Source organism: Chelonia mydas, chromosome 26, assembly GCF_015237465.2.
Source record: "Chelonia mydas isolate rCheMyd1 chromosome 26, rCheMyd1.pri.v2, whole genome shotgun sequence".
NCBI classification, from domain to species: Eukaryota; Metazoa; Chordata; order Testudines; family Cheloniidae; genus Chelonia; species Chelonia mydas.
This window is the reverse complement of record NC_057859.1, coordinates 1,613,332-1,684,854: the sequence shown is the minus strand read 5'-3', so window position 1 is coordinate 1,684,854 and position 71,523 is coordinate 1,613,332. Positions and strand designations below refer to the sequence as shown.

The 71,523-nt window shown below is 49.1% G+C and overlaps 2 long non-coding RNA genes across 2 annotated transcripts; one reads left to right on the top strand and one right to left on the bottom strand.

Annotated features, from left to right (window-relative positions):
* Positions 1-41,632: 41,632 nt before the first annotated feature.
* LOC119564512 lies at positions 41,633-63,838 on the bottom strand. Its single transcript, XR_005223472.2, has 3 exons — positions 63,424-63,838; positions 49,848-49,918; positions 41,633-43,859 (listed from the first exon to the last, which is right to left on the bottom strand). It is a non-coding gene; the product is annotated as an uncharacterized LOC119564512 (long non-coding RNA).
* Positions 63,839-64,170: 332 nt separating this feature from the next.
* On the top strand, positions 64,171-67,913 carry LOC119564492. Its single transcript, XR_006287582.1, has 2 exons — positions 64,171-64,311; positions 67,660-67,913. It is a non-coding gene; the product is annotated as an uncharacterized LOC119564492 (long non-coding RNA).
* The last annotated feature ends 3,610 nt before the right edge of the window (positions 67,914-71,523 follow it).

The window sequence follows — 71,523 nt, the reverse complement described above, 5'->3', positions numbered from 1 at the left end:
ATCTCTTTTAGTCAGTGCTGCCCTGGGTCATGGGGGCTTGGGGGAGGAAAGTCACTCTTGGCGGTGGCAAGAAGAGGAGTAGCAGAGGACTGGTAGCCTGCGTTTGACGTTGTAAAGTCACTGGAGGGAAATTAGAGGGGCTCGTCGTTGCTTTAGCCGCCCCTCCCCAAAACTGAAGCAAAGATGAGGTTGCAGCATGGGGAGCTGGTGATCTCAGGGCACCAGTGATGGGATGTTAAGCCTAGGTCACCCACTGGAACCTGCCCCAGGCACTAGAGATGGCTTTGCAGTGGCCTGTGTGAAATGACTTTGGAGTCCCAGGCAGAGAGGGTGTCATCACGAAAACAATAAGCCTAATGGGTACTATGATTACAGCAGCTCTCAGGGGCCCCCTTGTGCCAGGCGCTGCACTCACACAGAGCAAGAGCCAGTCCCTGCCCCACAGAGCTTGCACTCTAAAAGTCAATGCAGACAGAGGGAGGGAGGCAACCCACAGAGGGGATGTGATTTGCCCAGGAATTTGAGTATTGCAGTTCCTCATTCCCACCCAGCCTGTTTTCAAGGCCTCGTCCTTCTCCCTGTTGGCCAGGACACAGGTGCAAGAAGACTTTATAAAGCCACAGAAGAGGTCATGAGGAGCCCATTGGCACGGTGCTCATTGCGAGAGAGCCTGGGGCCTGACATCAGCTGATTCCACCCAACTTCCAAGCAGATCAGTAAATCCTGCGGTGAGCTCCCCGCACTGGCTGCCTTGTCCTGCTGTGGTGTGGGCAGCTTTCACAAGGAGGCCAGATGATGAAGGACTCAGAAAGGGTTTTGAGCAAACCAGGAAAACAGCCTGTTAGGCCATTGGGCTGGATATCGCAGGTGTGGTCTGATTCCAAGTCCATCTGTAACTCACACACCTCCTTGGTGTGATGTTCTGTCCCCCCTAGTGGCACCGAGACCACTTAGAGATTAATGAATCTGCTACAGCCTTAGTTAAGAGCCATGTGGCTTTTAGCTCATGCGGTAGAGGCTCATGCATTAAGCTTCAGAGATCCCCAGTTTGATCCCGCTTGCTGACAACCAGGGTCTGTCGGTATTACACATGCGTAAGACAGGGCACCAGTAAAACAATACTCCTTTGTGCCCCATCACAGGGAGCAGGACCAGACCGTGGTGAGTGGCTCCTCAGGGCGGCCAATTTAACCTGAGAGGGGGTGCACCTGTGGCTGATTAATGAGTTGTCTCTTTCAGCTGGGGCGGAGGCGGCGTTGGTAATATAAAACAAGCAGGGCTGCCAGGGAGGGGAAGCTTAGTGAGTTCTCCTTGGAAGTAGGGAGCCAGAAGTGTCTGGAGTAAGGGACTTGGGTTGGGCTTTAGGTGTTAAGCCTCAGCTGGTAAGGACTGTTTAATGATGTAATTAGCTAAGCAGACACCAAGGAGTGAAGGAGCTGGGGGTCTCCCTCTCCTCAGGGTCAGACAAGCCCAAATCTGTGGCAAGACGGGGAGGAACCAGGGCTGAAAAGACGCAGGTGAGGCTGTTTCATGTTATTCCGTGTGGGCTGTCCGTTGGACTGCGGGCTGAGGAGAGAACTCGGTGAGCCCTGGCTGGGTGGTATTTGAGCTGAAAGAACAGGGGACGAGGTGCCCGCTGGGACCTGCGGGGCGCACTCGAGGATATGCTGAGAGAGCTAGACGGTCACACAGCCCATTCATCCAGGGATACCAAAGGGCTTGACAAGCGTGAGTTAATTGTGCCTCATAATGCTCTCCTGAGGTGGGAAACTAATGCCAGGTCTACAGCGATCATTTTCCCTGCCACTGTGTGTGCACGTGACATACACCACACACACACAGGCCCCGGGCTGAAAGGCTGCCCATCCGTACTGCACACAGCAATTCAGGCAGGGAGTGAAGATGCATGTGGAATCCAATAGGAAGCATGTGGAGAAGTCGGAGGCAGGGTGCAATCACCTGAACAGGGATTTGGCTGGGACACTGGGACTAATGTCTCTACAGCATGTAAATATGGCCTGCGGCCTGGTCTATACTACACACTTATGTCCGTATAACCATGTAGCTCAGGGATGTAAATCCACACCCCTTAAACCGACCTAGCCCCGGTGTAGACAGCGCTCTGTCGACAGGAGGGCATTTCAGGGAGGTGGAGTCCTTATGCCCATGGAAAAGATCTTCCATCGGTTTAGGTGGTGTCTTCACTAGGGGGAGATAAAAGCCCTGAGTTGTCTATGCAGCCAACAATGCCTTCAGCATCTGTTCGGGGAAGAGAAGGGTGGGTAGGTGCGTTTCTGAGAAAGAAACGCAGCCGCGGAGTACTGAATGATGGAGCTGCTTGCCTGGAACCTAGAGCTGTACTAGGTTTTGTTTAACTATTTATTTATTTATTTATTTGTGGGAAAATGGCCTTTTGTTAAAAATGACTTGTTTTCTGCAAAAATGTTTTTGGTTTTCCTGAACACTTTGGATTTTTGTGAAAAATAATTTTTTTGGTTCATTGGGGGAAAAAAATAATTTTGGCGTCTTCAGTAAAAGCCCAACATGGGTTTCTTGGAAACTTTTCAATGAAAATTTGTATTTTCATCAAAATTTTCCATAGTTAAAAAAAAACAACAACAACCCTTTTCTGAGCTGCTCTGGACGTTCAGAGCCCAATAAAACCTGGCAGATCAGTCTGGGCTCGACCCCATGGAGTGGACAAAACCTGGAGATTCTGCCACGCCATGGGCAGATGGAAGGGAAGGGTCTCTCTTGCTTCACTGGCGCCCTTGTGGCTTGTTCCTTCTGCACGCAGAGGGCGCTGGCTGAATCTCTTAGCCTGGGCCGTTATTCCCTTGCACGGCAAACAATTATCTTTTGGTTACTGTGGCTTTGAACAAACAGTTGCACTGAAAGGAATAATGACTCTGAAGTGGCCACAGACAGCTATGCTGGCTAAAATAACCCCCCAGGCCAGCGCAGTGAGGCTGGGGAGACTGCGACAGACTCTCAGAAGTGAAGTGGGTCTGTTGTTCAGGGAGGGGGAACTGGCAACTTTCCACTGCGTCTGGAGTTTCAAAGAAAGGAGCCCTGTGTGCAGACTGCAATTCGGGAACAATGGCGGCTCTTTGCTGCTGGTGAGTGGAGCTGCTGAGGGCCAGAGCCCAGCTCTGTTTGTTTTCTGGAGGGCAGGGGACTTATTTCTCCGCTCCCATTGGAGCGGCTGTGGTGTGACATCGGGGCATTTCCCCTCTGCACAAAGAACCGTGGCAGCTCCCTGTCACTAGCAGGGCCATCCCTTAGGCTTGATACATTGAGAGGAGGTGACTGTTCCCCTGGCCATGAACCTGCCCCTCTCTTCCCACAGAGATGAGCCTGATTTATAGTCCCATTCAAGCTGAAACTCCTTCTCCAGCTGATGCTAACCTGCGTGGGCCCCCTGCCATGCTAGCACAGGATCTCTCCTCAGTAAAGAGGGCAGAGCTTGGGTAAGCCCCTGCCCATCTCATCCTGGGTGCCATCACCCCCCTGCCCCAGGGGCAGTGCACAGTGTATAGTCTCTAATCTCTCTCTGAGACCCCATCGCATGAACACCCAGCTCCACCTTCTCCATCAGTCCCCGTTTCCTTGCTCGCCATAGCAATGCCTGCTCTGCCTTCTCCAGTCTCCTATAATCCCGGTCACGCTCACTATTGCATGGTGCTCAGAGGGACCAGAGCTGCTGTCAGGGATCCATCTGCCACTTGTGGACACAAGCCCGTCAACATCCAGGGATGTCCATTTCCCCACAGGAAGGCCAAGAAAAATGAGAGCAGCTGTAAGACCAAAGCAACAGCCCTCAGGGATTTGGTCCCACTGCCAAATCCCAAGACAAGAACCTAACGAGCGGGGTCCCTGAAGCCTGACTGCTGGGAATGAGGCCTTCCATGAGGGGCAGGCCCACAGTACACTCACTCCACGCCCAGGATGGTGGTGTCGATATCTGTGGCCTTCCACGAGCAGTGGTTGAAAGCAGGCCGCAAGGATACTTACTTCTCTTTCTGGAGCTCTGCTCTTCTGAGCTCGAGGTTGGAAATGGATTTCACAGGAGATCCAATAGCGGGATTTATAGAAGGTCACATACAAGCCACTGACATTCCAGTGAGGGTCTCAGTGCTCTGAGATGGAGGCCGCTGCCTCCGGCCATGGAGCCAAGGCCCAGCTCTGGAGATTGCAGGCAGAGGAGAGGATGATTGATGGATGAAGATGAAATTTAAGAAGCTTTAAAGTTATCCTGCTAGATCACCAGCTGCTGACTTCACTTTCCCAGATGGGGCTAACCTGCAGCCCTGTAGCCTCGCCCCTCTTGGCTAGGGTACGGGTGTACAAAGCCCCAACCCGCTCCCTTAAAGAGCAAGTTGTTGGCATATGCGTGCTTTGCCTTGGCATTCAAGCAGCAGAAAGGAGTGAGTTGGCATGCACCTCTCCAAAGCAAGCCCCAAGCTCTACATGGAGTCCCTAGTGCTGCAGATAGGCACCTAGGAAGCTACCACCTGGCTTTAGACCGTCACGGTTACAGGAGCAGGAAACAAATGGCCAAATCCATGCCTGGTGTGACTGCAAAGTGCTAAGCCATTGCCAGGCTAATCTCCGCAGCGCACAGAGAGGGACAGAAAAAACCTGGGGGATGCTGGATGTGCCCAGAGCCCTGCCCAGCTGGGACGGCCGGCCAAGGGTATCTAGGGTGCAGTGTGGCATGAACGAAGGAATTACCGGCTGTGAATGCTCTTCACAGCAATAAATATACCTCTCCTGAGCTGAACAGGCCGGCATCCCAGCATAGCCCAACCAGCTGTGCCGACCCAAGCCCCCACGCCAGGGAGTCTGTCAGGTATCCCAAAATGGTCCCAGTCACACTCCCTGCAGTGCTGCAGGGGAGGAGTTTCCATTCAGGTTTGGAAAATGCTGTGACCAGAAGCCAAATTTGGGCTTCTCCAAACCAGCTAACGGAAGCAGCAGGAAACTCGACTCATGCAAGAATTGCATTAGGTAGCTGGACATCGGGTGCAATCCTGCACAGATGGGACTCTCCATCCGCACAGAGGGGCTCTGCACATGACCTCACCAGGCTGGGCTAGAGAGGCGAGCATCAGTGGGGTACAAAGGAAATGCTTTTGGTTGCAACAGGGTTTACAAAGAGTTTGAAATCTTTTAGCAGTGTGTGGGGTGGCGAGAGCACCAGGTGGCTTGGGGGGTTTGTATCTCAGATACCAGTTCAAACCCACCCCGATCAGGACTGCCCAAGAGCTAGTCAGTGATTAAGGTGGAATAACTGAGTTTGGTGATCCCGGCTCCCAGCAGGGAGGTGTCCGTACCCAGAAGAAGTGGCTGTCTCAGCAGGGGCACCAGGATTGGACGGCCTGGGGACAGAACTCCTGTCTCACCCCCTGCAGAACAAGGGCTGGCACACTGGCTAACCAGCGTGTGTGCAGGAAGCTGGCACTGCCCAGTCTGCTCCTGATCTGTGGATAAACAAATGGGTTTCAGTGTCTAGGCCTGCCGATCCAGCACCTCCCACTAGTGCTAAATCCATTACAGATTGAACTCTACAACCCCGAGTGTGCTGTTCCACAGGCTGGCCAAGCCCAGAGCCACCTGTGGACTCATCACAGCCCCAGAGCAGCGGTTCTCCCTCTCTTCCAATAAGGGAAGCTGGTGATAAAGCTGCTGAGCTCACTAGTTCCCATGGTTTCTATGGGAGACCCCTACAGTTCGGGATGACGGAACATCCGGACAGGGCCTGCTCCTGTCTCCCTTTGAAGTGGAGCAGCAGATCCATGGAGGTATCGGCTGGCACTTGCTTTGATTGTCTGATTCACTCCTGCCAGCCCTTTGCTGCAGTAGTGTCATAGTTTCGGTAACACGTGGTGAATGCAAGACCGAATCCCTGCTTACGCCGGGAGAGCAGAGAGATGCAGCAGATTAGTGGGCTATATCAACAGAAGGCATTAAACCTTTTATGGCTGTATTATTTTGGTCTGAGATCTATTCAGAGCTGATGAGTAAGACTGGGCCTGGTGAGTAGTAACTGAGCTCAAACTGAGTCAGGTCAGCAACCTGGGACTTCTCTCTCTCTCTCTTCTTTTTTTTTTTTTTTTTTCCTTTGGGGGTGGTGCCACCAGAATCTGTTTTCACTTTAAAAAAGACTAGGTCTCAAGCACTTTTGGTTACAGAAAACACCTTAAAAATATGAAACACAAATGTCTGCCTGAGTGTGCAGAGAGCCTGAAACGGTAGCTCTGAGAGGTGTAAACTGCACTGTTCATGTCAATGCCTGGTGATGGGCAACTCAGACGTCCAATGATGATGTCAACATTGTTAACTATTTCACTGCTATCAGAGCGCAAGAGGAAGGAGAGAGAGGGTCCCACATTTGCATAGTCTAGAGTGGGTGGTGTGAGTGGATGGTGTTTGGGAGGGAACAGTTGCTTCCTTCCACTCCCAAATCCACCCCAAGTATCTGAAAGGCCAAAGGAGGGGAGCAGAGCCCCACAACCAGGAAGTCCGTCTCCCTCCCCACACACACATGCTCACCCTAGAACAACAGAGGGCCAAGCAGTTTCCTCCCAGCTCCAGTGGCTGTGCTCCTCCCATGCTGTGTGCAGACTCAGGCAGGCATTAGTGCATCAGTGAGGCTCAGTTCAGTTTTCAAGCTTTCCGTCACACCCACGAGGGCTAGAAACCTATCTTGTTTAAAATGAAAGCTGCGAGTCTGATGTCGGACGTCATGAGAGTCTGCGATCCAGGGCACCTAGGAACACACCTAATAATGTGGCTATGCCTTAATCCAACCCTCCCCCGGTGAATCTGAACTGCAGGGTGTGGGGAGGGAGCCAGTCCTGAGGATGATGACAGTAGCCTCTCAAGTGGGTGGGGCTTGGCTTGCGAAGATCAGGAGAGCACCATCACTTCCCACCCCTCAGTCTTAGCCCTGCTTAGAAGGCAGACCCGCGGAGCTATTCCAGCTATTCACTGCTTCCAGCGGGGTCAGAATTTCCCCCAGAACTCCCTCTCTCCTGATATTCCCATCCTTCTGCTTCCAAACCAGGAAGTGTGCCGGTGCAACGCAGCTGAAAATATACAAAACAATCATGACCGAGACTCTTTTGGATCAGAATCGTCCTGGGTGAAGGGATGGGTTGCTCTGAGCTCAGAACCAGCTGGCCTGGCTTGCAGAGAGGGGGAACAGCTCCTTAGCCCTGAATGGCTAGCAAAGGCCTAGCTATGCTGCCGCACTTCGTTTTGCTGCTCTGCTTCATAGCCACCTACCCACCAGCGAAAGAATCCTGCTCTCCCCTGGAGCTTTCCCTTTGAGGGCTGGCAGGGGTTTCTCGCAGGTAGACACCTGTGTTCTCAGCACCAGGGAAACAATTCACAGACAGGGCTAACATTGCGGAGGAGATTGATAAAAGAGCAGGAAGGGGAAGACTGTAGTAGTGCCTGCCACAGCCAAATGCAATCCCGAAAAGGGAGGGGGCTGAAGCCGGCAAATGGCATTTTACTTGCCCCACTGAGCGAGCAGGACGGAGGGAGCTGCCCCCACTTAGCTACAAAATGCATTTGGAAATGAAGCTTTCTGTTCCAGCTCCTGGAGGTGGGGTGGTTTAGCGATAGGAGCAGAGATCTGCTCTGCTGCTGTGTGACCCTGTGCGAGTTGTGGCTTTGGTAACGTTTTCTTGGGTGTTCCTACACCAGTCAGTACTTCCCAGGGCCTGGGATCGTAGCGGGAGTGGTGCCTAGGCCGTGTGATGGCCTCTGCACAGGGGGATCGCACCACTGCTAAACTAGTCCTAGCAGGGACACCCAGGCCATGTGCTACATGGCCTCCACTTCCGTGATGTCATTGAGGCCAGGGACTTAGCAAGCCCCAAAGAGGGGTTGGGCACTGCCTCTGGATAACAGGAATACCCAGAGTTTGTGGATACAGACTAACACGGCTACCCCCCGACACAGGACTACCCAGAGTTGTAATGGTCAATGCCCACAGGCACTTTGGAAGAGGTATTAAACCTCATGCTTCAGACTTTTGGCCAATCAGACGACAAGGGATTAGGAGGAAACTTAACATGCAGGGCTGGTTGTCCCGACTCCCACGTCTGCCTAAGGGGAGCGTTCTTCACCTTCCTCTGAAGCAGCTGCTGCTGGCCACCCTTGGCGAGAGGACCACGCGCTAGATGGCCCACAGCTCTGTTCCAGGCTTGCTGTTGCTCTGCTCCTCCAGTGCAAAGTGGGTGTAAAATGCTACTAAATCAGTCTTCTACCCTCGTGTACACTGGCGGGGGCGTTTCACATCCATGCTGCGTTGGTGAAAGCCAAGACACAAGGTGCAGGGCAACAGCCGTGGAGCAGTGGTGACGCAGATGCTGCAGTCATATGCTCTTCTGCTAAGCTATTACGTTCATCTCCAGCCTCCTCCAGCTCAGGTCTCTGCTATCTGCAGATGCACTAGGGCTTATGATCACTCCTCCGAGTGGTTTCCTGGGCAGGGCATTGAGGGGGAGGACACGCACAGCTTGATCTATTCCAAAGAGAAAGAAGAAGTGTGTGCTGTGAGGCACTTTTTCTTTTTCTTGAGGGTATGCTTTCAGAACAAGGCACCTAATTATATGGACTATTCTGCACTATAATTTAAGATGAACTCACCAGACACATTTAATTTGTGGTCTAAGACCGATTTAACCTGATGTGAGAGCACCAAGAACCTGCTAGCCAAGTCCCTCGTGTCATGACCAGAATCAAGTTCATTTGGGTGCAGAGATGAGTCGCTTGCCGAATTCTACAGGCTGGCGTATGCAGACGGTGGGAGAGGGAGCTAAATAAACCAAGAGCCATTAATGGTGACAGTGTGACAGAGGACGTACAGGCAGCCCAACTGTCTGGTATTGAAAACTGGCATCCGATGTGCATTGGCAGAGGCTAACTTCCAAGCCTGGGAAGGCTGAGATTCTAACGGCCGGGTCTAGAATCCGATATCCAACTGAACCTGCTGTCGTGGGCACAGAGCAATAACTTTCAGCTGCTCACTTCTGCATTTTTCCCACATGGAACAAATTGACAGTAAGCAAACACTCCACAGATAACAGGCTGTTAGTCACCCCACGTGTCATGAAAAAACCCAGCCCGTGTTGTCTGGCCTGACCAAGTCCCTGTGACCTACCATCTAAAGACCTACCATCTGTTCCAGGCCTCTCGCAAACACAGGCTGCTCTTTGGAAACCACCGTCCCGGTGAATCTGGTGAAGCGCTCTCCCTTGAAGTGTGTCTGGCTGCTGAGGAGTTAGGTTAGTTGCTTTGGCAGTGAGGTTTATGAGCTGAGAAATTGGGGAGGGGGGAGACGCTGGGGGCAGGGGGTGAAGCTGTGGTCAATAAATAACTGAAACGCCATGGTTACTGGGCAGCATATTTTCCTCTTTGTTTTGCTTCTGCAAACCTCCTCCCAGCCCCGCTCCATTCTCTCCTGGTCACTAGCAAGAGGCATTGGTGCCTTATTAACCGTATTCTCCTCTGTGCCCTGGGCTTTGCTCATTTATGTAGTTGGCAGGTCTTGGCCACGCATCGTTTTAGGGCCTGGAGGAGGAAAGGAGCGGGATTAGCTAGACTGAATTCCCTTCTGCTGAGAGGAGGCACTGGGCCTTCTGCACCTGGGGCAGAGGCTTGTGTGCCATCTGATACCAAGCGGTCATCCCGAACCAGCCTCCTATCTACTACTCCACAACAGAGTAAATACAACCACAGCCTTGGGACTTCGGCTTCCCTGGGATGAACCTAAAGAAAGGCAAGGGACAGGACCCCCCAGGTCGTAGCTGTCCCAGGTGGACAGGAATCACTAACAGCCTGAACTGATGTCCGACAGAGTGAGGGCTCTCTGAGGCTGGATTTCCCTGGGACCAGCCCAGGAGAATAGCACATCTGTTGGAGCTAGTCAGCCAGAGGAAGGGGCTCCAGGCACTCGGGGAATAATTTGCTAGCAAGCAATCTTGCAGATGGGAGGGGAAGCAGCTTGCTTTCTGGTGGCGAGGGCATTCGGCCACCTTCCCCTTTTGCACCCCCCGGGGCTCACAGCAAGCTCTGAGGTGACTGAGCTTTTCCAGCACTGACAGTCTGTCTCTGGAAGGCAGGGCGAGCCGGTGCAGAGAGTGACACGGGAAGGAGAAGCCAGTTGGCCAGGAGAGCAGGTCAGAGGGGTCTCGTAAAGTGCTGGCCGATGGCATTTAGGGTCACGACTACCAGCGCATTGGCATGGCCAAAGCCCTTCTGGAAACAGCCACCTGCCCCACTTGGTGACCCGCAGCACTTTCCTGATACTGGATTCAAAAGCTGGAGCTGCTCCCGGAAGGGTTATGACTCATCGTGGTCAGGGTGTGGGGAAGGGGGCTGGATGATGTAGGCATGGAGCCTTGCGGGCCAAGGTCACCAATCTGCATTTAGTCAAGGTCGTTACTGACCGAACATGGTTACTGGCTGAGGATGGCTGGCCTGCCGAGTCTCCATCTAGCACTAATGGTTAGGAGTCACCTTTAGAAAACAAACCACTCCAGCTGGCGGTCATGACGCCCTTTCCGGAAGCGTCAGCACAGATTAGGGACCTGATCCAAAGTCCATTGAAAACAATAGATGCCCATTGACTGCCATTTGCTTTGGTGCAGACTCAGGGGGCAGTTTACTTCTTACCTCGGAGATACCCCCTCCAAAGCAGGCTTGAGGAGCCCGGCGGGGGAGCGGGGTGGAATGTGCGCCCACAGAGGAAGCGTGCTCTGGTCTGTGGATTGCAGCTTGAATCATGGTTTTCCTTCCCCAGAATTCTGATCTCTCACTCAAGTCCAAAACAAAAATCAGGGGGAGGGTGATAATGGAAAGTGATGTCACAAGAGAAGCTGGAAGGTTGGAGGGGGAAAGCAGCAGATGTGTTTATTGCAAATGAAAGTCAGCCCTGCGTCTTTGCTTTGTTGACTTGCCCTTTCTATTTGCTTTTGTGTGGACTCTCTTGATGAATTATTTCACGATTATCATATCTGTTGTGCTGACACCTCCGGTACGAGCAGCGCCACTGGCAGATGGGTGGGTGACACGGCAGGATGACATTGTCCCCTTGGCTGAGAAGGTCAAGATTAAAAAGAACAAGTTCTGTTTACTCTTTGTGGTTTCAGAGGAGCAGCCGTGTTAGTCTGTATTCGCAAAAAGAAAAGGAGGACTTGTGGCACCTTAGAGACTAACCAATTTATTTGAGCATAAGCTTTCGTGAGCTACAGCTCACTTCATCGGATGCATTCAGTGGAAAATACAGAAGACGTTTTTATATACACAAACCATGAAAAAATGGGTGTTTATCCTTTTTTTTCATGGTTTTGTGTGTATAAAAACATCTTCTGTATTTTCCACAGTATGCATCCGATGAAGTGAGCTGTAGCTCACGAAAGCTTATGCTCAAATTGGTTAGTCTCTAAGGTGCCACTAGTCCTCCTTTTCTTTGTGGTTTGTTTAATAACACAATGGCTTTGCTGGCTAATCGTGGGGGTTTTCTTAACTCCAGCGGCTGGTTCTGGGAATTTTTACGTCTCCCCAGGTGAAATGTTGCTAATTTTTGCAACCGTGTTCATCAGTGACTGAACCTGCTCTTGCTGTTTGAAATGTGCATTAGGCGAGCGTGTCCTGGGGTAGGTGCTGCTTGGTGTCCAGGTGAATGTTACTCATTCCTTGGTGCTCCCTGGCACGGGGGACAGACTCCAGACATATCACTCAGAAGACAGGGCAAGGGGCCCTGGACTGGGAGCCAGAGCATTTAATACCTCACCACAAGTTCCAGTCAAGCTGTTGTTGACTTGGGCTGGAAGTTGTTGCCATCTGCTGGCAAGCTGTCAGCCGATGTGAAATGAGTGGGATGGTCTAGGCCCAGTTTCTCACGCGTGGGTGCCTGCCCCACACACCTCACCATTACCATTGTTGCCCACTGATTCTTCAGCAGAATGCCTGGGGTGGGGTTTTTCAGGGACAGCACTAAATTCCCACTAGCAAGAACACCCTCAGGCAAGCTCCCAGCTGCAGAGGGAGGTTCCTGGCGGGATGGCTCCCTGCTCAACAGCCACCCCCAAGGACAGTCCGAGGCTCCCAGCTAAGTGGTGCTGACAGCATCGTCCCAGGACTAATGTCTGTGTATCCAATATGGCAAGTGACAGCCCAGCCTAGCAGAGAGCATGTGCTAGGAACACTGTTCTCTGCTCTTTGCTGCTAATGCAATAATCACTCATTAATGCTCAGCATTGGGCTTTTCCCTTTTCAGGCCGAGCATGCTCAGGGGCTAGTTGGTGCCCTGTTCTTGTAGGGTGCAGGAGCAGGACTCCCCTGAAAAGAAGTGGGTGGAGCTGCACCTTTGTACACCCACTATTGGAGTCTGGCCCATAGACGACAAAGCCCAGTGGGGAGAACCCGATGGAACCCTGTGGTTTTCCTGCCCTCTGCACCATCGCCGCTTGGCCCTTGACCTCTGCAGTGATGATGGTCCATCCAGCTCCCTTAGGAGATCCCAAAATGCTGCCCATTGCTCTGGCAGCTAAGGATGCCAGCTGTGAAGAAGAGCTCTGTGTAAGCTCGAAAACTAAGCTCCAGAGTTTGTCTCTCTCTCACTAACAGAAGTTGGTGCAACAAAAGATATGACCTCACCCACCTTAAAATCCTAGACTATCAGGGTTGGACGGGACCTCAGGAGGTCATCTAGTCCAACCCCCTGCTCAAAGCAGGACCAATCCCCAACTAAATCAAAAGCTCTGTCTCCTTGGCATTAATGTGAGCTACAAGTGCATGCTGCAACAGGAACAGTCCCCAAAGCTTAGTCGTGCATCTAAAAACAAAACAAACCAGCTAGAGTGGAGGAAATTAAACATCATGAAAAGAGAAGATAATTCCAGGGCAAGAGGGGGATGTTGCAATTCTATCTCCTGGGAATAGTTGCTAATAAAGCAACAGCAGGTTCAGTGAACCTGTTAGTAACATGAACTAGTTTGCAGTATTTTCAGACTCTTATGAGCACAAACTAATGCATTATTTACAAGATGCAAGTAACTCCCCCCTCCCCATCCTCTCCACCACTTTGTTGCCAAGGAAACTGCTTTGATTCTGTTGTTTCTTCCCATGTTTTTGTAAGAGATCCTACACTGTGGTTAATGGGCAGTTGTCAGCAAGCCTGACTGGAGGAAGAATGTGTTTGCGTGCCTTGGGGTGGTGCATTTTGGAAGCAAATGACCAACAGAATCCACTTTCCCAAGAAAGCTACAATGAGTGGAAATGCAAAATGCTGCCACTGTATTGCCAAATATTAATGAGACAGAATCTCCCCCTCCCTCGCCCCCAAAGACCCAAACAGTGATAATGCCAGGGATCTCACAAATACAACCATGGCTTTGGCTTTCTTAAAAATAAGGTGTTGACCAGTCCATAATATACTCCCATTAAAATTAATAAACAGCAGGTTTAAAACAAACAAAAGGAAGTACTTTTTTCACAAAGGACACAGTCAACCTGTGGAACTCCTTGCCTGGGGATGTTGTGAACACAAAACATATAACTGGGTTTAAAAAAGAATTAGATAATTTCCTGGAGGATAGGTCCATCAATGGCTGGTAGCCAAGATGGTCAGGGATGCAACCCCATGCTCTGGGTGTCCCTAAGCCTCTGACTGCCAGAAGCTGGGAGTGGATGACAAGGGATGGATCCCTCAGTTGCCTGTTCTATTCATTCCCTCTGAAGCATCTGGCATTGGCCACTGTTGGAAGACAGGACACTGAATTAGATGGACCATGGGTGACCCAGTATGGCCGTTCTTAAATTCATGTATAAATTACAGGTAGTGGGAATTTATTCTGTGACTCAGAAGGCCGTGAGCATGTGAAGTTCACTTCCTGGCACTCTGGCAATTGTAATATTAAGCACAGAGTGGTTTTGGTTTTGGTTCCATACAGAGTCAGGAAAAGAGGAGAAAAATCCGTGACTTGGGATATTTAGGTAGAAACTTCAGTTTTCCTTGTTACTGGTCTCAGAACAATGTAAACCGAAGTGCTCATAAAATCTGTGGTGCTGGGATCCTGACCAAGGTCTCCAGCTTGCAGACAAAAAAAATGAAGGATAAAGACAGGTCATCAAGACAATAACTCTCTCAGCTCTCATTTGGAGTGAGGGGACAAGGTATCTGCTGCTGCTGCCCTGCTTTCTAAGGAAATGCTGATGAGTGCAAAGGAGGATCTTCCTAACTGACAGCAATGAGTTGTGAATGCCAATACTTGCCTCTGCCCAGCATCACAGACATGACAGCACGCATCCGATGAAGTGAGCTGTAGCTCACGAAAGCTTATGCTCTAATAAATTGGTTAGTCTCTAAGGTGCCACAAGTACTCCTGTTCTTTTTGTGGATACAGACTAACACGGCTGCTACTCTGAAACCTATGATTTAACACCGCAAGTCTTTAGTGCTAGGAGCTGCGTGATCCCCTGGCAGGGCGGACGGTCCAATCTGGAGGCTGAATTATGAGACTGCCTCTCCCACCCCCCAAACCAGAATAATATTGCTGTGAAGGCAGCTGGGCTCTTGTGGCTTTGCTTCCCAGCATGTGTGGCTTCATGTCACAAATGGGGGCCAGGAATCCAACAAGAACTGGCCCAACCCCAAACCCCAGCACTTTGGGAAGTTTTTGGTCAACTTTTGGGGTTTGGGGAGCTATTTGAATTCCCACTTTTCTTTGCTCTTCCTGGTTTTGGCAGGAACCAGAGGTTGAAATTGCACTTTATCTGCAAACACGCTTTCCAAATGCTACACTGGAAACTAGCTTTTCCCATGGAAAGGAACCATTTTTAAATACATCCCCATTTAAAAATGGGTGTGTGAGTCTCTCCTGGCGTTTAATTGCCCCTAACAAGTGTTAATGAAGCAACTGTTAATCTGAACTGTTACAGTTTTAAGAAGGCTTTGTGTGACAGCCGATTCCTATGATGCCTGATGAGTACATCTTGCTGAAATTAACTACCACAGTTCCAGTCAAAACCAGGCTGTATCACCAAGATGGAGGAGAATTTTGACAGCCGTTTATTGCTGGGAAGAACCTTGGTGTAAGGACTTCAAACTGCTTGGCATGGGTAACTCGAGAAGGAACCCAAACCAGGCACCCTTTGACTTTATGGGATGGGAGGGCTCTGATCCACAGCCCAGGACCAGACTTATGGCTCAGGCCCATCACTCTAGGTAAGGTACCTGCCAGTCCAATAGGTGCTGTCATATTCTCGGCTTTGTGATGTGCTTAGGGGTCAGGAAAAACCAACCTACCTCCTCCAAGAGCCTCAGGGAAGCCTTGCTCTCAAGAAAGAGGGGCACCCTGTTCCTTCCCCTGAAGCCAGACAACTCTGCTGGAGTCAGGATGGTAGCTCAGCCTCCTCCACCCTATACCCTGTCCCCTTCCCTTTTGCAGAGGTTGATGCCAATAGCACCTCTAACCCTGCAGAGTTTTTGAGCTCCCTGAGCAGGAAGGTTCCTATAGTGACTGGCGTAGACCAGGGCCACACTTGCAGCCTGGCCCGCTCTCATGCACCTGCTCTGGGGCTGGGCATAATCTGGCCCTAGCTATTTACAGGTTTTCTTTTTGGATACCACCAGAAAATACTGCAAGCCAGTGGTTATCATGGTGCAAGCAAACACTCCGCACTACCCCTGCGGCACACTCTTCCCCGGGACCAAAACTCCTCCCCAGAAAGCACTAAGAAGACTTCAACGGATGATATGCAAATCACTGCCACTTGTTATGATCGTTCCAGAGCCATCCCTGGGCCGGGTCAGGCACCTGGCTCGCCTCATGTTCGTCAGTGAGCTGGAACTGACTCGGGAGCAGAAGGGTGAGGGGGAAAAGCATGAACCTTTCATACTGGAGAATATGCAGCTGTCAGCCTCAAAGGGAACATGCTGCAGCTGTCAGTGCTGAAGAGACAGATGCAGGCAGAGCTGAGTGGCATCCTAATTCTCTGAGGCTGAGTCTATGGCACTGACCAGTGATATTAACACCTTGCCTGCTGGTGGCACCTTTCATCTACAGATCTCTGCACTTAACCATTCCGTAAGTAAGCCTAACTGCCCCCACGCTACAGATGGGGAAACTGAGGCACAGAGGGGTGAAGTGGCTTGGTCAAGGTCACACAAGAGATCAGTGGCAGAGCTGGGAACAGGCTCCAGGAATTCTGTGTGATGGGCACCCTGAGCTCATCTTTAGATGACATGCCCAGGAAAGGTATTGCTCCCCATATGCTCGTTAAGTGCTAATAACTTAGCAAATGAATACAAGCCAGAGCTTTCCAGGCTTTCTACAGATAAGCTAGAATCCACACAAATCAAACCTTCTAAACAATTAAATGGTTTTCCAGGCTAAGTATGAAAACTGCATTATGATCTAATAATCCGTTTAAGCTAAAATCATATTGGGCAGGATTTGTGAGGTGTGGAAGAATGGCATTTCTGTCTCACTCCTTTCTCCACTGAAAAGCATTTTGTGCAGGTGAAAACACACCCCTGCAGCTATCAGAAAAACACCATGTTCTTTTCTCTCAGCAGAGTGAGATTGTCATGCTTTTCAGTCCCTGTCCTGGGCTCAGTCTTGCAGGGGCTGCAACTAAAGCTGTCTGCAGTGGCTCAAGAGTATAAGGACCCCCCCCCGCCCCCCAGGCTGACCGTTAGGAACCTGGGCACAAACCCCACGTTGTCTGTGAGTTCTAAGATTTCACCAACCAGTTATCAAGTGTTCTCTCCTCAGGCACTATAACACCCTAAACATGGGAGTCACAAACAGTCCCTTGAGTCCTCCAATCTGTCTCGCCACCCCGGTGAGCCTGCCTTTGTGACAGGTGATCCCTTACACCCAGGAACACAGCAATGCAGGTCACTCCCAGTCCCAAAGGGGCAGTGACTTACCCTAGGTCACTTGCACATTAGATCTCACACCAAAGACAGTGCTTGTAGCCAATCCTATAATAAACTATCTAAAGATTTATTAAATGGAAATGAGGTATTTACAAGCTTAAAGCAGAAAAACATACACACACAAATGAGTTACAATCTTAAGTTTCAAAAAGTATTAGAAACTTCTAAAATATGCAAACTTTAGACATCCTTTAGGGCTAACTGAGGCTAAGGTCTGGGGATCTCTTGCTTATGCCTTGAAACCTTGTCCTCCAAAGTCCAAGCAGCATGGAGCTACAGTTTCTTTTTGTTACGTGTTTTTATTCCGTTTTCCCCCCTGTGCACTGAGCTGCAAGCCCAGCTGCTGGGAGGAATCCACTCATGTGACTCATCTTCATGGTGAGGAAGTTCAGAGCTGCAAACTCTCTTGTCCTCTTTAATGTCCCAGTTTAGTCCGTCTGGTATCAATGAGCCTTCCTTGGGGGCCAGGACATAACTGTGGTAGATCACCACTTTACACTAGTTAATGTCTCTCTCTCCTGGCTGGTGCTTTGCAGTGTCAGAGATGCTTACAAAACAAATGTATGAGATCAGTGCAGGCAGCCACTCACCAACATTCCATAAAGTCTCAACACATTCTTATAGTCCTAACACCCATTTGAACAATACTCACACGCCGGTGCGCCAGACTGATTCCAGCCATGTATTTGTCAGTGTGCAGTGGAGACATGAGGCCCTTGGCGTGAGCTGGTCTGCCAGCATCACACTGAGTACTTTGGCCTCGATCCAGAAAAACACATCAGCCCCTGCTTACTTTTAAGTATTTGCATAGAATTTCATGTTCTTAAAGTTCACTGCTTTGCAGGCCCAAAGGAACCATTAGATTATTTAGTCTGGTGTCCTGACCATAGAATTTCACCCAGTCACCCCTGTGCCTGTATTTGGCTAAAGCATTTATTCCAGAAAGGCATCCAGTCTTGGTCTGAGGCCTTCAAGAGCTGGAGAATCCACCACTCCCCTTGGTACTTGTTCTAATGGTTAATCACCCTTGCTGTTAAAAATGTGCTCCTTCTATCTAATTTGAGTTTGTCTGGCTTGAATTTCCAGCTGTTGCTCCTTGTTGTGTCTTTCTCCACTAGAGTGAAGAGCCCTTTAGTGCCTGGTATTTTCTCCCCGAGAAGGTACTTACACACCGTAATCAAGCCACCTCCGTCTTCTTGATAAACTAAACAGATTGAGCTCTTTAAGTTTCTCTGAGTTAAGGTCATGCTTAAGTGCTTTGCTAATCAGAGCCAGAATGCAAGGCAGCCTGCAGGGTGAAGCAGGCCTCCCCCTGAAAAGGCCCAGCAAGGACAGCATGCAGAGGACCGGTTACCCAGGATAATGTTGAAGTCTTTGTTTTCTTTAACTTTATCTATACCAGGGTGTCATTGTCTAGGCTCCTCTTGGTTTATAAAAAGCAGCAGAGTCCGTATTGCCCATGCATCCCCTCCACTCTGCCAGCAGTGCCAGTCTGGGTGCCCACTCCTGCCTTTGTGCATCTTTCCATGCTGCCCATGACTATTCAGATCCCTCTCAAAGACTCCCTTCTCCTGCCCGGCTCACAAGAAGAGATGTTTGGGGCTAGTTAAACAGAAAAAAACATAAAACACCCACTCGTAATGAAGTGACTCCTGAAAATTTCCTCACCGCTGGATCTCCCAGTGTGTCCCGTCTTCTCTTTGCCCCTCTGTGACGAAGTGGGACTGTTCTTAATGTTTCCTCTGAATAGTGTGGGGGTGCCTCAGTTTCCCCTATGCAGTTCTTAAGTATCTAGGTGGTGGGGTAAGGGTGTATGATCATTGCAGAGCCCTAGAGGGCAGGTGTGTGCAGGGGTCTGGACACAGAGAACAGCCGACACCCTGTTTCCTGGCAACTGATGGCCTGGGCCCTTCCCCCCTGCAAGGTGAGAGCTAAAGGGTTGGAGAACAAAGGAATCAGGTGACCTCCTGGCCCTGGAAAGGGGAAAGCCCAGAGGAGGAGGGGCTGGAGAGAGTTTCAGTTTGGGGCCGGCTGGGACATGGAGTGAAGTGCAGACGGGGTTGTCTGGCTCACTGCCCCCCAAAATGGACCCAGCTGAGGGGTCCTGTTCTCTGCACCTGCAAGCTCTGTTTTAGACCATGTTCCTGTCGTCTAAGAAACCTCTGTTTTACTGGCTGGCTGAGAGTCACGTCTGACTGCGGAGTTGGGGTGCAGGACCCTCTGGCTTCCCCAAGACCCCGGCTGGGCGGACTCGCTGTGGGAAGTGCACAGAGGGGCAGAGGATGCTGAATGCTCCGAGGTCAGACCCAGGAAGGTGGAAGCTGTGTGAGCTTTTAGAGTAACAGCCGTGTTAGTCTGTATTTGCAAAAAGAAAAGGAGGACTTGTGGCACCTTAGAGACTAACCAATTTATTTGAGCATAAGCTTTTGTGAGCTACAGCTCACTTCATCGGATGCATACTGTGGAAAGTGTAGAAGATCTTTTATACACACAAAGCATGAAAAAATACCTCCCCCCACCCCACTCTCCTGCTGGCAATAGCTTATCTAAAGTGATCACTCTCCTTACAATGTGTATGATAATCAAGTTGGGCCATTTCCAGCACAAATCCAGGTTTTCTCACCCCCCCCCCCCCCCCACAAACCCACTCTCCTGCTGGTAATAGCTTATCTAAAGTGACCACTCTCCTTACAATGTGTATGATAATCAAGGTGGGCCATTTCCAGCACAAATCCAGGGTTTAACAAGAATGTCTGAGGGGGAGGGGGGGGGTTAAGAAAAAAACAAAGGGAAATAGGTTACCTTGCATAATGACTTAGCCACTCCCAGTCTCTATTCAAGCCTAAATTAATTGTATCCAATTTGCAAATGAATTCCAATTCAACAGTTTCTCGCTGGAGTCTGGATTTGAAGTTTTTTTGTTGAAGAATTGTGTCCTGAAGACAGGCTGCTCACAGAAAGGAGACTTCCCCAGAGTCCTGCCTGGTTTCATGGGGAGCAGTTCCAGAACATCGCCCAGGGACTCCGTGACACCCTCTTTAGACAAGTCCTGGTTTGCAAGGTGCTGAGCACCTGCCGCTCCCCCTGCCTTGAGCTGTAAATGCTCAGCAGCACTTTGGAAAATTGGGCCCAGTGCCCCTTGGGCCAGGGAGTGTCTTTCTGTTTTGTGGTGCACTGTCCCAAGCATAATCATGGCGTCAAACAAAGGCTGCTACTAATCCAGGTGTCTATTCTTCATGCATAAGGAGATGGGCTAGACGGCTCCCACTAGCTGTTCTGCATTTGATGAGGAACACCAGTGAAAGGTTTGGCAGCCAAATACAATGGAAAGAATCTAAGCCACTAACTGTGTGAAAATGCTTTTCTCCTTCTGTCCCAGTCTGAGGCATCTGCCCCAAGCAAACCACAATGCATCCGATGAAGTGAGCTGTAGCTCAGGAAAGCTTATGCTCAAATAAATTGGTTAGTCTCTAAGGTGCCACAAGTCCTCCTTTTCTTTTTGCGAATACAGACTAACACAGCTGCTACTCTGAAACCACAAATATATAGTGTGTTGTTAAGTGGCCAGTCTGAGGGGGGAGCTGAAATCACTTACACGGCACACTCCAGCAGTTATTACGATGCAGTTTGTCTTTGTAAAAACAAAAAGGAAATTGAGCATTCCAAAAAAATAAAAAATCCACCACGTGAGAGGCTGGGAAATGCCAGAGCTGAGATTAGTCTAGACGGGAGTAGATCTAACCAGATCACAAAGCCCGAGCATGACACGCAGGAGAGCTGGTGACAGAGCGTTCTCCATCGAAGGATTCTAGCTGCACAATAATCTTCCAGAGGAAGCCAGAGGCTGTGCATCTTTAGGAAATGCTGCCAACCATCCGGTTTGGTAAAGCAGTTCCACCCACAGACAGAATGGCATTCACAGCAGCAAGCAGCTCCCTGTGCCCCCTTTAGAGAAAAACACACCTACCCCAAACAGAACTTTCTATAGCCCAGAAAGGGAGAAGAGCTCCATGAATCCACTGGGGGCTTCATCATTCCCAGTCTACTCGGTGGAAGGCGCTCAGGTCAAGGGCAGCAGTAGGTACCTACCCCAGAGAGAGAGGGAGAGAAAGGGCTACAAAGTAGTACACTAGAGAGGGAGTTTCCAGCTCAGGGCAGCTGCACGGCTAGGATTTGTTCTGAGGATCCTAGTGAGCGCTCCATCCCCAGGCAAGGTGGTCTTCTAGCTTCACAGACCTCACCATGCCTAACTCATGTCTTGTTAAGTCTCTACATGCTCGCTCTCCCTCACTCTCTCTTGTTTTCTGCCCCACCCCTTCTATCCAGGAGGAATTAAAACCCTCCTGTATCTCTCCCAGCCCTGAGCAAGCCTAGACATCAACCAGGATCAGGGATATCTGACTACGTTTAAGTCTGGGGCCCCCAAGCGTAGCTGAAGAGGTGCCTTCAGAAGATTGTAGGAGCAGGTTGGAATACTGTCCCTGCCACCCGAACACAGCTCTGGAGGGATGATTTATGACTTCATTCATTTTCTCTAATGACATACAAAACCGGCCTTCATCTTTCCTCCTGCGCTTTACAAGGTCAGTGACTGGAATCCCAAGACAAAGTGAAGCACAATGAAACTCTTTCAAAGAGCAATATTTCAGTTTTATGGCCTGAGAGATATACAATTCCATTTTCAACATGAAAGCAAATGCTATAAACAATATGTTTTATCTTTGATCTGCTGGGTCATCAAAGCTGCATTTCTTGCAGGTAGAGTTACAAGACAATAAATACAGCCCTTTAAAAGCAGTGCCCTCTTTAACAGATGGCGCTACATAATATGGGAGAGAGGGTTGTAAATCACATCAGAATGTGTTGGTTAGTGGATTCCAAAGAGCGAGAAATCATCTGCCTTTGCAAACAAACTTGGAAGGGTTGGGAAGGCACTTCAGCAGAACTGTAAATTCCATGGTCAGGAACCTACATTACAAGCAAACACCTGTGCGGCGTCTGAAAGGATTTCCCTACCTATCGACAGAGCTGGGATTAGGCCTTTGATCCTGCTTCTTGCACTATGACTGTTTAGACTAGAGGAACTATAGGTTCTGGTTTAAGCAACTACCCAAGGAACCAACAGAAATCAGTTGCCAAGCAAAGATGGTCTTGTTAAAGGTAAATATGATTATACTGGGATCCTGCTGCAGCTTTGGGTTTAGATTTAGCTGCGATCCCAACAGAAGTTGGGTTGGTCAGCTGGGGACACTCATCTACATCTAGTCAGATGCTTCAGCTCGCAATACTGCCTCACATCTAGACTCTGTAATAGTGTAATGGATATTGTTCATATAAAACCAGAGACAGTATCATGTTCTCCATTGGTATCTGAGCAGTATTCCAGGCAGAGCTGGAGCAGGAGTAACTAGCATGCTGAAGGGAGGTGGTAGAAGGGTCCAGTTTCAGTTTGCTGCGTTCCCCCAAAGTGTGAGGGTTTTAGGTGAGCTTGTTATCTGGACTTACACGACCGGTCTCGGGAGGTTGGGAGTGGGGTCTCAGTAATACAAGGACCCCACTTTGCAGTCAATGGCTGAAATGCCAGATCACCAGCCCAGGCCCGCTGACAGCAATTCCGGGCCCCAGGGCAGACCTGGCAATGGGCCCCCACACACGCACAAGCTGCGCGGATGCTGGTGCGGTCCGCCTGACATTTGGGCGGTGCTGCACCTGCGCTGGCTGGTGCCCAACGAGCTGCCAGCTGGGCGCGTTCTTCAAGCTCAGCCAGGGCTTCCACATGCCCGCCCAGTAGGGTTGCCAACTGTCTAATTGCGCAAACCCAAAGACCCTTGCCCCGCCCCCTGCCCCACCTCTTCCCAAGGCCATGCCCCGTCCCACCCCTTTTCCGAAGCCCCGCCCCTGCTCACTCCAAGCCCCATGACTCCGTCACTCACTCTCCCCCACCCTCACTCAATGTCACCTGGCCGGGACAGGGGTTGGGGTGTGGGAAGGGGTGTGGGGTGCGGGCTCTGGGAGGGAGTTTGGGGCAGGAGGAGGTGCAGGGGGCAAGCTCTGAGAAGGAGTTTGGGTGCAGGCTCTGGGAGGGAAGGGGTGGAGGGTGCAGGCTCTGGGAGGGAGTTTGGACGCAGGAGGAGGTTAGGGAGTTGGCATTTACCTTGGGCGGCTCCCAAATTCCAAAGCAACCGGCACACCCCTCTGGGAGTGGCTTCTAGGCAGGGGACCCAGAGGGGTCTCCGTGCACTGCTGCCCACAGGCACCCCCCCCCCGCAGCTCCCACTGGCCGCAGTTCCCAGCCAATGGGAGCTGTGGAGTCGGAGCTCAGGGCAGAGGCAGTGTGCAGAGATCCCCCCACTGCCCCCTGCCAGGGGCCACAGGGATGGTGCCGGCCATTTCCAGGAGTGGCACGGAGCAACCAGTGGGGGTGGGCATTAAGCAGCTGGGGGCCCCCAGGCCCTTTTAAATCGCCCTGGCCCCTGGGCAATTGCCTCCTTTGCCCTCCCCCCGCATCCCCCCAATTGGCAGGCCTGCACCAACCCTATGAATAAATGATGCAGCCAGAAGCCCTACTGCAGGAATGGGATGCTCAGCTCTCATGTGTCCTCAGCCAAGCTAAGAAATTCAATCTCTGTGTTGTAAATCTTGCAAGCCACATGAAAGGGGGCTGAAGGCAACTTAAATCCACCAGCATCTCCAAACCAGAATTACTAAAATGCAGTCAGGTTTTAAACCCTCCTCTTGGAACAAACGGAGGAGGCTTCCAGGTGCCTCAGGGACATGTTGTCTATAAATCAAAGTGATTAGTGGGTTTATAAAGTAGGGCCCACATTGATCTGGGCCTGAGCGCAGAGATAGTGTGCTGTACAGCTGGCCTATTGACGAGCCAAGGAGCCCTCGTGCTCTCCTAATGGACTGTGATATATTTGCAGAAGCATCTTATTAGATTGTTGTTGTGTCTCCTCTCCTGACCCCAAGAATCATTAAATCAATTGGCCTTGTTCAACCTTCATTCCATTTCAGAGCAAACTCTGGGGGCCCTAGCTCGGGGGCTGCTGCCCATACAGTCCTCAGCTGGGTAACAGCAATCTGTACCCTGATACTTTGCCTTGGCAGCTGCCCTGTTGTTATCGTTCCAAGACATTGCATGGCTCCCTTGCTGAATGGCAGTGGATTCTTGCCCACTGTTTACCAAGCAGCCATTCGTGGGCGCCACCTTTTGCAGTCATTCCTGGGTCCACCCTCGAGCGGTGAGTGGTAGGAGTGTGGCACACGTAGCTGTCCTTCCCACCAGTCCCGACCCTGGGCTCTTGCAGCAGGTGTTGGGAGGGACAATGCAGATTTCTTGCCTCCCCTTACCAAGCACTGGGACCCGTGTAGCCGAGGAATGCATTCTGGGGTGACTGGAATAGAGAATAAAGGGTATATTGCTCAAAATCAGGTAACCCTGGGCTATTGTTTGCATTTTCCCCCTAATTACTTGAGACTTCAGCATTATCAGCTCCAAGAGGCACGGCATTCCCCACTTTTTGCCTTGGGAAACAGCCAGCTTGACGGGGGAGACTGTTCCCCAGGGGGTTTTTATACACTCCAGTGGGAACTGGCTTTGCTGGGAGCTCCATTCTTTCCACAGGAAGCTGAGAGGTTCTTCCAGGAGGTGTAAGACACACGTCTGCTCTACAGCCCAATGAACAGAGCCATGGCATACATGGTCTGTTCCAGTGCTCTCAGAGTCCATCAGTCTCAGTCATCCCCTTTTCCAGAGCACGAAGAAATATACTAGCCCCCATCCATCTGAGCCCAGGAATCCTGCTGCTTGTAGGGAAACGAGTGTGCAGTGATGCCTCTTCCGTTCCTGATCTCAGCCGGGAGGCAGCCAGCTCTCAGGAGGCAAGGAAAGGCCGTTCACACACAGCAGAGCTTCTCCCTGGAGTCTGACACTGGTCAAGGCCTTGGCGCCATCCCAATTCTCAGCAGCTGAGGATCTGGCCCCTTTAATTTATATAGAAAACGTGAAACTTTTTTGTCAGTGTTCTTAACAGAATACGAGAGCTACGTGTGCCTGGACCCTGTACTGCAACCGTGGAACAGGCAAACACAGGGCAAAATACAAGCTTGGGTACGGACTCATCTGCTGCCAGCAGTGAGGTTTGGGTTCAATCTACATGAAAATTGGGCTCTTTCTGTAGAGCCTTTTTCAGTTTGACAGAGAATGATGTGGAAGAACCAGGGGACAGATGGTGCTATTTCTGGCAGCTATTCAGAAGTGAAATGTGATATATTATGGATGGTACTCCAGCATGAGGTGAACCAACTATTTCCATGATGCACTTCAGCTCTTAGACAAACACACAGACACAGCGAGAGAGTCAGGCTTATGTTGTTGTTCAGAGGATGTGGTTGTGGATGCTCTAGCCAATTAGAATTCACAGCGTCTGCAGGTCCTGCAGCCCCTCCGAGGCCTGCATTCCTGCTCTTTTGTTGTTTGGCTCCAGCAGATACATGAGTGATTTTGGCAAGTCTCTCACTGAGTTCTATTCTATCTGAAACTCCATCCAGTCCCAGTGTCCCACTCCTGGCTGGTGGGGGGGCACACTGCCGATTATACACGACTGCCTAACATTTTGCCAAGTCTGCTGAATAGCCCTTTGCACGGGGCCCTGGTGAATTTCTTTTTGGTGTCTATCTCCGAGGCAATCTCTTTAATACCTCCCAATGCTCCTGGGACAAGGGGGTGTGTGTGTAAAGGAGAGCGAATCTGCTGCAGGATGAATGGCAGCACTGGGATAGCAGGTTTCATTTTCATTGGCTTGTTAATCTTTTCTCAAATTCAAGCAGATGGATGCACATCCTTCTGGAAAATGAATAATCTGGAGTTTCGCTATTGAGAAGAAACTATTGCCTTCCCAGTGCAGAATGAGCTGTGTTCTCATTTGGTTTCTTTCCCCTATTGTTTTAGTTTAAGGAGGCAGCTCTGGTGCGGGGATGGGAGGGAGGGAGGACTGAGTCAGGGAAGGCGACAGAGGCACAAAGTACCTGCTAGAGGAGCGATCTCTCTCTGTGGGTGGGAAAAGGGAACCGGCAAGACTTACGCCAGTCAGAGAGAAGAGCCATTCCTGTTGTCCTCCACTCAGTAACTGATATTCATGTTTTACCTTCCTATGGAAGGATCCCTGCCAAAGGAAGCCAAAGTCCTCGACAAACAACATACATACAGCAGCAATGCACAACCCCAGGGGGACAAAGGGCAGGGAGGTAAGCCAGTGGTGAAGGAAGGACCTTTTAGCTCAAGTCCTCTGCGCATTTTTGACCTGACACTGCCATGTTTTCTTACTTCTAACAAACCCTGACCATGTCACACTGGCTTCTGAGAGGTGGGTGCACTTTCAACACACGAGCTGATTCAGATACTTGATTTTCAGGCTCACCCTCCTTCAGAGATTCCTGCTGAAAGGCTGGTGGGTTTGGAGGGCATTTCCGCCTGCACCTGGGGCAATAAAACCTTTGCTGATTACAGCATGTTCCACATGAACATGATTACAAATTCTGCGAGAGAGGAGAGAACACTGCCTATTCGCTGCTTATCAGCTCTGCGAGGCAGCCCGAGACTTGGCCAGGGCTCTGCAGTCGCTGGAAAAGCATTGATCTCGGATTCAGTCATTCTGAAAGGATGACTGAGTTATGTGATGGGAATTCCAATGGGCCCTACGGCAGGCTCTGTACAGAACTGTTCTGTGCTGACAGGGAGCTACCGTGCAGTTCCCATAACGATAGAACTTAAGCATGGAGAGAACCCGGGCCAGCCAGTTATTATTTATATTAACACTGATGCCCAATTGTGCAGGTGCTGCACAGATACCGGGAGAGACCCTCCCTGCCCCGAAGAATGTAGAGAGACAGGACAAAGAGAGGAAGTGTTATTTCCCCATTGTACAGCAGGGGAAACTGAGGCAAAGAGCGACTATGATTTGCCCCAGGTCACAGAGGAAATTGGTGGTAAAACTGGGATTTGAACCTAGCACTCTTGGCCTGTGTCTGGCCCCTAAGACCACTGTGCTACAGACACATACCTTGTTATGAAAGACTTAATCAGAGCCTGTGGACCCAATCAGCCCCACCCTGCTACACCTGTGCAAGGTGCCAAGGCTGTAGGGAGGAGTTACAAGAGGAAGAGTCCTTCTCAGTAGTGGTGGATAGGGAGAGGGAGCCAGTTCTGTAAAGGCAGGCTTGGCTGGGGGCCTAAGTGGAGACTTATAGATGTCAGAGGGTCTTTGGGGCCAGTAGATGCAGAGGGGAACCTTCCCCCCACCCCAAACTAGGTTAGTTCCATTTTTGGGGGGTCAGCCTGGGGAGACTGTGAGGGAGGCCTGGCTGTAGCCGGGTCTGAACAAACACATCTGGCCTGCTTCATGCAGGGGCCTGTGATGGAAGCTAGGACAGAGGGAGAGCCAGGGTTCCCCTACTGGCCCACCTGCCGGGGGGGGGGGGTGAGAAGATGTTGGAGCCAAGGACTGGCTGGCCCACAAAGCCTGAAGTTGGGCCAAAACTCTGGTGTGACTCTTGCCATGTCAGGCTCAGTTTGCTGTGGAAGGGGTAGGACTAAAAGTGACCTGGCTGGAGGGCAGAGGAAGAGGCAGACCACCACAAGCCCAGAGCACCATTGGCAGGGGATGCTAAAGGAGAAGAGGCCACTGTGTCACACCCAGCACTGAAGGGGCATGCCTGGGGTGAGTAGATGCTTTCACAACCATCCTTCTTCTCTAGCATGGGATTGCTCCCTATAGCACATTTCCTTCTGTCTAGTCCTGTCTGCAAATAGTCTTTCCAAGCACTGTCTCCCTCCTCCCAGGGATTCAAGAACAGGTCCTGTCAGGCCAATGCTTTCACAGGCAGGGGCCTATTAGATGAAGTTCCTCTGTCCTCCTTTCATGCTTGTGAAAAATGGACCTCATACCACTGCAGTCAGCCTGTATGGTCGAGGCCTGACAAGCCCTTTAGGGGGAAAGAAGGCTGCTTGTATATCTTTTGATTAATGGCTCTAAAACTCCCCCAGCTTTGAGCCTGTGCTCCCAGTATCCACAGTGCTGATTCATCAGTGTGCTCAGAGCACTAATTCGGCCATGCCAGATTTATCTGCAGCCTTCAGACTGGAGTGATTTCCAGTCCGTTCATCTCAGGCTGGATGTGAAGCCAGATGGCTTGACTTAAGTGTTTTATATTTAAAAGTCATTATTGCAATTTATATTCTATCCGTGTTCCAGATTGTAATGAAATGTTCTTTTCCCGTGGCCCTGCTGAAAGTTCTCAATAGGTCTATTGTCATTAGGGCCAATTTTTCCTACTCTTTTCTAACCACAGAGCTTAATGGGACTGAACAGGGACTCTACATGGCTAAAAGCGGTCGAGTCTCGGAGCTATGGCTGGGACCCTTCAGTGAGTGCAGAACCTAAGTAGCACTATTTCCTTTCCCCAGGCTTAATTAGAGTTTGAAATCAAAAGCATAGCCGCCCTATTTGCTCTCACAAACCAAGCTGAGAAGCAGGAGGGGACTTGGATTCAGGGAGTCATATAGTTAAACTGCCCCAGTAAGTACAGCCAGTAAAAATGTCAACAGAAACTTTAATGCAAAGCTCTCACTGGGAGGGACCCTGGTAGACATAAAGTAGGGCCAGATTTCCAGCTTGGCTCCATTTAGGCACCTAAATAAAGGCTGATTTCCCAAATTGCTCAGCTCCTATTGTTCTCAATGGCCAGAGAATGGGGGAATTCTCCATTGCTCTCAGTGAGTACTGCTGCGTGCTGATCTCTTACTGAAAATCTTGCCCCGCATGACTAGGAATTTGCAGCAGTATAAAACACAGGCCATGTCCTAGAAGGAAAATGCCTGCAGAATTATTTACATGATTACTGCTGATTGTCTTAAAAAGAGACCCTTTGCAGAGACGAGCACAATGGCTTATGCAAAGGAGTCATGCAAATCCGGCTGATACATATTCAGCAGGATGAAAACTTAACAAAAGGTGGCTACATTCCATCTGTAAAGGCTACAAATTCAGCAGCAGCATATGCCTTGCCCTCCTGGGGGCTCATCACTGGAGTGCAGCTGTTGTCTCAGCCAGCCAGAAAGTTGGCCTCCAGAGAATAGGAATGCTTATTTACAGTCAGAGGATGTACAATCCCTTGGTGTTCAGAGGCATCTCTGGATTTACATTTTGGTGTGTAATGGGAACTGGAGTTTCACTCATCTCATCGATTCTTGTGAGTCCAACACCACCTAAGCACCTCCACGTAGTGGACCGGCTTCTGATACCCTTACTCGGACTGTAAGTCCTAGTGACTGCAGCGGGACTACTCATGTAAGGTGTTATTCAACGTGACTAATGGCATCCCAGCCTGGCCTTATGGGAATCTGTCAGGGAAAGAGGCCAGCTCCTTTTGCCTCCTGCAATCTCCGAGCTCCAGATTTCTCATGGGGCAGTAAACTGCTGAATGCAGTTTGTTTCCTGCTGGCAAGGATGGGGAACTGGGAGTCAAGACCCCTGCTAGTTTCTGCTCCTTGCTCTGCCTGTGTGAGCTCTCTGAAACTCTACTGTCCTAGCTGTGAAATGGGTATAAAAGGGGACGCTGTGAAGCTCAATGCCTGTAATGAATCGATGTAGTTAATCAGCGCCTTTCATCCTCAGGTGGAAAGGCACCACAGAGGGGAGGGGAAGGTGTTATTGTTTTGTTAATTATTCTGCACTGTTTTCCACTAGCCAGTCACTACCTCATAGACAAAACCTGCTCCATCTCTCAGGGACTGGATCATCATTATTATCTTGATTTATTTTCTGTAATTTCTACTATGTTCCACCTTTTCCCAAACATTCTGTCACCCCCACACAGGACTCTGCATTCAGAGTCAACCCCATCGTGTATATTATACCTTTCATTTCTGAAGTGCCTTCCACCCCAGAGGACACTTTAGGAACTTAAACACAACAAAGATGGTTTGTATAAAAGTCTTGTCACTTGTCTACTGAAATACAGCAACCTCTGAGGGTCGAGCACAACCCAGTTCTAATCTATTCAGGTTTTTATACACAGATGCCCAGCTCATCACACTGATGGCAAGTAATTCATAAATGGTGCATGAAACAGACATGAATGAATTACTGGGTGTTGAGAGCCTTTACTCCACGAACAACTTGAATGTTTCCTTTGCAAGCATCACCATACACAGTTTGTGGTCTCTGCTATTATTGTTAAACACTTAGTGGAATGCAAGGTGTGGTTTCCTAAATTTCATGGAGCTGATCAATAACAATTTTTCACTTATATAATTCCCTCCACCCAAGGATCACAAAGCATCTTGGCAACTATAATTAAGCCTCAAAAGACTCTCTTTCTGATAGATGGGTAACCAGAGGCACTGAGAGATGAAGGGACTTGCCCAAGGTCGCACATTAAGCTGGTGTCAGGGTTGGGAAAAGAACCCAGGAGCCATGATTCCCAGACCCCCACTCTAACCACTAGACCGCACAAATGCAGGTGAACAATATCTTGTAGCATCTTGGAACTACCTTGTAAATCTCAGACAACGTTATCAGCAATAATGGAATACTCCACTGCAGCTACACTCCCAGCATCTTCCTTTGAACTGGAACATTTAGGTCCACTAGAGCCCTGGCGTTTACATAAGGACACAGTCACAGAGCTGTGTGCTGTCTCCAGTCCCATCTCTTTCACACCAGCCCACACTTTGTGCTCATTGCCCAAGCGCTGGGGGATTTTTGAGGGGTTGTGGCAGGTGGGACATACATGGGTTTGTTTAGTATTCTGAATAGGAAATGACTGACTAGCTTTGAATGGAGTTAATGTCCCATAGAGGGGCGTCCTGACATCTGAAGGGTATGGCAAAGATGAAGGTATCTGACCAATTTCAGAAGGGAATCTTAGCATTCAGGAAGGACTTTCAGTCGAGGGGAGGCTGCACCCATACCTGACTGAATTATAATTCCATTGACATTCACCGCTCTCAGAGTTTCTCATAATTTTTCTTTTCATGTTTGTTAAACTCCAAAATACCTTGGCCCACATTTTCAAAAGTGACCAGTGATTTTAGGGGCCTCACCTGAGGTACCTTAAAGGGCCCTGGTTATCACTAGGGCAGGAGCTCTGCACTTTGTACAAATCAGCCCTCTTTAAGGTGTCTCAGGGTGCCCCAAAACTGAAGCACCTACAGTCAGGAGTCAATCTGTGTTTCAGGGCATGGCTTGCTCCTTCACAGCTGCACTGATTCTGCAGGGAGAAAGGGCCCTTTCTGCATAGGAGAAAAGGTGTGTTTTAAAAACCCAGTAGCTAACATGTTTTGAATTCCTACTGATGTGTTAGCTGAGCAAGGTGAACTCTAGGCTCCTCTCCAGGGTTCACTTTGACCAGCTAACGTGTTAAAACCACATCTTGCCCTGTCTCTGGTTGGATTTTAAACCCTGTTAATTGCCCTTTCCCCTGTGTACAAGTAAAGTGAATGTTCCCTCTTTAAGGTGTGAATCTCTTCATTTTGCTGGCTCGCGTCACTATTTGAGAGCTGGCTTTTGCATTTAATTTCTCAGATTGTTATTTGAGTCAGGCAGGGAGCAGATCATTCTCTGTCCGTTGCCAGTACCCAACATGGAGACAATGACGTCATACCTGTGTATTGAAGCTTTCAGAAACCACAGCACCCCCCGGGAGATTTAGACTAAAAGCCAGACCAATGCCTGCTGACTCTGTGTACGGAGGGCAAATGATGGACGAGCCAGTGATTTGGGCCATTATGCTTTTCTGTGTTTAAAGAACAGATTTCTCAAAGCTAGGCCGTTTCTGGCTCCAGAATGAGCTCTGGCACTGTTTAAGCCTGAAATCCACAGAGTGCATGAAAGACTGAAATCTGACGTCATTTCCTTCCAGTTCTCTTTCTCTCTTTGAAGGCACCAGCCAGAGCACGTCTCCCTGCTCTCCAGCTTGAAATGATCATTCTCCCCAAAAGTGGCACATTTTGCTCTCAGAGTAATTTCTGCTGGCTGGAAAGATTACGTGACTCACATGGGCCATCTCTGCTTCTAGCCAAACAAATACACCTAGATCCATCACCAGGTTCAGCTCTGGGGGTGCCAGCACTCAGCACCTGATGTATGCTCTGACTTGAAACCCGCTCTTCTGTTACATAGAATTTCCTTTCAGGCTCTGATGAATCAGGCAGAGAGTTGAACAGGAGTCCAAGCTGAAGTGTAAGGAGAGCTTTCACAGCCCCTGAGAGAGCCCTTTCCCCTGGCTCCAGACTCATAAAGGTGCCTCAGGAAATACCATCCTCCCTTTGGCATGCAATATACAGCATGTACCTTCTTAATGTCCTCTGTTATAGATACTGTTGACTGTCCTACTAAGGCTTTGTCCACCTCCACTCCCCTGCAAATTCAAACTGAACATGAGGGGAGATGAGATTTACACAGAATCTTCCTCCCCTCCTTCAGCTCCCTGCTGACTGTAGAGGGAAAGCCATTTCACTCAGCTCATAATTAAACTGTGGAACTCAGTGCCACATGATGTAGTTGAAGCCAAAAACTTAGTAAAATTCAAAGAAGGAGTGTATACTTATGTGGATAACAAGAATAGCCCAAGTTATCTGAGTTAATGCTAAAAAGAGAGAAAATCCCCTGCTTCAGGGTTTGAGCCAATCTCTAACTACTAGGGGGTCAAGTTGAGACCATCAAGGAGGAAGAATTATCTCAAATCTGTCTACTCGTGGGGGGTTTCCACTTTCCCCTGGAGCATCTGGTGCCAACCACTGTCAGACCATGATCACTGGGCTAGATGGACCTTGGGTCTGATGCTGTCTGACAAGTCCTACGTTCCTATCTTCCCCACTATGGTGGTCCTTGGCCAGGTTTCCTGCCTGCTGCTGTGCAGGAAATGGACTCTAATGTGGGCATTTGGCTCAAGTGAGCAAAACACCCAGCAACATGTAGAGTTTGGGTTCTGCGAGACATGCTGCACCGGAAACATTCGTGACTCAGGCTGCTCAGCGAGGGACATCTGCATTTCAGCCTTCTCCCACCACTCTCCATGGCAACTCGCATTAGCCCGGAATGAGTTTCTCCACTCCAAACCCAAAAAGGGCAGGCAGATTATCCCTTGGCAAGTAACTCCATACTGCTATTGAATCAAACATGCTCTGGGACTACAATCGTATTTTCAGTGTAAACGTGACTCAACACAGGTTAACACAGCGAACATGAGGCCAGTTTGCCTTCGACGTGGTCTGGGAACTGCAAAAGAAAACAGCCCGCGTTGCCAAGACCGGCGTGTAAACCTCTGGGGAAAAGGAACACAAAGGCCTAACCCAGCTCCTGCTTCTGTGGGGATGATCCTGTGGGGCTTTGAGCATCCTCCTCTCTCCCTGAGGCACAAAGCACCCTGAGGACTCATGTCCCCCAGAGCTGCCATTAAAGTAACACAGTGATTCCCCAGATCTACCTGTTGAGAGTCTGAGTGGCTGCATTCAGTGAATTAGCCAGACGCTTGATTTAATTTGCCGAGATGCAGTGAGCAGGAGGGCGGGGGCCGTGCAGCTCTCAGAGCCCCCAGAGGAAAGGTAAGTAAATAGCCCCCACGGAGGGAGGAGGGGGCCCTGCTGGGAATCAGCAACCTATTCTTTTCTTCTTGGCTTTCAACAATATTAAAATATGAATCACAAAATACATTAGCCCAGAAACATTTAACCATAGGAGACCAAGCAATCCGCATGCCTGGCCATTAGCCGGGAAGGGAGTTAACCCTTTGAGACCAATCCTGCCGCAGCACGGGATGGGCCAGCTCTTCAATGGAAGGTGCTCTATGACAGACCCTTCTCTGAGGGCTTGGCTGCACACAGACTTTAGTTAAACCGGTGAAAACCCCGGTGTGGTCCTATTTATATCCATTTAAAAGTAGGTTTCAGAGTAGCAGCGTGTTAGTCTTTATCCGCAAAAAGAACAGGAGGACTTGTGGCACCTTAGAGACTAACCAATTTATTGGAGCATAAGCTTTCGTGAGCTACAGCTCACTTCATCGGATGCAACGGTTTATAGTGGCTTAGCTTGTCCTGCTAAACTGCTATAAATGTAAATAGGTTCATACTGATGCCAGAATGTCCACACGCAATTGTGCCACTGTCACAAAGTTGATTTAAAATCACACTGTTGGTTAAACCAGTGCAAATTTGTTTACTACCTGGGTCCGAATCTCTGGGTGCATTTTGTGTCTGACTAGTGTCATCCGTCAATTTAGATTTCAGCTCCTGGGGCAGACCCTCAGTGGGTGCAAACTGACATATCTCAGTTGAAGTCACTAGAGCGATGACAATTTGCACCAGCTGAGGATCTGGCCCCTGGACAGAGGTACCTTGCCTTATACTCTGTCAGCTCTTTGTCATCCGCTTTCCACACATGCTTGTTCCAGTAAAACCCTGTGGCACAAACATTTGCAGAAGACGAGCACCCGGGAAAACACAGGGATTAACCCAAGAGGATGCACTGACAGCCCAGATGGGGGGGAGAGAATATTGGCTAAAGAACTCTGAGAACACTGAAAGCTGTAACAGTCTATGTACGGATAAAACCAAAGTGGAGAAGGACAGGAAGGGATGTTAGCAAGGGATGAGAGGGGATAGCCAGGCAAGATAACAGCCTGCAAGGAGAGAGGAGAAGGAGTCAAACCGGGAACAAACCCTGAGAGCATTGCAAGATCAAAATAAAAATGTCATCCATGATGGAAGGGAACACTCAATAGGCTGAGAGCCTGCGGGGTAATGAGAGCACAGGCAACAGAGATTGGGGAGGGGGGGGGGGTTTGCTTCTTCTTGGTGTGTCCTCTGCACCCTGCAGGATGTTCCAGGTGGTGTCTGCCCTGGAATAGCTTGGCTAACCCAGACCACAGGCTGCCTGGGTTTGAGTCTAGTGATGGTTTATTGTGTTTAAACTCCAAAGAAGATGAGTTCTAATGTCTCAATCTTGGAACAGGCTCTCCTTTCTTTTGCCCTGACTCATTTCCTCCCCCTTCCCCTCCCCCCCCCCCCCCCGGTGTTTTTTTTTCTTGTGGGGCTGGAGTCCTTAGAACTTGTGCCCTTGATTGATTTGTATGGAATTCTGCAGGCTGGGTGTTAACGAGTGTTTGCATAAGTTATCACCTCGCCATCTCTCACACCCAGAGGGGCTGGGAGCTCAGGAAAACTTGGAGCTCAAAGTATGGCCTGTTCTTCCAACACACCAGAAAAAACACATCTCCCCTAACTGGTGAAGTGACGGGGTTAGCAGGTTTGGCTGCTCATAAATCAGGAATTACCATAACAATCACCCCATATGGTACACTGTTCCATGCTCCCAGAGAGCAGCCCCGAGGAGAAAAAGTCTGAATCGCTCAACTAAAGCCACCTTCTTGACCCAAAAAAGGGGCTTCTTCTACTTCTTTTCCTGGACTGTAAGCTCCTGGGGACAGAGACTGGGTCTTCATATGGCCCTGATCCTGGCTGGTGCCTCCGGGCGCTACCGCAGCATCAACGTCAAACAATAGCAGTCATGGTTCGGAGGCTTCCTTAGTGACGTGACTTTCTGAATGGGGCATCCACGGTTCGCATCCTCTCCTCCATATCATTCAGAGGGCAGTGGAAGGGAATAAGAAGGCATCTGGAGTAAATTTGGCTTCATTTCATTCGTATTAAAAAAAAAAAAAAAAAAAATCTTCCTTAACTACTGTGAAGCATTTGAATTGCGACAGGAAACCTGAGCCAGACAAGCATGAAAGAGCCCTGTCAAAACAATGTCAAACTCCCCTGCCAAAGCACTCTTAAAATTATTCTGTAGGGCATCACCCTACATTGTCAGGGCATCAGAACGGCCATACTGGGTCTGACCAATGGTCCATCTAGCCCAGTAACCTGTCTTCCGACAGTGGCCAATGCTGGGTGCTTCAAAGGGAATGAACAGAACAGGGCATCGTCAAGTGATCCATCCCCTGTCGTCCACTTCCAGCTTCTGGTAGTGAGAGGCTAGGGGCATTCAGAGCATAGGGTTGCATCCCCAACCATCTGGACTCATAGCCATTGATGAACCTATGCTTTATGAACTTATCTAATTCTTTTTTGAACCCAGTTATATTTTTGGCCTTCACAACATCCCCTGGCAATGAGTTCCACAGATTGACTCTGTGTGGTGTGAAGAAGTACTTCCTTTTGTTGGTTTTAAACCTGCTGCCTATTAATTTCATTGGGTGACCCCCTGGTTCTTGTGGTAAGTGAACAAGCTGACAGTAATCCCCTTTTCTGTCTATAGACGGTACAATTTTATGAACCATATATCATTAATCCGGGTTTCTCTAGTCAAAGAACCATGCACTAAAAATCCCTTCCCTATTCTTAGGGCATGATGGTGTCCTGAATCATTGAGTGCCTGTCAACATGTACTGAGGAACCCGTTCTCCAGAGCACGTCATCTTGTGTTTGGAGCTCCTTGTGCCTCCCCAGCACCCTATATTTCTGGAGTAGGGTAGCCTGTGTCTCATAGGGACATCCTGGGTCTCGGAGTCCAGTCCCCTGCTACCACAGACAACCCCATCATTTAATCCCATTTGTAAACTTATCTCTAGAGCACCTTGTGTGTTCAGAGCTCCCTGTGGCTTGAGTGCACCCATATTTATAGACATGCTTCTTGCTTCCTTTGTCCCTGTCTCACGCAGAGATGGAATGCAGAATGCACCCCAGGCTTATCCCAGGGGTGATCCGTGGGCTCCCACTGCTCCACCTCCCTCTCCCACCTCATGGGAAGCATCTCCCGGAAGAGCACAAAGAACTAGGTGGCTAACCTGCCGTGGCTATTCTTTCTGTCCTTCTCCCCCTTGGGGAGCCTTTCACTACCTCCGCTGCTGACAGTGCATCCGGATCGCTCCTGGACTCCGCGTGCAGCCAAGTGACCATTTAACATATAGAAGTTGTATTCTATGACTGTCTCTGCTGGACCATTAAATGGGCCCTCTCACTCTCCCTTCCAAAGCCTCATGACAAGAGCAACCCCAGTCACAAGCTGGCTGTTTATTCTGGGAGAAAAGCTTTTCCAACCGGGATGCATTTGGATCCCTTCCCTTTCCAGACCTTTTAGGATGTCCATGGAACAGCCAAGCCCTATGTGAGTGATGGTCCAACCTTGCAGAGTCACGGACCAGCAACCAGCTGAGTGCTGAGATGTGGCTGGGCCTTACATTCCATGCACACTGCAACCCAGCCATTGTGACCGGATACAGAACACGCAAACTGTATCATCATGCTGAGGCCGAGGAAGACAAACAAAGATCCCAGCCTCCTGGCAGTCACCATTCCTCTGGCTCATCTGATGAAGCAGAATCCCAAAACGCAGGAATGTGCTTTTGATGGTCCTCAGCCCTTCATGATCTGCCATCTTTCCTCTGGTTTGTTTGTTTGTTTTTAACCACCATGTACCAAGCCAGCCCACAAACACACTGTTTTACAGAGGGGTGAACTCTGAGTTTCCTGTTGAGGAAGCCATGAGAACATCGTAAATCCTCCTGAAAATGATTTTATTTTTTTTTTCTTCATGGTCACATCTTGATGGCTTTGGGCTTTGGATCAGTCTCTTGGCTCACTGCCTGCAGCATGCTGATGCCATATGTTAGAGTGAAATAACAAGGGTAGTCCAGTCTCATGTTCTGGACATAAGCTGATGGCACACCTCAAGAGTCAGGAAGGAACTGAATTTCATAACTGGCAAAGAAGTGTGTTTTAAAAGCAGGTGAGGTTTGCTTTCCCCTGAAGCATCAGCATCGTTCTGGAAGTAGGATTTTAGTTTTCATGGGCTCTGGCTCTGATCTGGTTGGGCAATTCTTCTGTAAATAACACTGGGGACCAATGAGGTTAGCCCTATGCAGATGCAAAAGGGGTAGAGAGGGCACCGTGTGACTGGGGAGGTCAGCGCCTGACTATGGCTCGCACCAGTGGTGACATAGCAGCTTGCTGGACATGGGAGACAGAGTGTTACACCTTTTCCCAGGGTGACAGAGCTGCCCCTACAGCATCTGCTTCCAGGACTCCCCAGGACTCTACCCCCCAGTTGGTCCTTTTTCTTTACAACAATCCTTACTTTTGTCTGGTGTATTCAATCATTTGGAAGCCATTAGACTCTATGCAAAAGGCCTGACTTTGGTTAAACAATACACAAAGTCACGCCACTGCACCCCACCTGATATCCCCTCTGTATCCCAGACCCCAAGGGATGACTGTCAACAAGAGAAATGCAGACCATGGCTGGCTGCTCTAAGGCAACCCCTGGAAGGTGTAAATGATCTTCTGAGTGAGGGAACCGGAAGCCTTCCGGTGGGCTGCACAAAAGGCTGGTTCACCATCACTTGCAATCACTTTGAAACGCAAGGTAAATTAAAACCCAGGCCCCGCTTCCCCGCTGAGAAGGGGTTTCAGGGCTTAGTCTGTTATCATCACCAGAGGAGACTCAGTCCAGAGTCCAGTGGCCAATCTAGTTAAGAGGCATGCAGGGTGCTACACACAATGGCTCATCGGAGGAGCTCCATCATCCCACATGCAGGAGGGGCCTGCTTGGGCCCTGGGTAATTGGGAGCTCGCTTTCACAATGCTGACTCCACTCAGACACCAATGTGGTGTTACCCCTTTGGACCAGAGCAGCCCCTCACAGTTTGGGGCCCTGCGGGCGTTCCACCTGGGAGAAGAAATTGACAATGGAGTCTGGGGTTTTCTTTGATGTAATCTTGTTTATTTACAAGGAATTTATGAAGTCCTGTTGCTCTGAGCACAGTAGGAATCAAACAGCAGGAAGCAATTCCTTTGTTGGCTGTTCCAAGCCTGCCTCTCCAGCCAACACTTGTACCCAAAAAGATTTTTTCCCTTAGCTTTATCTCAGGATCACATCATTTGCTTCCAGGCTGCATCTGCTTGGCTTTCCGTTCTGCGCTTCTGTCCCTGCATTTCTCTGCTTGTGTCTCTCTCTCAGCCCTCTAGTCAAACAATACCCAGTGGAACCTTCTGCCACAGGACACTATTTTCTGAGTGGGTTTGTGTACTCATTCTTAGGTGAAAGCTTGTGGTTAATTTACCTTAAATGAAGGTGGTGATGAAGCTTATAACAATATTTAGAGATTGGCAGATACGTGAGGGGACCGCATCAAACAAAGGGCACTGAAAGCTGAAAAAATGGTACCAGGCTTTGTCTCCCTGCCAGTGGATAAATGCAGTCTAGTGAGTGGGTAGAGGGGGCCGGGAGTCCTGGCCTGTGCTCAACTCTGCTCACTGTGTAGTTGTTTGGAGCCAAATTTTCCGAAGTGCCCACTCCTTCTGGGCGCCTTAGCTTATAGGTGTCCAACCTGAAACATATGGAGCCGGATTTGCAGAGCTGCTGGGCAACTCCTCCCCAGGGCCATCAGCCAGAATTCGGAGTGTGCAAAACTTCTAGAAATCAGGCCACAGCATCTCAAGTTAGATGCCCACAAACTCAGGCACCCCAAATCTGGCCTTACCATCTAGGCCTCCAGTGCCCTGTGAAGTGGGGATTGCACCGATTCTTACCCAGCTCACCTGGGGGCTCATGATGTTGAAAGCACATTGGGCTCCTTCGGGTGCTGTAGAAGTGCAAAGCATCACAATTGTTATTACTCCTTAGTATAATACCAGTCAAGGGTAACAAAATGGCTTTTATTTGCAAAGAACAGTGAAGGAGCCCTGAGGGAATGCAGGGCAAGCAAGGCCTATCAACACCTGTGATCAATGGGTGTCCATCTCACAGCAGGAGGGGGCTTACAGGTCTGCACTTAGAAAAGGCCACGCTAGCAATTGTTCAAAGCGCTGCCCCTCTCGCAGCTAATGTGAGTGACAGCTTTTAAGTGCTGGGTTTGCCAAATGAAAATGATTCATGGGGATCTGCTGGGTGGAGCTGAGGGTCCTTGTTCCTTGCACTTTGTATAGACATGCAGGTGCAATCAGAGAGGTCATTTTTCAACTTTCTCCGCCAGCCTCTACCTTCATACTGATCTATTGGGCTAAAAAATCCATAGCACAAAGGCTGCCTTAGCTTGCCCTGCCCGGAGCAAGAAGCAAGTGCCATTTTCCCCTCGGCATTTCCACCGTACTTTACAGCCACCCTGGCTTCTGACACACTTCTCATGGTAGAGAGGTTTCAGAGTAGCAGCCATGTTAGTCTGTATTCGCAAAAAGAAAAGGAGGACTTGATAAGAATTCTCCATCATTATTACCCAGATGAGCTGTGGAAAGCCCCTAAGCGTGCCTTGCCTCTGCAGCGAGGTGGTGTGGAACAAAGGGCTGTTGACGGGGAAAGGGCTGTTGGTTTAGAGAAAGCCAAGTGGCAGTGTGGCAGAGATCCTTTGGGATGCAGCAAACTTCAATCAGACAAACACAAGTGGGCTACCTGCCCCTCTGCTCCAGCCACCCTGTTGGCCGGGCCCCTTTTCTCTTTCCCCATACCTGTTCCAGCCCAGGCACATAAACAAGATCGCTGCCCAAGTCGGATTGAAAATTCCCAGGACTCGGCTCTCTTGGACCGCAGCATGAGGCCACAGCAGAGTGACTGCAATAATCTGAAACGGCTTCTCCTCACTCAGTTCCTACATAAGAAAGGGCACCATTTACCCTGAGGCATGAATTTAAACTGATTTACAGGACACCTTCAAGGCAGCCAGGCATGTAACCTGCAGCTTGGGTAGACGTATCCACCCTAACTTTAAACTAGCTCCTTCAAAGCAGCAAGGCGCAAGTCCCCTGAGCACACACTGTCCTCACTGCTCCTGTGAGCGAGCTAGCTCTACTAAAGCTAATGCAGGTGCATCTACACAAACTGCAGATTGCGCACGCCCACACCCCATTGCAGCTCAGTCACAGCCATCGTTAAACTGGTGGAAAGCCCTGTGTGTGTGGACGCTGAGTCTGGTATGAAAGCCACTTGTTTTAGTTGAGCTGAGGTCAGCTTGGAATGGGTTTAAGCAAAACCAAAGCAAGCTGCTCCCACATGGAAACCAGAGTGTTTACACTAGCATTTGTCCTGGTTTAATATGGACATAAAAGCAGTCAGATAAGGCCCATGATCAGTGCGCAGGCTGGCTATGTAGCAGGCAGGATCTGCAGAGCTCGCAGTGTGAGATGGATGGTTTATGACTGGGGCTGGTGTTTTGTTTTTGTTTTGTTTTGTTTTCTTGCTTGTAAATTCAAAAAGTTTCAAAAGTACATGAAACACATTTTTCACTTATAAATTAAAGAGAAATACACGTTCTGCTCAATCCCAGGAAGTGTGATATCAATCAGCCTTGCACCGCTGCTGCCTGCCTGCCTCGGCAATGAATACTGGGTGACGGGTTCCTCCGCCAAGATGAATGGAATGAGGGGTACTTTATCCAGAAAAGATGAGAGTTATGAAAGATGTTTTATATGGCAGTAGCCCTGAGATGAAGTATTACACCATGGCAGGAGTCAGTAAATGATGGCTGTAGAATCCAGCTTTGATGATTTCAGGGGTATCTGCAAGTGTGTATTTAAAAAGTATGTTCTCTCTAATCTGCCTAGCCTGTACATGTGCTACCTAGATAATAGGGTTTCTAAAGGAGAAGGAAATTAATGTGGAAGACCTCAAATTTTAATAGAAATATATTAGGTTAAAGGTCATGCTAAAATTATGTTAACATAACACTTCCCTAAACATGGTAATCTAGGGCCTGCTATTTCACTGGTTAACCTGAGACCCAACTAAATCCCAAATTGTACATTTCAGGCTTTTTTTCCAGCCCCCAATAACCCATTTACCCTTTCTGGGCTCACTGCTTCTTTGTCCTCCCTGAGCTCAAGCTATGCCCATTCTCCCCTCAGGCGGGGTAACCATTTCTTTACCCTGGGGGAGCCCGGTTGAAGGAGGGCCTTCCTCCCTGGCTGGAAGTTCCCATCCCAGGACCCGTAGGCTATGTCTACACTGCAGTTAGGCACCCACCTGCAGCCTGTGCACCCACCTTGCAGGACTCTAGAGCCCAGGGTCCAGCCCAAGCCTGAATGTCTACCCTGCAATTAACCAGCCCCTTAGCCTGAGCTTTGCGAGCCCAAGTCAGCTGGTGCAGGCCAGCCATGGATTTTTAATTGCAGTGTAGACATACACTGGGCCTCCAGCCCACACCACTGCACTGCTTATAACTTTTACTTCTTGCTGTCACCTCCCAGAGTCCTTCACTGTCCTGCCTTTTCCTGCTACTCCCTTTTCTGGGCTCCAGGTCCTTCCCTTTAGCCCTGAGCCTCCAGCAGGACTGGCTGGCAGTCTGCCCCTGACTCAAACAGTTGCATGCCTGCCTGTTGTCTGAGGACCAGGTGACCCACAGACCATCACTGGCCACCTATCAGCTAGGAGGTGAATAACTACACGTAGGTGGGGATGAGCCCAGCTCCCTCCAGGAAGCCATCCACCTTGTCACACAGTCCTCGAGGTTAGACTCTTCAGAATGGCTCAGCACCCACAACTGGGACCCGATTTTCAAAAGAACTCTGTGTGAGTTCTGGAAGCTGAGATCTTCTGAATCTATCCCTGACCAATGTCTCCTGTCTCCCTGGTCTATATGTTGTCTAGCTAGACTGTAAGATCTTTGGGACAGGGAGTTTGTTTCTGTATCTGTCAGCAAAATGCTGAACAAACTGCTGATGCTTTACAAAAAGTAAGGATAAAAATTTATACCACACAGCGGTTCTCCTAAAGATTCCTTAGGCACCTATCATCATGGTATGCGATTGCCAACAGAGGACAGTTAATGTTAGTTCTCATTAAACAGCACCCAGGTATTGCCATAAGCCACCCCAGTGTCTTATGGGTGTCAAGGTTCTTTTCCTGAATCTTGAGCCATTATTAGAAACAATTATTAGAAATAATTATTAGAAACAGAAATATATGATACTGAGCTGGTTCTGGTAGCGCATGGAATATTTGTAAGAAATGAAAAACGACTCCAGTTTCAAGGGCTTTTAGCTGTTCGTTATAAACTCCAAAGCCCTGCCATTTTCATGGAAAATTTTGCTCCGGTGTACAGGGTTTTGGTTTGTTTTTTCAAAAAAGCAAATCTGGGCTCATATTCCAATTTTCCATTGAAATTGGGCTGCTTTTCAAGCAAAGCAGGGCCTCTTTCCAAGTGAACATGGTGACTATTGGCCTGTTTTCCAAGAAAATAAAGGCTTTTGCCTCAAAAATATCCCAGAAGTTTGGTTTTGAGTGTGCAAACTGCCATTTCCTTGAAATTGGAGGAACAAGAGGGTGAAAATTCTCATCCAGAATTCTGCAAAATAAAATTGTGGGGGCATGTGGCTTTTATTTCCAAGCAAGATGGCCACCCCAGGAGCTGGCGGAGAGCTGCTACCTCCAATTAAACTTGTTCTGCAAAAGACAGATTTCACCGTTAATTTCTGGGTTTGAATGTGTCTTCCCCTGAGAACAGCTGGAGTGTTGGATTGGGTAAGTGGGAGCAGGTGACCTCAAAGAAGGTGCATTTGGGGACCTACACAAATTGATCTTTTCCCTTCAAACACAACTTTTCAATGTTAAGTTTAGCTGAAGACGTAGCTCTGACTGTTGGTTCAATATCCTTGGTTATTTCCTTCCCAGGACAGCTGAGCAGAGGGGACTCTTGCTGAGTATCCAGGTCCATCTGCCTTCCTGAGCCAGACTGTCGCACATCTCTTTGCACTAGCAGTGTGTTAATTTCAGTGCTGAGCAGGGGGTTATTCTTGCTGTTGTAGCATCTCAGAAGACTTTGATCAACTGGGCCATAAAGCGGGGCTGCAGCAGGGAGAATACCGTGGTACTTTACTGTTGTCCAAGTTTATAGCACAGTCCTGAAATGAAACACTTCATAAAGAGACAGGAATGGCCAGTGAGTGTCACCTTCACCGTCCGGAGTGTGTTTCCCCTGCATAACTCCGGACTCTATGAAACCCTGGAGTCAGCCCTCGCTCCCAGTGCAGTCCTTTTGAAACTGCCAGCAGTGAACTAAGTGGGAAAGCAGAGATGGAGTGTGCTGTCTCCAGATCTCACTGCCAGTGCTGAGCCATGGCCCCCATTCTGCCAGCAGCTGTTTTAGAACGCGCTTTAAGGGGAACTTTTTGTACAGTAATTTTCTTCTTACTAAAACGATTAGAGAAACAACATCATCCGCTCAGTTGAAAGCTGAGGGGCTGTTTCTACCTTAATTCCAGCAGATCCACCCTTCCCTGCACGGGCCCAGTGCTGCCCAGCTATTGGGCCATTGGAAGAGAGCTGGAAGCCCAGAATGTCATCAGCTGAGAGAGGGGTGGAGAGGGCTAAATCTTTTGTTCTCTGCCTGGTGCTGGTCTGCAAGGGAGCTGAGCACCGTGAACACTGAGTACGAACAGTCTTGTCCTTGTCGCTGACTTCTCAGCAACCCCAGAGACCAGTGCAAACTGAGTGCAAATCAGAGTGGTAGTAACAGTCTGAAAGTTCCTGCACGGATTCACTAGTTTCTCTATGCCAGCAAGTTCTTTGAGATAGCAACCAGTTCTGAAACCATGCTCCCACTGCAGCCAATGAGAGGTTTGTTATGGACAGCCATATGAGTCGGACCAGCCCTAGAATGATCGGGACACAACTGCAGAGAGGAAGAAAGGTAAATACAGGAAGAGAGCCACTAACTAGATTTTTGGAGATTAAAATAGTTAAATTTGGGGGAATTGTAGGAGTGGAAGGGACCTCGAGAGGTCATCTAGTCCAGTCCCCGGCATTCGAGGCAGGACTATGTAATAACTAGATCATTCCTGGCAGGTGTTTGTCTAACTTGTTCTTAAAAACCTCCAATGTTGGAGATTCCACAGCCTCCCTAGGCAATTTATTCCAGTGCTTAACCCCCCTAACAGTTAGGAAGTTTTTGGTAGCATTTTACATGTTCACTTTGCACTGGTGTAAATGAGTGTGTGTAAGGCAATGGGGATTCGGGCCATTCATGATTTACTCAGTTAGAGGGATGCAGTTTTCATCATAGCTATGGATGGTATCGCAGCTTTTCATCAATGGGGGAGACTGCTGAGCTGTGGTTGCCAGGTCTAAGTTCCGTCCCCAGGCTGCAAGACCCGCTGTAGGATCTGTGGACCTTGCTACCTGAGGAAAGGGAATGTCCGTTCAGTACGTCTGAAGGTACAATCCTCCCTTTTCTTCGCAGACCTGAGAGTGGGGGCTGTTATTCACTGCAAATCCACCGCCCCCTGCAGCAGGCTCCTTTATCCGTTTAGCCTTTGTCATCATTAGTGTAAATAATTAGATACATTTCTGCTCAAACAGGAACTTTCCAGTTCACAGTCCATCTGTTCCTTCCACCTGACCCTGTAATTAAATCACCGTTTGAGGTACGTGTGACATCATAGCCCGTTGCTATGGTCCTGTGTGCTTTGCCAGGCCGGGATGCTGTGAGGAAGTGCCTGCTTCTGCGTAAATCCAAACCTGTTCATCTGACTGGCTGTTTATAAAGGAAAGGGAAATGGCAGATCAGTGAGGGCTGGCTGGACGGCACTGGGCCTCCATGCCTGGGGAGGTGGCGCTTTCAATAAAACGGGACATGGGTTTTAAAGTGCTACACATTGCAGAGAAAAGACGCTCACTAAAGGAGGGGGAGAGGAGGAGAGCTGTGCCAGCTCCTTGCCATCAAAATCAGCTCAACTCCCTGCTTCTCCTGGCAGTGGGGAACCGCTGCCTTCTGAGCCCAGCAGTCGACTTTACGTACAACAGGCAGGCTGCAGGAACCAGGTACGGTCTGTTTGGTGAAGCTGCAACTGCCCTTTAGAAATCCTAAGGATCAGGAGGAGTTTGTTACTGAGTACTGCAGGGAACAGCACCAATGCAAAGCACCAGGCAGGGAGAGATCAATACGGGAAGGATACATAGATATTATTTCTACTCATGTAGCATGGGTCCTACTCATGGACCCAGACTCCATCCACAGGACAAAATGACAGCCCCTGCTCCAAAGAGCTTCCAGTCTCAGTCAAGAGACAACAGCCAGATACAGCAGACAGGGGAGATGGTGAGACAATAGTGCTCAGCATGGTACATAGAACAGAGGGTTCTAACACTGAGTCTTTCCCCTGAAAGTTTTTGTTTTGTAACCACCTGTTTTTATGGATTTCAGGCACCCAGGTGCTTGAGAGATGAGCGTCTGGTATAAAAACCTTGTGTTAATTCAGGAATTAAAGAAGTGAATCAGTGCTGCGAATAAAGGCTACCAAACAGCCATCCCATAGGGCTACCCAGGTGCCCTGCGCTCCAGTCTGAGCAGGGAGTATTGCAAAGCTGCACTGCCCCAGGATCCTGGCAAAGGCTGCACAGTTTGGTCTCTGCCTCCCTCTGGGCTGTGCGGGAAGTAAGCCCACTGCACCAGCCAGCAGCACTGCCGAGCACGGCTGTGGGGGCAGGGCCAAGATAGCACTTGCTCCTCATCCACTTGCACGGGTTGGGGGAGTGGCAGCCCAAAGCAGGTAGCCTGCCTGAGGGAGTAAGAGGATCTTTACACCTTGTTATTCCCCAGTGAGGTTGCAGGGTCAGGCTCACTGCTGAGCCCATAGTAAGCTATCCTTGTGCAGTGTTTCCGTATGCTGTTCTACCCAAGAAGAGCTGTGTTTCATTTCAGTGCACTTCATTCTTTGAGTGCACTGGTCCTTCGTGCATCAATTTCAGTGTGTAAAGTCCTTTGGGATCCTGTATTTGTATAATAAGATTCAAAATGTAGGGCTGGAAGGTCATCTAGTCCAGCACCTCCTGTAACCCTAGACCATCCTGACAGGTGTCTGTCTAACCTGTTCTTAAAACCTCCAGTGAGGTGGATTGCATAAGCCCCCTGGGTAACATGTTCCAGGGCTTAATTATCCTTGGAGGTAGAAAGTTTTCCCTAATACCTATGATTGTACTTAACTGTGTATTGCGTGGGCGGATCCCCATTGAAAGGCCTTTGCCAGACTCTCCAGACTACACTTTGCACCCAAAACGTTCTTTCCCTATATTTGCCGTCTCATCACATTAGCAGAGCCGGGGGCAGATCCGTGTTTGGTGTAAATGGTCAGAGCTCCATTGACGTTAATGAAGTGGTGCTGCCCAAAGCCAGTTTACACCAGCTATGTGCACAGACAGGTGTTTCTGACACCCCCAGCCCAGCATCTGACGAACGGTCTGCGACTCAGTGCAGCCAATAGGGTGTGGTGGTCGGAACCACCCAGAACACAACTTCTTGTTGTTGTCAGGGTATTGCACACAACCCCTTGGCAGTCAGTCCGCGTTGCTGTCTGTCCTCTGTTCAGATGCATTCACCTTTCTTGGTGGCCTCAGAAAAGGATTGGACATTTCTATGGGTATGGGAATATCCAAAGGATTATAATTAAATAACAAAGAGAGGGGAGGGGGCACCAACCCTCCGGCTTGAGGGCATGCACCGTCCACAGGAAGGAATTTCCCCTGGGGCCAGGTTGTCTCATAATTCCAGGGTGTCTTGCCCTTTCTCCGCAGTCGCTGTCAGAGCCTTTTACTGCTTTAGATGGACCTCATGTTTGACCCATTATGACAATTCCTATGTTCCATCAACTACTTGCCTTCCCTCAAAGCTGCCCTCACAGATGCTGCTTCCATGTAACAGCCGTCACCAGGGAGTAGCGGCTACTGCCACGCGGTGTGTAACTGTGGGCTGCCTTCAGCTGGGGTTGGGTATGGGTGGAACTTTGTAGGGTCAGGCTCAGGAAGTTTGGCCTCCCAGTCTCTCCAGCCAAGAACACAGATTTGCCATAGCTTAGGACAACTGCTAAAACCAAAGCAAACCAAAACCCCCACTCTTCTTTCTCAGCTAAGGTCCTGGAATGTCAGAGCATGACTAATCTACAGGAGAAATCCAAAGTTTTGTCAGGCCGCGAGGAGAAATTGACAGCAAAAGTACTGGTCTGACAGGAAAAGCAAAGCCCGGCTGCATTTCAATGTGCTGTTAATAATGGGCTGCTGCAGAAAGCACTCTGGCAAGTGGCAGCGGTTTTGAATTATGATGAAAACTACTGATAATAACAACCACCTGACTAAAAGCCACCCCCCAGCTCTCCTTCTTACAGACCTCTTCTGAGCTCATGTATTGCTGAGGAGGCTGGAGCTTTTGGACGGATATTTTGCCAGGCCTCCTGACTGCAGGATTATTGCATCAGGGTCAGCAGCTAGGAGAGGGTCCCCAGGCTTTGCATGACTGCGGTGCTGCAGTGGCATCTTGCCAGGTGCCTAAGGGGTGCGTGTAAAATGCAATAAATAGAGCAGGTTGCAGGCAGAGCTCATGGAGCATGCGATGGGGCCTGGCCACTCAACTCAGCTGCAGCCTCATGGGCTGTGACACGGAGAGCTTGATTCTTCTCCTCAGGCCTTGTCTACTGTACGGGGGTGATGGCGGCACAGCTACGGGGGTGTAGCTGCACCGGCATAACCCCGTAGTGTCGATGCGGCCTTCAGTGACGGAAGGGTTTTTCCATCACTCTAGGGACACCACCTCCCCAAGTGACGGTAGCTGGGTGACAGGAGCAGTCTTCCATCCACCTAGCTGCGTCTACACTGGGGGTGAGTTCAGCATAGCCACAGTGCTGGGGGGAGGGGGTAGATTTAAGTGTTAAGTATAGACAAGGCCTCAGATAGTCATTTAGGGGTATATAAAGTGCCTCTGATTCTCCACTGCACCCCATGGAATCATTTATGCCAGTGCAAAGCCAGCAGAAAGCACTACCAGACCAGAAGGGTGGCATTTATCTTCTCTGCACTCCCTTTGCATGCGCCAGGGTGCAGAGCAGTGAAGAACCATGCCTGCAGTCTGCACTTTGGCCGTTCTGAGCTAGGGCTCCCCGTAGCGCAGGTCCGTCTATCCTCTTCTCTTCCAGGATTTTTAACTTGTCTTTTCATTCACTCCCATTCCAGCCATTGTTCGGTGCGAGGGCTGTAAAAAGGAAAAGCAGAAATCTCCCTGCAACCAGTATTTATTTGTGGCTCTCACGACTCTGGAAAAGATTTATAGTAAAGGAAAGAATTTGGCAGGCAGGCATCTGTAATGAGGACTAAATGCTTTGCTGATTCTTAACAGAATGAAAACTGAAGCACTGGCAGGAAAGCGTCTGCTATGCAGGCCCGGTAACTTACTAGTTAGAAAGATTGCACCGAAAAGAGATGGAACATACAAAGATTAGCAATGGTTTTTAACTTACATTATTTACAAATAAATTTTGTGCTGTTGAAAGGTGCCACATTGACAGTCCTGGGGTCAGTCATATCTATCTATCTATCTATCTATCTGTCTGTCTGTCATTGAGGTACTTATATGACCCCTACTAATATAGTATCTGAGTTCCTCTAATGCTCTGATATATCCATAATCCACCCGCTGGCTGGGTGAAGTTCCTAACTGGAAAGTCCTATGTAAAATTTCTATAAGCCATTGGTCTCCGTATCAGGGTATGGATGGAGGCCCTAACCTGGTCACTAGTCAACAAGGGGTTAACTCCAGTTCACTTCCCTCTCCCCAGCACAGCTGCTTAGGAAAACCCTTGAGACTACAAGCTATTGGGGTTTCATAGGCAGGAAATTCCTGCTTGGGAGACGGAATGGGGGTGGTTTTAGGGCATGAAATATCCACCTCTGACACGCCAAGGTGCAGTAGAACTATGATGTGCTGTCCCAAATGCTGACCCTTCTTGATGGTTTTCAGGAGAACTGGGCAAACTGAACATGTAGGTCAAAGCAGATCTGAGTGCAGTCCCTCATCCTCCTCCAAGAGCCCTGGGAACCTTTATTGTTTTAATAAAAAGTTTACTTACTTGGATTTTCTCTGTGGAGTCCTGAAAGCACAAGACAAGTCACAGCAGCTCCCTTCAGGCCCAAAGTTCCCCTGTGAAGCAGGAGTTAGAAGAAATTCAAGTCTTATTGAAATTTACAGTCACTCTGTTTTCTCAGTGAAGCATTTAAAGTGGGAAAGATTCCACTGCAAAGCAAGGGGCTCTGGAACTAATGAGAAACATTAATAAAGTTCCCCACAATCATGCTACACCAAGGCCACAAAGAGACAGTTTCAGAGACAGTCTAATTAAATACAACACACACACAGCTCCCAGGCTCTTGTTTTCCTTCAATATAACCGAAAAGCGCTGCATCCTTAGGAAGGAATTGTTTTAGTCAGAGCGAGAGATTGTCTGTTCTGAGAACCTTGACATCTGAGAGAGACAATGAAGTTCCCACAAACGAGTGAGAAAACACAGTGTGGGAAGGGGAGAATGGTACACCGTGGAAGTGGCTGGGTACAGCACTCTCTGACTCAGTCTACCAAAGTTCGCTATCCAGCAGTGAGTTAGCTACTTGACCTCTGATTCCGCATCGCCCTCCACCTTGTGCAGTCATTTCCAGCTGTGCAAAGTGGGTGGGAAGGACTAACTAATTTTATTTCACACCCACTTTGCAGGGTGTAAATGACAACACAAGGTAGGAGGAGAATCAGGCCACGGAGGCTATGCAGGCATAGCTCCCTGGTGGAGACACAGTGTGTGGCAACAGAAATTCTTCTGTTGATGTAGTAATACCAAGGTTAGCTAAGTTGCCAGAATCAGCATCCCTGCATGGACACAGGTTTTTGTCAGCCCTAGGTGGGGGGATTTTTTCCCACTCGCCTCTGACATCACTGTGCCAGCATAAGTTTGTCGTGTAGGTCGGGCCTCAGGTTCTTTAGCACCGTGACTGCGCAGCAAATGTAGCAGCCGTTCTACGCTCCGCACCAGCCCCGCAGCCTAGGACACTAAAACCTGTTTGTTTCGAGACCGGGCCAGTCTGCTCCCGGGCCATGTCTACACTGTGGCACAGTGACAGCAGGGCAGCGATGCTGCTGTAGTGCCTGGCGCAGAGGTTCCTACAGTGACAGAAGGGGGCTTTCGGTTGAATTAAACAATCCACCTCCCAGAGCAGGGTCAATAGAAGAATTCTGCTGTTGACGTAGCCACGTCGACACCAGGGTTAGGTTGACTTAACTACAGCACTCAAAGGTGCATCCTCGCTATGCCGACCTAACTTTTAAGTCTAGGCCAGGCATCAGTTCCAACAGCGTAATTCCCGAGTAACTCCACTGCAGTCAACGGAGCGTGTCCAGATGTACGTAGCTGTATCTGAGATCAGAATCTGGCCTGGAAAGTGGGCTGGGACTCTACAGTTATTCCCCTTTCCATTTAAATCATGCCCTGGGGAAAAGGCTTTGTGCTCTGGGGACATGGGCTGTGGGGTGTGAGCTCTCGCTGACCCAGACATTCAAATCAGGAGAATCAAAACAAAAGACCACACACTCACACTCATACACACTCACGCACACTTATTTGCTTCTGCCAGATCACAGGACAAATGTGTGAAGGAACATAAGAGCATTAGAATGGCCAAACTGGGTCAGACCAGTGATCCATCTAGCCCAGTATCTTGTCTTCAGATGGGAGAATGAACAGAATAAGGCAATTTGTAGCGTGATCCTATTCCTAGTCAGCCAGTTCCAGATTCTGGCAGTCAAAAGTTTAGGGACACTCAGAGGATGGGGTTGCAACCCTGACCTTCTTGGCTAATAGCCATTAATGGAGCTATTCTACATTAACTTATCTAATCCTTTTTTGAACCCAGTTATACTTTTGGCCATCTCAACATCCCCTGGCAATGAGTTCCACAGGTTTGACTGTGCAGTGTGTGAAGAAGTACTTCCTTCTGTTTGTTTTAAACCTGCTGCCTATTAATTTCATTGAGTGACCCCTGGTTCTTGTGTTATGGGAAGGGATAAATAACACTTTCTCTACATCATCTATGATTTTATAGACCTCTATCATAGCCCCCTTCAGTCATCTCTCTTCCAAGCTGAAGAGTTCCAGTCTTTTTCATCTCTCCTCATAGGGAAGCGGTTCCATACCCTTAATCATTTTTGTTGCCCTTCTGTGTACTTTTTCCAATTCTAATATATCTTTTTTGGGACAGGGCAACCAGAACCACATGCAGTATGCAAGGCGTGGGCGTACCATGTATTTATATAGTGGCATGATATTTTCTGTCTTATTGTCTGTCCTTTTCCAAATGGTTCCCAACATTCTGTTCGCTTTTTTGATGCTGCACATGGAGTGGATGTTTTCAGAGAACTATCCACACGGCCTCCCAGATCTCTTTCTTGAATTGTAACCGCTAATTTAGATCCCATCATTTTGTATGTATAGTTGGGATTATGTTTGCCAATGTGCATTACTTTGCATTTATCAACATTGAATATCTTCTGCCATTTTCTTGCCCAGTCACCCAGTTTTGTAAAATCCCTTTGGAACTCTTCACAACTTTGGACTTAATTATCTTGAGTAATTTTGTATCATCTGCAAACTTTGCCACCCCTTTTTTTAGATCATTTATGAACATGTTGAACAGCACTGGTCCCAGTACAGATTCTTGGGGAACCACACTATTTACCTCTCTGAAAACTGACTATTTATTCCTAGCTTTTGTTTCCTTTTAACCAGTTACTGATCCATGAGAGGTTCTTCCCTCTTACCCCAGGACTGCTTACTTTGCCTAAGAGCCTATGAGGACCATAAGCTGCTTGCACCGAATGCACACATATGCCACCTGCCCACAAGGCAGGTAATCACAGAGGCTGCATTCAGTGCAATAAACTGCTGCTGGACTCTGCCTGCATTCTTCTTACTCTTGCTGGGTTTGGGGTTGTTTTTGGCCTAAGTTTACAGAATGTTTATTAGGTGTATCTGGCTGTCACGCTTCCTCTCTGAACTCCCTCACAAACTGCCCTGTTAGCTGCTCCTGTTTGCTAGCTCCTCTGGTTGCTTACGAGCTGGCTTTTCAAACCCCTGTTCTCCCTGAGTTAGCCCCACCTCCTCGTCAAGGGAGCCTAAAGGGAATGATACGATTGTCACCAGAGTGCTATTAAATAGTATTTTATGAGATCAGGACCAATTGCTTTGCGGTGCCCAAGCTGGGGCCCCGTCAAACCGGATATTAACCCAGCTCCCCATAACGTTAATGCCTGGAAGTTGCTTTGCAAGATATGAGAGCAGGATGGGTGGTAAGGATATCCCAGGACAGCATTGCATCCAGTCTGATCAGCCTGCATTAGGGGTTACACTGAAATGTCCCCTGAGGGCAGGTTATCCCATCATCACTACGGTGGCATTTCTTGCACCTGCCTCTGAAACAGCTGGCACTGGCCACAGTCACAGCCAGGCTACTGGACAAGATGGAGCCCTAGTCTGATCCAGTCTGGTGGTTCCTGCTGGGAAGTGGATCAGCCACAGAACAATAGCACTAAAGTCGCCATAAGTACCCTCTAACCCTTGAAGTAGGATGCAGCCCAGACAAGCAACACCACAAAAAATCCTTCAAGGTCATCTTCAAATGGTCAGAAGAGAATAAACACTATCAACAAGTCTGCAGAAAGCAGCCTGAAGGCCTCCCTGCCAGGAACCCCAGCACACTGGTCTGAAGAGAAACAAAGCGAAGTTCGGAGGTGGAGGCTGATGGATGAGCTATTGGACTACAGCGGCAGAGTCTCCATAAACTCTGCTCCAGTCAGCTAAACTTCACCATTTCCCCTTTCAATTTCCTCCAGCGGAATTAAGACAAAATCAGTCCTGGCAGATGATTTGGTGTAACAACAACCTGCACTGGTGAGTAGGAACCTGGACTGTTTCTGTTGTTGTTAAAGGGGGGGGGGGGTTAGTTAAAACCTTCCATGACTATTCTTGCTTTGATATATTTGAAATCCTCTGCATCCCCTTAACAATTAGTCCTCTGAGGGGCAGAATGAGGTGTCTGCGCCATGTAAGTCCCATTTAAACTCTCCAAATTGGGATTAGATGGGACACAAGTAGTGTACAGGCCTTGGGATAGCCCCTCTGCACAGGGGCAAATGTTAGCTGTTTCCCTTTTCTAGACCAAATGTCCCCCCTGCCATTAGGATAAGAAGATTCCACATCAGCAAGCAAACAGTAGACACAAATGGGTCAGAGCCGGCCTGGGAATAAGAGTTCACAATTCCCATTGTGAGCACTGGCACCTGCCAATACCAGAGATAAGATTGTGCATCTGGGTTGGTATTTGTTGTGTAGACGTGCGGGCGACGTGGCTTGCGTGGATGGCGGTTGAAGCCTGCAGTAGTTGACTGTGGGCCGAGCTCGCACAGACGCTGCTTTCAAGTGTTAGTTCCTGATTCCAGATGGCAGGAAATGGTGGGAAGTCCGCACCCTGGCTGGTCCTGAGGAAAACGCACTTCAGCTTTCGTTTGGCAGCAGCAACATTCAAACCGGCTAGAGCCGGAGAGTCACAGCAAGCCTGCGCTTATCAAGGCAAAGCCACGCTGTCAACAGGCCTGGAACGTCTGCATGTGGCTGCCTTGGGGTGAAGGCGAGAGCCAGGCTATGATGAGGAGGACATGGCCGCAGCACAGACGATAGGAAATGACACATGAAGCCATGCTTGGGGCAGCTTGTCAGTCCTGAAGCCCTTTATCCTCTGAATAAGGACAGCCTGGGCAGCAACAGTGCAAGCCCCCCTTGCACTACTCCACTACACCAACGTGAAGGGACCACCACAAGGGGTACAAGGGGAGCCCAGTGGTCCATCCTCACCCTCTGTCAACCAGACCCCTTCTCTGGAGAGATTCGGCCAGGAAACTGCAGTGAGGCCGGGACGGGGAAGGTTAGGGGATGATCCCCACGGCCTCAGATCCCATCTCATCGTTTGCACTTGTGCAGAGGGTGGAAAGGTGATGTGTCACAAGGGGAGTGTTTTGTGAAGGGCAGTGGAGAATCAGGCCCGCTGGCTCCAGAGCCGTGTGCAAAGGAGCCCCGGGGGACTGCAGCATAAGGCTCTCAGGTAACTTCCAAAAGGGCCTAAGTGACTCATGTGCCTGAGTCCCCCTGACTTGCAGTGGGACCCAGGCACGTTGCCGTCTGTCCGGGCTACTTTCCACCGTAGATATTCAAAGGCACAAATGGCTCTAACTGTTGTTGACTTTCAAGTGCCATTTGTGCCTTTGAAAATCAGCCCCTCCTCCCTTCCCTCGCAGCCTTGATTCCTTTTCTGAGGCCAAGAGAGCTCATTAATTTCTCCCTATCACAGTGCACATCCCCCGCAGATGGAGAATCTGTTTCATTCACATGCTGGCCCTGGTCCACCGCTCACTTGCACCATGGCTGGCGAACAGGAGTGGCTAATGGGAGTTTTGCGAGGGAGTTTTGACGGGGAGTGTGTGTGTGTGTGTGGGGGGGGGGGGTAGATACACTTAACATTCTTTAAATGTTAAAGCCAGAAACACCCCCTGATAAAAACAAAGCAACAACAAAGGAACGAGCGTCAGGAGTATAAAGAGAATGCAGGCAGAAGTCCAGCAACAGAGTGGGGACTATCCAGTTTATTGCACCCAATGCAGCATGTCCGATTACCTGCCCTATGCGCAGGTGGTGTATGTGTGCATTTGGTGCAAGGAGCTCCTGGCCCTCAGAGACCATGTACGGGCTATGGAGACCAGAGTGGCGGAGCTGGAGGAGCTGAGGGAGACAGAGAGGTACCTAGATGAGACTTTCCGGGACACAGTAGAACGGTCCCACCCCCTGTCTGACAGCCTCTGTGCTGTTGAGGAGGATGAAAGTCTCAGGGAAGGAGAACATCCAACTGGAGTAGAGGGAAATGATCCCATAGTTGGGACCCTCCTTCCAGATTATATCGTGGTATCCTCTCGCACTGAAGATACCTCTCTAGGGGAGGGAACTCCAGTTATTAGGAAAAGACAGGTAATAGTTATAGGGGATTCAATCATTAGAAACGTAGATTGTCGGGCTTGATTGGGAGAACCGCATGGTGACTAGCCTGCCTGGTGCAGAGGTTGCGGATCTCTCGAGACGTCTAGATAGACTTATGTGTAGTGCTGGGGAGGAGCCAGGGGTCGTGGTACATGTAGGTACCAATGATGTAGGGAAGGATAGGAGAGAGGTCCTGGAGGCCCAATTTAGCCTACTAGGTAAGAGATTGAAGTCCAGGACCTCCATAGTAGCATGAGAATCTCTCAGAGATTCTCTGATTCTTATTCACGACCACCTTCCTGACGGAATCGGGACTGAGTATCATATGCATGGCCAACTCTTCAATCTTCGACGTCTCCAAACAAAATCTAAGATCACGAGAATTGGCATCACTGACCGTCCATATGCAGATGACGGTGTCATTCTTGCACGCAAACAAGCCGACCTGCAGAGCACCCTAAATCTTTTTGCAGATACCTATCACAACCTGGGTCTCTCTCTCAACATCGGGTAAACCAAGGTACTCTATCAGCCCTCACCTGCACAAACTACTCTTCGTACTCCACAAATCACCATCAGCGGAGAACCCCTGGAAAATGTGGACCATTTTCTGTACCTTAGCAGCCACCTCTCCCAAACAGCCAGCCCTGACACAGAAATTGAATACCGGATCCACTGTGCCAGGTCATCTTTTGGAAGACTACTCAAACGAGCCTTCAGTGATAGGGATCTACAAACAAGTACCAAGATCTTGGTTTACAAGGCAGTTGTCATCCCCACCCTTCTCTGTGGGTGTGAGACCTGGGTAACCTACAGATGTCATCTCAAGTGGCTGGAGCGGTTCCAGCAGCGTTGCCTCAGGAGGATTCTCAGGATCAGCTGGGAAGCCAGACACACTAACACCAGCGTTCTCTCTGCAGCCAACATCAGCAGTACAGAAGCACAGGTCATGAAACACCAACTCTGCTGGGCTGGCCACTGTGTACGTATGCCTGACACTCGCCTCCCGAAGCAAGTACTCTTCTCTCCCTTAAGTAAGGGAAGAAGGGCTCGCGGAGGGCAGTGGAAGTGTTTCAAAGACATATTGAAAGTACATCTTAAAAAGGGAGACATCAATCCAACAAACGGGGAGGACTTGGCGCGGAACAGAACACGGTGGCACCACACCATACCCCAAGCCACAGCTCACTTTGAGGAGAACAGACGTACTCATGAGACAGAGATGCGACAAAGGAGAAAAGAAAGGGCACAACACTCCAGCCAACAACTATGTCTTCTCCAAGTTTACACATGTCACTTCTGTGGAAAAATCTGCAGGGCAAGAATTGGGCTCCTCAGCCACTTAAAAACTCACCAATGAACCCCCTTGGCAGACATCATCCTCGCATCGAGGGATAGCCAAAGAAGAAAAAAAAGACTTAGATTTTCAGAAAGCCTTTGACAAGATCCCTCACCAAAGGCTCTTAAGCAAAGTAAGCAGACATGGGATAAGAGGAAAGGTTCTCTCATGGTTTGGTAACTGATTAAAAGACAGGAAACAAAAGGTAGGAATAAATGGTCAGTTTTATAATGGAGAGAGGTAAACAGTGGGTCCCCCAGGGGTTTGTACTGGGACCAGTCCTATTCAACGTATTCATAAATGATCTGGAAACAGGGGTAAACAGTGAGGTGGCAAAATTTGCAGACATTACAAAATTTCTCAAGATAGTTAAGTCCCAGGCAGACTGTATGAGAAATCAGGGAGAATGTGATCTGTGATAACTGCACTGAAGAGGGCCTTTAGCTATGTGGCCCATTTATTCTTCCAGACATCTTTGTCCAGGAAATCAAAGCAGTACCACCTTATTCTTCCTGGCCAAAAGTTTTGACTCATCCTTGAAGACCACTCAATCACTGTATGTTTCCTGGACAAATTCTAAACCCCAAGGAAACATTTGCTAACCCTGGGCTATGTGTTTCCCTTCCCTCGGCAACTGTTATTCAATTTCCTATGGCATTAGGGTTTGAATCATTGGCAATAGTTATTAGACAGCGTTCACTGCCAGCCATAAAAAATGTTCGAGTCCCAAGCTCATCCATAAAAGTCTTTAAGGGGCCTTTATTGCAAATTTCACAGTTTTTAAATGCTGTTTGATATAAATCTTCTCCAACTAAAAACCACCACGGCAAGACGGGTTTGATTAGCCCTGTGCTATCCAGACAGCCTTTTGCAACATAAGCCACTTTGAACTCTTTCATATGCTGGGATCAAAGACTGAAGAAGGAGGGGGGCATGCTCGCGAGAGGGTAGGTGACCATATGACTGTGTGGGTGTGGTGCTGCCAGACTGCCAGGGAAAAGATACTTTTCAAACAACATGGCCTGGGCATCAGGTGTCTCTGCACATGTGCCACTCAGAGAGAAAAGACCTTTGATCAGGCCACCGAGAACTGAGCATTTCCGACAAGCCCGATGATGAATTCCAAGCTGAACGCTAGCAAGGAGAGACCCACCATAGATGCATCTTGTGTGTGGCCTTTATAGCCCATGACCAATGCACCCATCTTAGCATCAGCCTGGTACAGGGAGCCCAATGCTTTCATCTCAGGCAGGAATTCCAGACGAAACTTTGACTTTCTCGGTGTCACTTACTCAAGAGCTCAGCTCCAGCCCTTCGCCTTTTGTATTGAAAATCAAGCCCTTTAACGCTTGTTAACATCTGCACAGATGCACAGGGAAAATCGGGCCCTTGTGTGTGGGAGGGGCAATGAAATGACCTCCCTGGAGACCTTCCAGCCTCTAATTCTAATATAGATATTCACGTTTCCAGCAAAGCTTGCAGCCAGAACATGAGCAAATTGCAGATTTAGCTGCTACAGCAGGAGGCGCAGCCAGTCCACAAACTGCTTCTCAGCTCCCTGTATCATTAATCAGCCGCATCAGGCTGAGCCTACAATGAAAATCTTAGCACCCCTGTTGGCCTAGCACCATTGCTGCTTCGCCAGTCATAGCAACGGGCAAGTACTGGTGCATTTGTTCTACTCTGTCTCCCACTCCCTGGACTCATACACTTGCTAAGTCTTGTCTTTGGCACTGTAAGCACCTTGGACCAGACACTGTCATTTATCATATGTTTGTACAGCGCCTAGCACAGTTGGGCTCCAACCAGGTTGATTTCTAGGAGCTGTCGTAACATGAGTGATGATAAGAATAGTGTAGACCATCCACTAGTGTTCTCACCAGCACAGGAGATTAGACGGCATGGTGGCCCCGCTTCATTAACTGAAGGTCTGCATTTTAAAAAATGCCAGCTCCAAAGTGTGAGTGAATGAGTTGTGTGAAGTAAATGTTCACGTACACAAGCCCACATGCACAATGGGCATTTTGCAACAAGAAATTGTGCTCACACAAAAATGCCAGGGCACTTTCAAAAATGTAGGCACGTCTACGACATGAGATGTGACTACATAGCCCTGACAAAGGCTCCCTCACCCAGGATGGCGTATCAGTGTTTAGGTATTATGGACTGTTCTTTCAGAGTGGAATCTCGCAGCTCAAGAGTTGTGACTGCTCTGTGGCAGGTGGGCCCTGGCTCGATCCCAGCTGAATGAGAGAGGAGACCCAGGTGGGGAGTTCCCAATATGGAAAATGAAGACCTAGTATGAAAAAGGTTGAGGACTGTTGTGTTAGAGATTCATTGTTGTTCCAGTGGAAGTTGCTACTTCGTATTATACAGTGCTTCAGAATGAGAGGGGGGCTCTCCGCCGGTTTGCCTGTTACGGGGATGCATAGCTGGGAAAAGATGCCACCCGTAAGGTTGAATCAGCCTTTCGTTGACAAGGTAACAGTTATTCTGGCTCAAGCCCCGCAGTTCGGTTAGGGAGAAAGCATAGGATATTTATGTCCCCAGAGAAGACTCAAACAATTGACCTGTTCATCATTCCAGAATGATGTGTACTAGGAGGCAGTCCAAAGGAAGAGCAGGTACCAGAGTAGTGCATGTCAACAAATCAAACACTTTTTCTTGGTAACATGTGACGGGATCCGCAGGGTACAACCTGAGACTGTGGGATCACTGTGCCCCTTAACTCTCCACCCTGGGTTGACTCTCACAAAGCTTTCCTAGAGACAAGCATCAAACTCCTCCAGGTGCTATTATCACTCAGCCACCAGCAGGCAGAGACACACCTGACTGAGCTGCATGAATGCTCTCTAAGCCACTCATGAACTATACAGAGGGAAACACCAGCAAATCCCCACAGTCCCCAGCTGTGCACCCCAGAAACATTCCATTTTACACTGCTCAAGCCCTTCTCTTGAACAATGCAAGTTCATTAATTAGTTTGCCACTTTGTCAAAGGGTAGTGGATATGCACCAGCCTTTGTTATCTGAGCAGATTGCCCAAGCACTTTAGACAAGCTCACTGGCAAGGATAACACATTAAAATAAATTTATTAACTACAGAAGGAGAGATTTGAAGTGATTATAAGTGGTAGGCATAAAGGTCAGAGATAGTTACCTAAGAAAATAAAATGTAAACATGCATTCTAAATCCTAAACTTTCAGACTAAGCAAGATTTGAATCAAACAGCTTTTCTCACCCCACTGGATGTTGCAGGTAGGTTACAGTTCTTAATACAAGGCTGAACTTCCTTCTCAGCCTGGGACCAGTCTCCTTAGTTCAAAGTCTTTGTCTTCCCAGCCTTCAGCGTAGGTGGGGGAGGAGAGACGTGGTCTCCTGGTGCCACTATCCCTTATTTTATACTCTCTATTCATGTCCTAGGGAAGATACTGGCCCAGACATGTCCTGGTGGGCCTTGCTGAGTCACAGAATAGAGCAATCTTCATTGTGTGATGCTTGAGCAACTGTTTCGTACAGAATTGTAAATCTCTTGTTTAACATTCCCCTGCTGGTCAATTGCTTGTGATGGCCTATTCATGCCCATTTGGGTGTGGGTCACCTCCTTTGTTGTCACTGGAGAGCTAGCAGTGGGCGTCTTCCAGACTCACAGCATATTTCAATAACAACCATCTAGCAAAATCTCATCCCTTCATACACGCTAATGATATCCATGTTTTGACAGAACAATGAGTTTCTGCAGATCATGACGCTTCCTATGGTACCTTGCCAGGCACGCTTTGTATGAAACATCACAACCATATGCCAGTGATGAATATGGCGGTTGCAGGGCACTATTTTGAGGTATGGCATGCCACATCATGGAATTCCTAAATGCTAGCGCCTCCCTACCTCTCAACTCCTGAAATCCGAATCAAGCTGCTGGGAAATGCTCCAGGTGAATTTGCAGCATGTTTCAGTCACCACCTGAGCCCCATTGTCCCCTTCTTCTGAGCAGCAGAATTACATTTTAATTAAACATCTAATGTATTTGAAATAAAAAGCAATGATCTTCCTTTACCCTCCCTGTGACACATGGGTGGTGCTTTGATGGCCAATGGGATATGAGTGCAGGAGTATCAGTAGAATTCCTAATGGGGCAGCTGCCCCGTTGACTGTATCAGAGGCAGCACAGACTAATGGATAGTCAGAAAACCTTGGTTCTGTTCCCAGCTTTGGCTACTGAGCTGCTGTGAGAACTTGGAGAAGTCCCTTTCCCGCCCTGGGCCTGCTTCCCATTTTGTGAAAGGTGGGTAGTGATGCTGACTTTCCATTGCACAGTGTTTTGATATCTGGGGATACAAAGAGCTAGAGAAGCCAAGGGCGGAGTTCAGGGTTGATGAGATATAACTTCCCTAGCAGCCACCCCAGGCCAGGACTGAGAGCCATGCCAGGGCAGCAGAGCAGCAGCTTGTAATGAAGATGCTCCTTCCCTGTTGCTGTGTGGCTAACCCGTCCCCTGGGCTGTCATTATGGCTCCACTGATCATCATGACATACATTTTAAAGAAGGCAATAATCACCCAGAGTTTAATGAAGATCATTTACCCAGTGCCTCGTATCCCCCAGCCACTTCCTCGTATGAATTACCGTAAACCACCTGACATGCATTCCTGCTACGTGTGGCCAAATGGCTCTTGTGCGGGATGAATAGCAAATGAGATGCACAGGCACTAAATAATAAATGCAGCCGGATCTGATCATTTATAGGCCCCCCGTGGTGGTTGCTCCCTGAACTCCTGTGGGGCTGAGCAGGACCAGCAGATGAAATTCCTCCCTGCGCAGGTGGCTGGTGCAAGGCTGTTGCACCCTCAGGGGCAGGGGACCTTGAGAGCAAAAAGAACCTGATTTCCCAGCAGCTCAGCCAGCACAGGCAAAACACAGACACGTGATACAGAGATTCCCTGCAGCCGGGCTCTGCTCAGCAATGACCAGAGCAGGAACTGGGCACAGCTCCTGATGCGGAGAGTCTGTCTGCGCGCCGCCCCTGGTGACAGAGCAACCACGGGGTGGCTCTCATTTACCCCACTGACAGCGGGTCCGTATGGACCCTGTGCCACTAGGGCAGCGATTTCGTAAACTCTGGGTCAGGACCCCAAAGTGGGTCACAACCCCATTTTAATGGGGTCGCCAGGTCTGACGTTAGACTTGCTGGAACCCAGGGCTGAAGCCTGAGCCCCACTACCCAGGGCCTGAGGCGTAGGGTTGCCAACTTTCTAATCACACAAAATGGAAGACCCTGGCCCCGCCCCTTCCCTGAGGCCCCACCCCCGGCTCACTACATTCCCCCTCCCTCTGTGGCTCACTCTCATAGACTCATAGACTTTAAGGTCAGAAGGGACCATTATGATCGTCTAGTCTGACCTTCTGCACAACACAGGCCACAGAATCTCACCCACCCACTCCTGTAACAAACCCCTGACCCATGTCTGAGCTACTGAAGTCCTCAAATCATGGTTTAAAGACTTCAAGGTGCAGAGAATCCTCCAGAAAGTAACCTGTGCCCCATTCTGTAGAGGAAGGCAAAAAACTCCCAGGGCCTCTGCCAATCTGCCCTGGGAGAAAATTCCTTCCTGATCCCAAATATGGCGATCAGCTAAACCCTGAGCATGTGGGCAAGATTCACCAGCCAGACACCCAGGAAAGAATTCTCTGTAGTAACTCAGGTCCTATCCCATCTAACATCCCATCGCGCATATTTACCGCTAATAGTCAAAGATCAATTAATTGCCAAAAATTAGGCGATCCCGTCATACCATCCCCTCCATAAACTTATCAAGCTTAGTCTTGAAGCCAGATATGTCTTTTGCCTCAACTGCTCCCCTTGGAAGGCTGTTCCAGAACTTCACTCCTCTGATGGTTAGAAACCTTCGTCTAATTTCAAGTCTAAACTTCCTGATGGCCAGTTTATATCCATTTGTTCTTGTGTCCACATTGCTACTGAGCTTAAATAATTCCTCTCCCTCCGTGGTATTTATCCCTTTGATATATTTATAGAGAGCAATCATATCTCCCCTCAGCCTTCTTTTCCCCACCCTCACTCACTTTCACGGGGCTGGGGCAGGGAGTTGGGGTGCAAGAGGGGGTATGGGCTCTGGGGTGGGGCTGGGGATGAGGGGTTTGGGGTGCAGGAGGGGGCTCCGGGTTTGAGGGGCTCAGGGATGGGGCAGGGGGTTGGGGCTCAGAGTTGGGGCACGGGCTTACCTCGGACGGCTTCTGGTCAGCAGCGCAATGGGGCTAAGGCAGGTTTCCTGCCTGTCCTAGCTCCGTGCTGTGCTCTGGAAGCAGCCAGTAGGTTTGGGTCCTAGACAGGGGGGCCAGGAGGCTCCACATGCTGCTGTCACCCACAGGCACCACACACGCCCCCCCCAAGCTCCCACTGGCCGCGGTTCCCCCTTTGCAGTCCAAAGGGACCAGATCTCAACAGAGATTCCCACCCTGAACATATGTGCTGTGATGTTGCGAGTATATTTAATGCAAGATTCAAGTCCCTTTGCAATAATACTTCCAGCTCAGCAGCCCAAGTGCAGAGACCCCTAATTGAAATGTATCGCACTGCAGGGCTCCTGAGGCACCTCTGAGCATTGCGTGAGAGCTTGTCTGACTTTCCTAACGAGAGTCCCATTTTCTGACGTCAGCCCACATGGGGAGAGCCTCGCTGCACTCCCAGATATTTGTGGCCTCTGATCAGTAACAGGGCTACTTGCTTTCATTTCACTTGAAATGAAAATTATTTACCGCAAAATATAAATAAGAACAGTAATAGGAATAAATGCACAGATGATGCATATTCAGCTTAAAAGCAAATGCTCTCTGACTGCAAACACCCACAAGAGGAGGTGAGGTCATCACACGCAAACTTCCTTAGTGATAGGGACAGCTGTAACTACAGATAAGGGCAAGTTAATGGCAGTGGAAGTGTTGACACCAGCCACCCGCAGGGGTCAGGAAGGCATTTTCCCCCCACCAACGAACTCTGGGTGGGTTTTTTAGCTCCTTCCTCTGAAGCCCCAGTGATGGCCGTGGCTGGAGATGGGACACTGGACAGGGTGGGCAGGGCTCTAAGGGGGCACCCAGCATTGTCTCTCTCAGGTGCGTGGCTGGTTCTTGCTCACATGCTCAGGGTTTCACTGATCGCCGTAAACAGGGTCTGGGAGGAATTTCCCCCCAGAGCAGTTTGGCAGGGAGCTTGAGTTTATTTTGCCAGCCTCTGCACTATGTGGGGTTGGGGTCACTTGCCAGGGTTATTGGGCTGTATCACATTTAATCAGTCCCCTAGCATTGCGGGGTGGGTACACCAGGCACTGGTGCACCGCTGTCCTTCCTGCTCTCTGTCTGTGGCATCCAGTCTCGTGGGCTGTAACACCTCAGTCTCATGTTGACAGGTTTCAGAGTAGCAGCCGTGTTAGTCTGTATCCGCAAAAAGAAAAGGAGGACTTGTGGCACCTTAGAGACTAACCAATTTATTTGACCATAAGCTTTCGTGAGCTACAGCTCACTTCATCGGTTATTGTGCGGGTGCTGGGTAGTGCTGGGGCCCATGGTGAACAGGTCAGACCAGGTGATCTGCTGGTCCCTGCTGGCCTTAAACTCTGTGACAAATGGCCCACCCAGTGAGCCGCAGCTCTGCTGCAGCAGAACCCAGGGGCGAAGTTTCCGCCGCCCATTCATCCTTGTGCTCTCCAGTGGGGCTCAGCAAGGGGCCCAGCTGGGACGGTTTTTGTGATGTGTGCTAGTTACTGCAATGAGACCCCCACACACGCTGATTTCACCTAACAGTGCAGGGAGGGAGCATTGCTTTACCTGGCACCTTCCCACACTCTCCTGTTGTTTGCTTTTCCGGCTGTCACCCTGATCTCCCACCCATGGGCCAAATTCAGATTCTCCCACCCTAGGAAACTTGGGTCCAGATTTGCTGATGCCAATGGGGTTGCACCCACTCAGACCAGGTCTGAATTTGGCTAAATCAGCCCAGATCCAGACACACTGCTTATGGCATCATTTACATCAGCTCCCCCAACCCTCGAGGAGGCCAACAATTAGATGGGACTAAAAAAGCTTTTAAAGGGGAGTCAAAACAAAATAGAAGGCAGAAGAAAAAACCCACCTATTATAAAAAGCTTTTGACAGCTCCCTTTAATATTGTGTGTGGAGGAAGTCCATGCTATAGGATTAGAGCTGGTCGACATTTCTGGTTCAAAAAATGTTTGTGGTGAAAATGGTTCTTTTTTGTGTTGTTGTCAGAATAGAAATTCCTATGGGAAATGTCTCTGTGATTTTTGGGGGGCAGAGAGGGGGTTTGTAAAAAAACAAAAAAAATTGGGGTTTGGATATTTTTCAGTTTCAGCCACAAGAAAACTGGTTTCTTGCTCAAAAACTCAAATCTTGTGAAGAAAATTTTCTGCAAAAAGTAAAACTATCATTTTCATCAACCTTTGTCATGGGAACCAAAAACATTTTCCAAATGGTTCCATCCAGAACAAGGGGATTATCCAAGCTGGTGCTCTACCCACTACATCAGCAGTTCTCAACTTGTGGGTCGTGACCCCATTTTAATGGGGTCACGGGGCTGGTGTTAGACTTGCTGGGGCCCGGGGCCAAAGCCAAGCCCCATTGCATAGGGCCGAAGTCCGAGGGCTTCAGCCCTGGGCGGCGGGCCTCAGGTTACAGGCCCCCCGCCTGGGTCTGAAGCCATTGGGTTTTGACTTTGTCCCCCCTCCCGCCCCGGCCAGGGGCGCGGGGGCTTGGGCTTTGGCCCCCACCCCACTCCCGCTCAGGGCAGCCGGGTCGGGCAGGCTCAGGTTCCAGTCCCAGCTCCTGGGGTGGTGTAGTAATTGTTGTTGGCAGAAGGGGGTCACAGAGCAATGAATCACTGTCTACATGTCTTATTGATTGATTGCCCCACTTCTATTTCGCATCCCTTGCAAATGCAATTACTAGGCAGCCAGTCCTGGAGAGTCCGTAGGTGGCACCCGCGACGCTGTCGCAGTGAGCCAGGACTTTTAGCCTTCTCTAAGGCTGAGACTGGAACTGCCTCCTAGACCAGTTGCTAGGTGCAACGAGGGATAATGTGTGTTGCATTTCCCCTGGGGACCAGCACAGTCCCGGTACCTTTCTGATGCCTCTCATTTGAGCCAGCCTCAAAAGCAAATATTTGGAAGTTCTTACACGCTCAGGGCACCTGCATGGGTGATAAGAGCTTGTGCAGCGTCCCAAGCCAGAGCCATCGGAAAGAAGGGTTGGCACCGCTGAGCAGGGCAGCCCAGAGAGCTAGGGTTTCATGAATTCAAGATCTGCTGCTGGCCTTAAACCGTTTGGCTCCAGAAGCTCTTTGCAAAAAACAGAAAACTGTCCACTCGTTGCAGAGATTTAAAAGTGGGGCCAGGGGTGATTCTGTTGTGCCAGAGAAGCAGTTGCCTGGAGAAGCAGAGACTTTGTGTTTTTGGAGAAAAGAAGAACCCAGATTCATTTAATTTAATTTGAAGCTGCAGCTGCTGATGCCTCAGACTCACTGATGATCTTTCTAATTGTGACCAACTAGCCTCAAACAACAACCATTTGGCACAAACATCTTTAGAGCTTCATGAGCTAATAGAGAATTCTTAGCGTGAGAGAAAAATTGGATCTGCTCAAAGTGAAAAGGAGTTCATAGGATACCTCCAATCTACTGCTATTTCAAAGCACGGCAGATCAAAGCTCACTAACAAACTAAGAGTTAATCCACAGCAGGCTAGTATGAGGCAGATCCATGTCCATCACCCAGGTTGCTACAAACTAACGTTTGTACAGACAGGCCCTTAATATTGGTAGTATTTCAGTAAAGCCAACCATTTTTGGGACCAAATTGTGCTTGGTGTTGTACAGACACTTAGTGAGAAACCATCTCTACCCAAAGACTTTGTCATTTAAATAGACAAGACAGACAAAGAGTTGGGGAGGGGAAACTGAGGCACAGAGAGGGACCGTGCCCTGCCCAAGGTTATACAGCAGGTCAGTGGCAGAGCTGGGAATAGAATGTAGGTATTCTGACTCACACTCTAATGTCCTATCCCCTGGACCACTGACCCTCCTAATCTAATGCAGCTTCCTTCCTCCCACCCATGGCATATATAGCCCCCAGCACAATGGGGCCTTGATCTGAATGGAAGCCTCTTGGTGCTGCCATAATTCTTGTAATAATAAGCGGATAGTGACTGACACGTACCGGTGGTTGATGGCTGTTCATTTCCTGTGTGAAATAAGTGTAATGGCCGCATGCCAAGCCCCCGGAGCCACGACACTCCTACCACAGTTCAGATTAGAAAGAAGGCGCTCAGTTTTAACAGTGAAGGAATTAACCACTTGAAAAATTTACGAAGGGCTCCGTGATAGATTCTCCATCACTGGCAATTTCCAGACCGAGATCGGTTGTTTTTTAAAGCTCTGCTCCTGTTCGAACAGGAATGAACTCAGGGAAGCCCAATGGCCTGTGTTGTAGAGGAGGCCAGACTAACTGATCCCAATCGTCCCTCCTGGCCTCTGAATCTATGAATCTCAGAATCCACTCCGCTGCCAGTGGGCTCAGCAGAGAAGACAGAGAATGAACAGGTGCTGGAAAGTAACTCTGCCTTACCAGATCTGAATGCTCAAAAACCAGGAGTCAGGCCTCCAAAAAACCACCAGATTCTAAACGTGATAATAAATGTTGAGTTGTTTTTATTTGCCTTCTGATTTTCGAGCATTAGGTTACCTCGGGTCATGTTTACAAGCATTTTTTATTTGTTTTTTTCATTTGTTTTTCATTTTTTATTTTTTATTATTTTTGTTTTATAATTTGTTTATTTATTTGATGTTTATTTTTGCTTTGTTTTTATTTGCCTTCTGATTTTCAAGCATTAGTTTGCCCTGGATTACATTTTCAGGCATTTTTCAGCATACACAAGCGCTAGAATATTAATTTTCTTTCAAATTGAAAGCTGAGATTGTCAAGTAATCACACAAGTCCAGGAGCTGGGGCTTCAAGGAAAACCTGACAATTGAGAGACTCACCATACAATGACCAACAATGCTGTGTTTCCCCTAGAGAGCCGGCCCCTCCAGGTCAGGGTAGGGAATGACAGTGGCTGGGAGAGATTCTCTGAGCTGTGCTCTGCAGGAGATCAGATTAGACCGTCACAATGGTTCCATCCAGCTTTATAATCGGTGCGCACCTCAAGCACTGGTGGGATTTGTGCTGGAAGCTGACCCGGCTATTTCCTGTCCTGTGACCATTCGATGGATAATGGAGGTTCTGAGTTCAGGGCAGTTGATCAGACATTAAATTAAAACCAGACAATGACGATACAGCAGTCCCTTATGGTGCAGAGAGCCAAGTCTCAGGCTCGTGTGAAATGAGAGAAACCTGTAAAGCAATGATGCGGGTATTGGACACAATGGGGGCGTCGGTTTCTCTAGCCCAAGCAACCTCCTTTCCTTCTGTTTTCAGCTCCCTGATTCAGAGTTCTTGATGGAACCGATTTACACCAATCAAAGTGAGACAATCCCGGCCTGCTGGCGGTAGAGGGATGGATTTGGCCTCTCGACTAGAAGGGGACAGCTGAGAATGGCATTTGGAAGTTTTTGCGTGGGCTCCTGGAGACACAGGCTTGGAAGAACTCAGGGCGAGGATGGAATAATATCGGATAATATCTGGAGGGGAAAAAAATAAAAGGATTGCATAAGAATGATTATGAAAACAGAACCCGTTCCAATGTGACCAGCTGAAAACCTACCCAGTGACCGAGAGCGGAGCTTGGCCTGGCACGGGCACCACTGAGAAATTGCAGGCAGCTGTCTGCAGGATTTCAGCAGAGCGCATACTGCTCCCTTCTGGACAGAGAGGCTGCTGAAGAAAAACAAAAAACAAACATCAGGAGAAGGGGCCAGTCCAAGGAGACCTGGCTGCCTCAGTTCCTGGACCCCAACTCAGCCATTTTCCAGCTGCAGAGCTTTGCATGACAAGAAGCATTTTTCAAGAGCAAAGCCTCTTCACTGAGGAGGAGAAAAAGCAATAGCAAGCTGGAGGAAGGCTGTCTCTTCCTGGCACTGAAAGCAGGGAAACTTCTGAGGAAGTGGTAGGAACGCGGTTAACTTCAGCCTCACATGGATTTGCTTGGTGCAGTGCTTACAAGCTGTGCTGTTTGCTCAGAGAACCTCAGCTCATTAATTCACACACGGCTCAGACTTGCATGGGCCAGGGAGAGAGGCTAGATGACATAATCTTGTCCGTCCTCATTTCTATGATTCCACAATTTTCCAGTGGGGAGCTGGAAGTGGAGAGTGTGAAAGCTGGAGTCCTTTCAAATGTAGCACGAATGGACAACATTTTCCTCCCAGTAATGTCTCCTGGCTGGGCAGCAGGCTTGGGTGGTGCCACTCTCCAGCAGGCAAAGAGGTATGGTGCTCCGCCTGTTTGATTTCTGGGGCTCCATTCACCTCCTGCAGGGTGTGGGTGATCTCCAGCTACACTGCACTACATCACCTGCCTCCACCAGCTAACAAGCCCTTGGCACTCGCGTGGCAATTATTTCAGTTGTAAAAATCGAAAATGGGTTCTTTTATTGAGCTGGCCTGTAACCGGATCCAGTGTGCGAATGGTAAAGGGTCTGTTCCCACCTCAGTCACACACCCCGAGCCTTGCAGTGCTTTTCCACCCCCACCCCCCCCGGCCCTCTTGTCCCACAGAGCAGTTGGGGGGATCCCTCAGGCAGTGGGCTTGGAAAGAAGAGATCCACTCACGCTGTCTTTCTAAGGGACGAATGGACAGTAGAACAGGAGAGTTCCCGATATCTTCTGAACACTCTGGCCCAATATAGCTGGGGAAATGAGTATTTACCACCTCCATCCCCAGCTATTCAGCCCACCACCAGCAGGGGCCAAGCTCAGGAGAGCTGCTCTGGCCTGTTTTGGGGTCATGTTCTGAGCCAGGCTTTAAGGAGACTTATTCCCAGAATAGAGCCTCTATTTGAATCCTTTCATTATTTCCTCATGAGTTCTGTAAAGTGCTTGTTATTTGTACATATGTGTGTCTATTAATTTCCCCTTCCAAATATTCCCTAGCCAGCACCACAGCATTAGTACAGCCAGAGAGTTGGGGCTGGACTCGGCTGCACATAGAAAGGAGGAAACAGCTAAAAAAAGAAATCAATGATGTGGTCACCTCCAAGGCTGGGAGAAAAGCTGTTAAAAGCCGGAGATTTAAAACAACGTACATTTGATTTGACACCAAACTAAAAGCTGCTCTAAGTGCAACATCTCAGACTGCCAAATGCAGAGCACCTGCAGGAAAGCAGTAACTGTTCAGAATAATGGGGTGCTGTAATAAGCTAGTGCCCATGCACTTCATTGCATGCTGGAGCTATATTTTGCCGAAAGGTCCCTAGATTCTGTGGCATCTGGTGGAAATTTTTCAGCAGCTTCAGATAAATTTTAAATGGAGATTTTCACTTAATATGAAGATGAATAACACTCAGTACAATACAGTATTTTGATATATTCCATTTATTTTATGCTGATCCCCCACTTTCAGTTTTTGATATGCTGCATTTTTGTATTAGCAATGCTTATAATGTCATCTGTAAGTTTCAGAGTTAACACCGGTGTGAATGAATGGGACAGTTCACATCTCTTGTGACCATCATTTCAGGCTATCTGCAGATTCAGAGGTCACTGTATCAGTGACATTTGGTTCATGTTTTCAATGTTATCTCCACAACCGTAAGGGCTGGAAACATTTTTTTTTAAATGAAAGGTGAGGTTCTGGATTGTCATGCCGCAGCAAGAGATGAATTCTGTGGCTGCAGAGCACACAGGGCCCTGTTCGTAAGGAGCGCACGGGGGACAGTCCTGAAGGAAGACGAACTGACTCTTCTGGTGGAAAAAGCCAGTTGTGACATAATCACGGAGGAGCATCCCAGGGCTATAGCGGTCCCAGACCTTCCTCCTCATAATGCAACCAGATCTCAGAATCACCAGGTTTCATTATTTGCACTTGCTGTCCCTACAGGAAGATGGAGGTCGGAACGTGGAAATATTCTCTAGCGCTCTCTTGCATTTGGAACATGGTTTGATGAGTTCAGTGCAGGCAGAATTCATGATCTTGGGGCCTTTAACCTCTGCTCTGCGGTGCAATGAGTTTACTGCAGTTGCTGGTGAGTGTGTAGATTAGAGGTTTGTCTCAATCCTAAAGGAACAAGCTACTTTAGGACTAGTGCGCTGTGCACCAAGGCCCAGTGAGGTAGCCCGTGCCTTTACACCGTGCACCACTCTCACAAGTGTTGTCAGAGC